This window comes from Microtus oregoni, unplaced genomic scaffold (genome assembly GCF_018167655.1).
Source record: "Microtus oregoni isolate MIOR12 unplaced genomic scaffold, Mior012 000003F_ref0000135, whole genome shotgun sequence".
NCBI lineage: Eukaryota > Metazoa > Chordata > Mammalia > Rodentia > Cricetidae > Microtus > Microtus oregoni.
In genome coordinates, this window is record NW_024543062.1 from 30,389,420 (window position 1) to 30,460,611 (window position 71,192).

The 71,192-nt window shown below is 49.3% G+C and overlaps 1 protein-coding gene across 6 annotated transcripts; it reads right to left on the reverse strand.

Annotated features, from left to right (window-relative positions):
- Window positions 1-14,472: 14,472 nt before the first annotated feature.
- Msi1 (musashi RNA binding protein 1) lies at window positions 14,473-41,447 on the reverse strand. Of its 6 annotated transcripts, none has more exons than XM_041646601.1 (15): window positions 41,150-41,447; window positions 40,939-40,979; window positions 40,276-40,354; window positions 40,090-40,174; window positions 37,195-37,236; window positions 35,610-35,702; window positions 32,398-32,446; window positions 30,347-30,429; window positions 29,522-29,639; window positions 24,694-24,774; window positions 22,891-22,947; window positions 20,334-20,402; window positions 19,500-19,687; window positions 19,028-19,091; window positions 14,473-16,189 (listed from the first exon to the last, which is right to left on the reverse strand). In XM_041646601.1, the coding sequence occupies exons 1-14, from the start codon at window positions 41,206-41,208 to the stop codon at window positions 19,050-19,052; spliced, it is 1,086 nt and encodes a 361-aa protein (XP_041502535.1). In that variant the 5' UTR covers window positions 41,209-41,447; the 3' UTR covers window positions 14,473-16,189; window positions 19,028-19,049. The 6 variants fall into 6 exon arrangements, with proteins under 6 accessions (XP_041502535.1, XP_041502541.1, XP_041502526.1 ...); XM_041646607.1 differs by having other exon boundaries at window positions 19,500-19,654; window positions 40,276-40,357; XM_041646592.1 differs by having other exon boundaries at window positions 40,276-40,357; window positions 41,150-41,446.
- Window positions 41,448-71,192: the final 29,745 nt, after the last annotated feature.

Sequence of the window (71,192 nt, forward strand, 5' to 3'; positions counted from 1 at the left end):
AATTTTTTTTTTTTTTGATTTTTCGAGACAGGGTTTCTCCGTAGTTTTTGGTTCCTGTCCTGGAACTAGCTCTTGTAGACCAGGCTGGCCTCGAACTCACAGTGATCCGTCTGCCTCTGCCTCCCGAGTGCTGGGATTAAAGGCGTGTGCTACCACCACCTGGCTACATGTTGAATATTATTATTCAAATCCACAACCTGGAGCCATGACTCAGGGGTTTAAAGCACTGACTGCTCTTCCAGAGGACCCAGGTTCAGTTCCCAGCACCCACACGGCAGCTCACAACTGTCTGTAATTCCAGTTCCAGGGAATCCAGTGTTCTTTTTCTGGACTCCAGAAAGGGAACCAGGTATGCACATAGTGCATAGGCATACATACACACAAAGCGCAGATATAAATAAATTTTTAAAAATTAAACATCCAAAACCCAGAGCAGAGAGTAGTGGTGCACACCCTTAAGCCCAGCACTTAGGAAGCAGAACTCAGGTGGATCTCTGAGTTCCAAGCCAGCCTAGACTGCAGAACCAGTTCCAGGACAGCCAGTGCTACACAGAGAAACCCTGTCTCGAAAACAAAACAGAAACAAAATACAAAATACAAAACTTTGAGCTCCAACCAATCTTGTGCCACAGTTAGGAAATTCCACTCCTCGTCCAGGTTGCTGTCAAAACTCAGGTGCGCAGAAAGTATAGCATCAAATTACTTATTACTCCCAGGTTACATGTATGAGTATTTTTAGAACACATGAATTTTATTTTTTTTTTTTGGTTTATTTCTGTCTGTTCTGAAACTCATTTTGTAGACCAGGCTAGCCTTGAACTCACAAAGATCCACCTGCCTCTGTCTCCCAAGTGTTGGGATTAAAGGTGTGTGCCACCACTGCTCAGCCATGAATTTTACTTTTAGATTTGGGTTCCATACCTAAAACACATTCTCTCTCTCTCTCTCTCTCTCTCTCTCTCTCTCTCTCTCTCTCTCTCTCTTACACACACACACACACACACACACACACGCACACATACCTAAACCTGAACCTAAAAAAAAATCTGGTCTTGTGGGTCTTGTGGGTCAGGAAAGCACAGTTAATCGATTATAAATATTGAACAATTTTCTTGGGGAGATAAGAGCAAATATGTTTACTTTATATAACGTACTAACAGCAGACTATAGGAATGAATCCACCTGCGGTTAACTCGGTGCACCAATTAGCTCACAGAGCTCAGGTACAGGAACTTGGGTGACTTCCAAAACAGCTGAATCACCAAAAACTCCCACCTCAGCACCGATGGCCATCTCCAAAAGCTTCATAGATGGAGTCCCTTTCCCCTCCCGGGATCTCCTAAGGCCACACGCAGCCGACAGGTTTATACGTTCCAGTGTCCCTTGTCCCAAACTTTTCAGACGAAAATATTTATGTGTTGGGCCCCTGGAACTGGAGTTACAGATATCTGCCGGGAGCCAAACCCAGGTCCTCTGCAGGAGCAGCAAGTGCTCTCAACTGCTGAACCATCTCTCCAGCCTCAGACCCTGTTTTGTATTTATTTGTCACCTCATTTGGTTATTCCTATTGAGCAGAGATCTCTACATACCTCCTTCGCTTGACAGTTTCTCTTGTATCGACATCTTACATTAGTATGGCGCACATTCTACAATTAGTGAAACATTACTATGTTAACAAGCTGGCATGCAAGTTTATTGATGTTTCCTTTTTTAAATTTATTCTATTATCATTTTTTATGCATATGAGTATTTTGTCTATGTGTATGTCTGTGCACGGTGTGTGCCCAGAGAGCCCTTAAGAGAGCATTGTTGCCCTGAAACTGGAGTTACTGATAGCTGTGAGCAGCCATGTGAGTGCTGGGAATTGAACCTGATCCTCTGTAAAAGCGGCCAGTTCTCTTCACTGAGTCATCTCTCTAGTCTCTCCCTCCCCAAGCCACTTTTTTTTTTTTTAAGAAAGGGATTCAAGCAGTATCCTAATGCCTCAAACTCAGAACTTAGCCAAGGACAGCCTTGATTTATTTATTTATTTATTTATTTATTTATTTATTTATTTGGAGACAGGATCTCATAATGTAGTTCTGACCGCCTGGAACTCACTGTGTAGATCAGCCTGGTCTCAAACTCACAGAGATTCACCTGCCTCTGCCTCCCAAGGGCTGGGATTAAAAGCATGCACTACCATGCCCAGCTAACCTTGGACTCTTGACCTCCTGCCTCCACCTCTGAGATGCTGAAATTGTAGGCATGAGACGCCATGTCCAGATTATGGGGTGCTAGGGATGGAACTCAGGACTTTGTGCATGCCGGTCAACCACTTGAATGAGCTACTTCTCCAGACTCTGTTTTTGATTTTTTTTTTTTTTTTTTGAGACAGGGTCACTGTGTAGTCCGGGCTGGCTTCAAAGTCCCAATCCTCTGTCCACCTCCAGTTTGCTGGGATTGCAGGCATGAACTACCACATCTGCCTGTGTGTACTTTGTGTCTGGCGTGGGCACATGCGTGTGATTATTGCAAGTGTATGCGTGTGCGTGCATGGGTATGTTCCCGCATGTGGATACCAGAGTTTCTTCCTGTCGTGTACCTTATTGTTTGGGGCCATGAGCTCATCAGTTCGGCTAGACTGGCTGGCTGGAAATCTTCGGGGATCTGTTTGTCTCTGTGTCCCATGCCCAACTTTTCCTTGGATGCACAGAAGCTTCGTTTCAGTGGTTCCACTTTAAGCTACTAGCCACTAAGGCCATAACCTGGGGGGAATTCTGTTTGCCCCAACGGTGGCTCTGTTGCTACTGCTAAAGGTAGTTCTAATTAAATCTCTACAGTCCTAATAAAACTTGAGATTCAAAGGCTAGCGTGAAAAACCTGTGAGCTCGGAGAGTTAGAGTAACAACTGATTTTTCTTTGCAGGCACCCTGGAAACCACTCCCTTCCACAATGTCCCCAACTAAAAAAGCCACAATAAGCTCCTCCCTGCTTCTTCCAGTCAACCAGTTGCTAACCCCACCTCACTGAGCCTGGTTGATGTTATTTAATTATGCAATGCAGCACATTTTTGCATAGTTAACAAATGGAGCAAGAACGAAAGTAACATGTCTTCTCCAAGTTAAATATTCCATAACACTGGTTTGGGGTTTTTTTGGGGGGGAGAGAGGGAGATAGGGTCTTCTACGTAGCCAAGGCTGGCCTTAAATTCCTAACCCTCCTGCCACAGCCTACTAAGTAATTATAGATATGTGCCCCTTATGTAGACCAGGCGGACCCCTAACCTGCAGCGGTCCTGAAAGATGGGACTACAGATATGTACCACCATGCCTCCACAGCTAGTTCCGCATGTGTGCCCCATCCTGGACAGTCCTGTGTCATTGCTGTCGCCCAGGGGGCAGTTCCCAGCCTTCTCTTGCTGTGGCCTCGCTAGTTCTAAGGGGCACTGATGAGTTGTTACGCCTGAATTCCGGACTCCGACGCCAAAACAAAGTCTTTATTCCCAGGTTAACTTGGGTGCCTCCATCCGGCTGAAGTGGTAGCAACGACAGCAGCACCAGCAACAGGAACAGCGCAGAAGAGACCCAGAGCGGTAAAACAGGAGGGCTTGTACAGGGGCAGCAGAGAAGAGACCCAGAGCGGTAAAACACGAGGGTTTATACAGGGGCAGCAGAGAAGAGACCCAAAGCGGTAAAACACGAGGGTTTATATAGGGGCAGCAGAGAAGAGACCCAGAGCGGTAAAACACGAGGGCTTATACAGGGGCAGCGCAGAAGAGACCCAGAGCGGTAAAACACGAGGGTTTATACAGGGGCAGCACAGAAGAGACCCAAAGAGTAAAACAAGAGGGTTCATACAGGGGCAGCACAGAAGAGACCCAGAGCGGTAAAACACGAGGGTTTATACAGGGGCAGCGCAGAAGAGACCCAGAGCGGTGAAAAACAGGGGTTTATATAGGGGCAGAGGCTCAGGGAATTCCAAGTCTCAGGGCTTGTAATTGACTGTCCCCTAGTAGCATGACAGGGAAGTCCAGACTTCCAGGCTTGGGACTGGCTGCCCTCCTATGATATAAGGGCTTTCCAGGCCTGAAAGGAATTCCCAATTGCCAGTAACTACCTGAGGCTCTGATTGGTTCGATTTCCCTGCTCAGGGATTAGCTGGTTACAAGTTGGGGCAGAGATGCCTCCGTTTCTGTGTTTCTTTCTCTGGTTCTTTCTACCTTTCGTAATCCTCATTTTGGGGCAAAGGCAAACACCTTTGGTATGTCCTGAATCTAGGGACTTAGCGTGTTCTTATGGTCCTAGTTTCATGGTTTCATCCTTCAGCTGTAGGTTTGGGGACAAAGTGTCTCTTCCCCTAGCTCTGGTCCCGTTTTCAGGGTGTGTTTCTTTCCCTGGCTCTGAACCCTGGACCCAGGCTGCTCAGGGGTTGTGCTAGGGCTATGGACTCAGCGAATCTGTGGTTGTGAGAGGAGGCGCCATTTCCGCTGTTTTCATTGGATATTGGATTTGGATCACTTTGGCGGTAGTGGGGGGTGGGCATCTTGGCCATTTTATAGGTGAGGAAGCAGGCCTCTGAGAGGTAAAGCCAGAAATGGTCACATTCTAGTATAAGCCTACACCTGCAGTTTCCCCTGCACTACCCTCCTGCACCTGGATCGAGGGCCTCTGTGTGAATCATTACAGAATCAATGGTTCCTCACCAAAGTGAGCGATAATCTCAATTCTAACCTCTGCCCACTTGTGATCCCAACTCTCGAGGATGCACCAGGGCTGGCAGAACAGCTCAGTGCTAGAGTGCTTAGTGTTTGCCTAGCTCGTGTGAGGCCCTCAGATGAGCCTCTACCAGTGTACACACACATGCACCCACACACACACACACACACACACACACACACACACACTCAGAAGACAAAGATGAACACAAGAAAATCAAGTGAGCGTAGTATTATGTGACTGTAATCCTAACACTCAGGAGGTGGAGGCAGGAGAACTGAGGGGGAGTCCTGGGATAACCTGGGCTACAGAACCACTCTTGCTCCTCTGTGCTCTGACAGGGTCCAGTCAGCAGGCGTGGTCTGTGACTACCGTGTGTGTAGCACAGAAGTAGAATATGTCTACCCTCTCAGACAATCTTGATTGGCTGTAGATGGTGGCAGAGCCTGAATCAGTGCTGTCGCAGAGGCACAGATAAAGGGCTGGCTCACCACCCCACACCAGCTCCAGTGCAGTGACTGGCAAAGTGCCAAGTCCCTCCCCTGTGGAAGCTTTGAGGTCATACGGAGATATAGACATTGCTCCTGGGGTTGGGTCTGAGGGATGCTGATGGTGACGTGTGGTCCCAGCAGGAGTAGCTGGACCCAACAATCCTCCGTGTTACCTGGATAAACTACTTGCTAAGTCGGTCCCAAGACCTGACGCAGCCTGTGATGTAGACCCAGTTGAAAATTCAATCTTTAACTAATTAATTAATAGCCGGGTGGTGGTGGCGCACGTCTTTAATCCCAGCACTCGGGAGGCAGAGGCAGGCGGATCTCTGTGAGTTCGAGGCCAGCCTGGTCTACAAGAGCTAGTTCCAGGACAGGAACCAAAAAGCTATGGAGAAACCCTGTCACGAAAATCCAAAAAAAATAAAAATAAAAAATAATTAATTAATTAGTGTGTGTGTGTGTGTGTGTGTGCGCGCGCGTGTGTGTGCGTGTGTGTGTGTGTGTCAGAGGACAACTCTGTGATGTCAGTTCTATCCTTCCACCTTTAAGTGGGTTCCAGGAATTGAACTCAGGTCATCAGACTGCAAACAACTTTACCTTCACTGGCTGAGTCATCTTAGCTAGCCTACAAACTCCATTTAAAAACTGGGAGTGCAATCAGGCGGTGGTGGTACACTCCTTTTTTCCCCAGCAATTGGGAGGCAAAGGCAAGTAAATACCTTGAGTTCAAGGCCAGCCTGGTCTACAGAGTGAGTTCCAGGACAGCCAGGGCAACACAAATAAATCCTGTCTCAAAAAAAAAAAAAAAAAAGCCCCCCTCCAAAACCAAAACCAGATGGGAACATAATCCAATGGCAGATCACTTCCCTAGTGTGTAAGGACCTGGCTTCCATCCCCAGACCACACACACAACAACCCCTCCGTTTTCCAGAGGGTGCTTTGGAGCCTGAGAGGGTAAGTGACACCCCGTCAGTGGCATAGGGCAGTGAGTGCTGCAGATTCCTCCAGGACAGTCTAGACAAATTCTCCTGTGCTGGGGCTCAGGCAGAGAACCTGGAGGGCGAAGTGGAGAGATGGCCTAGCACTTGTGCCACACAGAAAGGCCATGCTAAGTGGCAACTGGTCTGGAGTCACTGAAAATCTTCCCCAGGCCCTTTCGTGCTTTGTGCCTTGATTTCTGCTGGCCAAAACCCATGCACAGGTGTATGAAGCACCCCCTCTTCCAGCCTGGGAAACAAACCAAAATCTCTAGTGGAAAGAACAGCCCTTGATAGCTTCTTGACCCCTTCAGGTAGGTGCTGGCATAGCCACACTCTAGCAAGGTCAAGGCCACATCTGCTGGGCCCTCAAAGGACAAGGCTCCTGCATCCTGAAAAGGCTGAAAGGAGCTACATGTTGCCATTGCTGAGCCCTCCCCTAGGCCTGGCACAGAAGCGATGAATTTTGCCCAAGAAGCCCAGCCGCGGGTCTCCTGAAGCCATCTTCCTTATTTGACAGGTGATGAAGTGGACTCCGAGAGGTTAGATAATTTGTTCCAAATCGCACTGCCTGAAAGAAGAGATGGAGAGAGGTGTGGCGGTGTTGCAAGCCTGAAATCCAGCACTTGGAAAACTGGAGCAGGACCCTTATGAGTTCCAGGCTGACCAGGGATACGGAGTGAGACCATGTCCCAAAACAAGGTGGTGGGCAGAGACTGGAGAGATGGCCCAGAAGTTAAAAGCACTGTCTGATTTTTCCAGAGGACTAGGTTCGATTCCCAATGCCCACATGGCCTCTTCTGGCCTCAGCAGGCAGCAGGCATGCACATGGCACACATACGTCCACACCTATGCATAAAAAATAAAAACAAGAAAAGAATGAGTAAAAGGGAAGAGAAGGCTGGGAAGATGACCCCACGGACAAAGTGCTTCCATGCAAGCATGAGGACCAGAGTTCAAACCCCAGAACTCACTCAAGGCTCTTAGCATGACAGCTCTCTTGTAATCCCAGTTCACAGAGTTGGAGAAAAAGGACTCACGCGTGTGTGTGCGGGCACACACACACACACAGCAACCTGGTTGTATCATTGAGCTCTGGGCTCAATTGAGAGACCCTGAATAAATGAATAAAGTGGAGGGAGATGGGGGCAAACTGCATGCCAACCTCAGGCTTTCACGAGCAACTGCACACATGTTTGTGCCCACTCACATGAGAACATGTATATCCACACAGAGAGAGTAAACACACAGTCATACAAAAAAAGAAAATAATAGCCATACACTCACATGCACACATGTGTATGCCCGTGTGTGTGTGTGTGTGTGTGTGTGTGTGTGTGTGTGTGTGTCTAAGAATGGTGGTGGCACATGCCTGTGGTCCCAGCTACATGGGAAGCTGAGGCAAGACCAAGCAAGTTCAGAACTACAGCCCAGCAACAGAGCAACCTGCATCTCCAAAACAAAACAGAACTTCTATAAGCTATCTGTCTTTAATTTTTGATGTATATTAGTGAACTTTTAGTGAAAATATATACATAGAAGTAGAGAAGACAGCAAAATAAACTCAGGTAACAAAACTCAGCTCCAGTTTTTGCCAACATTTCCCAATCTTCTTTCTTCCCCTTTTTCATCTTCATTTTTCTCTATATTGAATTTTTATTTTATTTTTTATTTTTAGCCAGGGTCTTGATATGACAAGTCCTTATGTATATGTGTTGTTTTTATTGGTTAATGAACAAAGCTGTTTCAGCCAAGCCAAGTGGGAAATCCAAACAGAGATATAGAAAAAGAGTAAGCAGAGTCAAGGAGATGCCATGTAGCTGCCAAAGGAGACAGACACAGCCGGAACCTTCACTGGTGAGCCACAGCCTTGTGGCAATACACAGATTAATAGAAACGGGTTAATTTAAGATATAAGAGCTAGTTAATAAGAAGCCTGAGCTAATAGGCCAAACAGCGTTGCAATTAATATAGTTTCTGTGTGATTATTTGGGTCTGAACAGTCGGGAAACAAAAAAGCAGTCTCTGCCTACAAAATGGCATGCTAATGTAGGGCAGCTAAAGACACAATAAAACTGAGAAGGCTTGGGAAAGAATTCTAGACACAACAGAGTTAAACACAGCTCTTTTTTTTTTCAGATAGACTGTTGGAGGCAAGCAGAGGTGTGGTTCTTTTAAGAGAAATCTTCCTGACTCAGTGTTAGCAGCAAAAAATTGCACAGATTCTTTAAAAAAACAGCCTCCTGGTTTGTGCTGGCAGAATGAAATCTGGCTTTTTTGGGAGATCCTGCATTAAATGGAGTTGTGAGCAGCACGCTACTAGTTGCTTAATGGCACAGAGACTTGCTGCGTCCCTGGAGCTGGGGCAGTGAGCATGGCTCACAGAGCTGGCAGTGGACATGCCTCTGCCATGTTGGACTTGGCAGAGCCAAAAGGCAAAGCAGCCTTAGTCCTAGCCACACTGCTTGGCATTTTAAGAAGCTCTCCTGGTCAGAAAATTATTACAGATACACAATAGACAGATTCTGATGAAAAAGACCTCTGAATTGGTCACAGTGTGTTTTAAAAATGTACATAGGCTTGGGAGAGAGTAGAAAAAGAGGATAGACAGTCATAGATTAAAGGAGTAAAGATAATAAAATAAATACTAAAAAGTAATAGAGTAAAAAATAAGCCACATAAAGATAGAAAATACACATAGAGTCTGGATTATGCATATTATTGTGTTTTCTTTGAATTTGGTTTTTTTTTAGAATAGTGGTGTTTTATTTTTTTAATTAATTTATTTTTTATTGAAAATTTCCACCTCCTCCCCCTTTCCTCCCCTCCCCCCACTCCCCAGCAGGGAGATATTTGATTCTGGGGGCTGCTAAGTTAGACCAACAGGAAGGTATCTTGATTTCAAAATTTGGGTCTAAGGATTTGTTGGTTTGGAGAAGAGGTTCTGCTTTGGTTTCCACAACCACAAGGTGAGAACCACAAGATTAGAACCTGTGGGTTCCTTCAAGATTTGATAGAACAAGACCACCCTGAAAGGTCTTTATGAACCCTAAAAATACTTTGCCCAACAAATAGCAGGAAACAGTTTGGAGAAAACAATGCCCAAATTCCCAAAATGATTGTTTATAAATGTTTGTTTTCATTTAAAGGGAGATATGATATAAAGATGAATAATTTGAATTGGTATGGATCCTGGTCTATTGATACAAATTTAAGGTAGATTTTTGTTGCACTGTGTATATATATTTCTTCTATTTAAGGTATTGTGTTTATGCAGCTCATTTAAAAATGTAATGTATAATTAAGAAATATAGGTTAATATATAGTTATCTGTAATAAACAAACTTTTAGTTGTATTAGTTAGTATTAATTATATACTAGATATACAGAGATATATTTCAGTTAGATAATCTACAAACTTTCAAAGACCTAAAGAATATGGCATTTAAAAAATTTTAAGAACTTATACTTCTCAACAGTGAGACATGTCTGCTTCTGGCAGAACCAATCTACTTCAAGAGGATGATGGGCATAAAAGAGGCCCCTTATGGAGTTTGTTGGCCATTTGGGCAAAAACCTGCTCTTGCCTGGACTGCTTGATGTTATGCTGTGTGAACTGGACATGCAGGACCCATAGAAAAAAATGACTGTTGAACTTGCTTAAAGATGAGACAGTTCTTCAGGGTTTCTGCTTCATGAAAGAGTCTGCCAGACATTATGAAGGATACAAAAGAAAGTGAATGACAAACTGCCAATAGAGGCAAAACAGTTTTTCATATTTTCTGCTTCATGAGAAAGTATATTGGATACTATGGGCCTGTAGGCTGAAGATGGATGCCCTAACATTACAGTAGAACGTTGGGTGACTGTCCTGGCAGTAAGATGTTTCTGTCAATTCTAAAGTTTTGGAAGTTGTTTACAATGCACTTCCTAATTACTTTGGTAATATTATATCCTTCTAAGGTCTTTGAAGAGTTGGAGACATATCCGTATTTATGATAAAAGATAAATTAGATATAAAACTTTAGACTCACAAAGATAGGATAGATGCTAGAGTATTTTCCTTAATTTTTTAAAGCTTTATTTATTTATTATGTATACAATATTCTGTCTGTCTGTATGCTTTCAGGCCAGAAAAGGGCACCAGATCTCATTACAGATGGCTGTGAGCCACCATGTGGTTGCTGGGAATTGAACTCAGGACCTCTGGAAGAGCAGTCAGTGCTCTTAACCTCTGAGCCATCTCCCCAGCCCAGTATTTTCCTTAATTTACCAAGTGTAAATGGACTAAACATTGTAACTATAATTCTTTCTTTACAACTGTTTTGTATATGTAATTTTATTATGTTAAAGTTAAAACTTTCTTTTTTTAATTAGACAGAAAAGGGAAAATGATGTGGGAAGTCCTTATGTGTTGGTTAATGAATAAAGCTGTTTCAGCCAATGGCTTAGCAGAGTTAAGCCAGGTGGGAAATCCAAACAGAAATATAGAAAGACAGTAGGTGAAGCTGAGCAGTGGTGGCTCACGCCTTTAATCCCAGCACTCGGGAGGCAGAGGCAGGCAGATCTCTGTGAATTCAAAGCCAGCTTGATCTACAAGAGCTAGTTCAACAGGCTTCAAAGCTATAGAGAACCCCTGTCTTAAAAAAAAAAAAAGAAAGAAAGAAAGAAAGAAAGAAGAAAGAAAAAGTAGGCAGAGTCAAGGAGATGCCGTGTAACTGCCAAAGGAGCCAGACACAGCCAGAACCTTTACCAGTAAGGCACAGCCTCATGGCAATCCACAGATGAATAGAAATGGGTTAATTTAAGAGCTAGTTAATAAGAAGCCTGAGCTAATAGGTCAAACAGTGTTACCATTAATATAGTTTCTGTGTGATTATTCATGTCTAAGTGGCTGGGAAACAAAAGAGCAGTCTCTGCCTACAGGGTCTCATGTATCTCAGAGTGGCCTTAAACTTGACATGTAGCCAAGGGTGACCTATAACTTCTGATCTTCCTGGTTCCACCTCTCAAGTCCTAGATTAATAGCCATTCACCACTACACCCAGTTATGGGATGCACGCTGGAAAGAACACTCTTCCAATTGAGCGACATCTCCAGCCATTTCATTTTATTTTACTTAATCTATTATTGGGGGTGTAGGGGAAAGGGAGAAAAACAGAGACAGAGAGAGACACACACAGAGAGAGACGGAGAAATAGAAACACAGAAAGAAGCTGGGAAAGAAAACAAAGATAGAAAGAAAGAAATAGGCACAGAGACAGAGAAACAGAAGAGAGAGACACACACACACACATACATAGAGACAAAGAACAGGACACACACAGAGAGAGACAAAGAGAGAGAAGAGGAAGGGGAGGGAGCATGCACGCATGCATGCCACAGCACACATGTGGAGGTCCGAAAAAACCTTCTGAGGTTGGTTCCACCTTGATTTTGAGGCAGGATCGCTCACTGTTTCTGCTGCTCTTGTGATTCCCTTATCTCCAACACTCATCTCAAGGCAGGAGTGCTGAGATTACAGATCCTTGCCACCTCATCTGCCTGCGTCAAATGTGCCAAGCTTGCAGGGCACACACTGTTACCCTCTGAGCCTTCTTGCCAGCCCCATCTCTTTCACACACACATTTATTAGAAGCTTAGAGCTTTTCGTTGTATGCATGTGTGTACCTGCTTGTCTGTGTATGCATCGGGGGCATGCAGGAGCCCATGGAGGTCTGCAGAGGTGTCAGATGCCCTAGAGAACTGGAGCAAAAGGAGGTTGTGAGTTGCCCAGTGTGAGTGCGGGAACTAAACCCGAGTCCTCTGTAAGAGCAGCCAATACTCTTAACCACCAGGCCATCTCCAGCCCTTTATTGATTCTTGGTCAGTGTCCTATTGCTGTGAAGACACCATAACTACAGCAACTCTGATAAAGGAAAGCACTTAAGTGGAGCTGCTTACAGTTAAGAGCTTTAGTCCGTTATCGTCAGAGGGAGCATGGCGGCACGTGGGCAGTCTGTTATCGTCACAGAGGGAGCATGGCGGCGCGTGGGCAGTCCGTTATCGTCACAGAGGGAGCATGGCGGCGCGTGGGCAGTCCGTTATCGTCACAGAGGGAGCATGGCGGCGCGTGGGCAGTCCGTTATCGTCACAGAGGGAGCATGGCGGCGCGTGGGCAGACTGGAGCTAGAGAAGGAGCTGAGAGTTCTGCATCTGGATCCACAGGCAGCAGGAAGAGAGAGACACTGGACCTAGCTTGGGCTTTTGATTCCTCAAACCCCACCCCTAATGACACACTTCCTCCAACAAGGCCACACCTCCTAACCCTTTTAAATAGTGCCACTCCCTTATAGGAGAATGCTTATAAAGTAATCCCACACTAAGCATTCAAATATATGAGCCATTCTTATTCAAACAAGCCTAATTTTATTATTTTAATTTTGAAAAATTTTGTTGTTGTTGAGACAGGGTCTCACTATGTAGCTCTGGCTGTCCTGGAATTCACTATGTAGGCTAGGCAGGCCTTAAACTCACAGAGATCCACTTGTCTCTGCCCCCTGAGTGTTGGCACACCTGGCTAAGGTTTATTTTATGTGTATGGGTCATTGCACCATGTGTATGCTGTGCCCATGGAGGCCAGAAGAGGATTTTACAGGCAACATTTTCAGCCCCCATATGACTGCTGGGAACTGAACCCAAGTTCTCTCCAGGAGTAACAATGCTTTTAACCCCTGAGTCATCTCTCCAGTCTCCCCACAAGGAAGGACCTTTTTATTTTAAACAACCATCTTCATTGTTTTTAGGTTGACGGTTCAATGAGATTGAGAGGATTCATGCCGGGCGGTGGTGGCGCACTCCTTTAATCCCAGCACTCAAGGAGGCAGAGGCAGGCGGATCTCTGAGTTTGAAGCCAGTCTGGTCTACAGAATGAGTTCCAGGATAGTCAGAGATACACAGAGAAACCCTGTCTTAAAAAAAAAAGTGTTCACATTGTTAAATTTTTCACCCTGCACTTCTGAACTGTAAACCCACTGAGCCACACTTTCTCCCCTCCCAGCTAGTTGTAAGGTAACTACTATTGCATCCTGGAGGGCTATTGTTGTTGCTGTTGTTGTTGTTGACCTAAGAAGAGAGCCCCAAGCCCCACATGCTAGCTGTGTTTTCTGCCACCAACCCCATTACTGTCGTTTATTTCAACATATTTGATCAAGATTCTTCAAGTGGAACATCCCGTTCTCAGGAATAGGACAGCACAATAGTAGTAAGGAAGTTAAGTGTGTGTGTGTGTGTGTGTGTGTGTGTGTGTGTGTGTGCTGCCATGGAGAACTTTCGAATGTCTAAGGACAACTCTGAAACCAGTCCTCTCCTTCCACCTTACATGGGGCCTAGGGACCTAACTCAGGTCTCCACGCTTGTGCAAGAAGTACCCTTCACCCACTGGCCACCTGAGTCATTTAATGTTTTAAAGCTTTTGTGTGGGCAAATGAGGGGATTTATGGAGCAGAAGCACTTGACATATAAACCTGATGACATGAGTTCAGCCATCATAAACCATGGTGGAAGTACAAAACAAGAACAAACCTAAACTTTCGAAGATCTTTAAATGAGCCTTGAACTCACAGAGCTCTGCCTATCTGCCTCTCAACACCCCCAGGAGGCTTTATATTTGGGGCTTCTCTTTCTTTGGGGTGGGAGGTGATCCAGAACCTCCCTGTGTAGCTCAGGACTTCACTGGGCAGAGCAGCCCCACCTTGAATTTGCAGGGATCCTCTGCTTCAGCCTCCTGAGTACTAGAACTGCTAGGTTGGAATGGAAGATTCTTTTGCTTCCGCCTCCCGATTGCTGGGATTACAGGAACACTCCACACTTACGAGTCATAACGCTTTTTCTCTTACTAGTTCACTGTTTGTGTGTGTGTGCACCCACGTACGCACAGGAATAAGAGAGCATGGGTGTCGAGGCCAATCTCTTCTCCCACCATGTGGGACTCAGGGATCAGTTAGGTTAACAGGCTTGAAGGGCAAACACCGTGACCCTCCAGGCCACCCACCAGCTCCTGAGGCGTCATAGTGAAAACACTGGCACTATTTAAAGTTTAAACAGGTACACTTTTTCCCCTGCCACTCTATCTTCTTTCTTACAGTACTGGGGACTGGATTTGGGGCCTTGTGCATGCTGGGCAAGCATTCTTCCCAGCAACACTCCGGCTTCCACTATCCTATTCCACGTCAGTTTGACCTAGAGAAGGGGTACAGTCCTAATGCACCTTGCACCTCCCTGGGGCACCACAAATTGGACACACACGGGAGACTCAAGCTCAGCACCGTTTTCAAATAATTTATTAGGAATTTAAAACAAAATAAGACCTGGAAAAAGAAGTTACAGATGTGGAGAGACACCGAGGGTGGAACTTGCTGGCTTCAAAAACATCATGTAACATCTTAAAAAAAAAAATTCAAACAAATCAGAAAATGAAATTCCAGGTCCCTGAACCCACTGTCAGGTTCAGTGGGGTGAGCAGGTCCAGGGATGGGGGAAAAAGGAAGCTAAGTCTCCTGGGGCTCAGCTCAGATGTGTAGAAAATTGAAAAGAAAAACCAATAAAATGCAGCTTCTCTTTTATTAGGAAATATTTTTTAAAAAAATTAAAAAAAAAAAAACACTGAAAACAGCCGCGCATCTTGGTGACAAAGATTATTGCTTTGAGTTCTCAGGGCTAATAGGTTGAGTGAGCGCCTCACATGGACAGTTAACTCTCCAAAGGGGGCTTTGAGGGTTCGGGGCTCAGACATGGGTGGGGAAGGACATAGAGGGGATGACGCAGGTAGGCCTCAGCCCCACCACACCAGCCAGGTCTCACTTCACATCCTCTGAAAGGGGCTCCAGGGTAAAGGGCTACCAAGGGCGCTGGTTGTGGGACTATCCTGATGGGAAACTTCAGTGAGAATGTGGGGGTTCCCTGAGAAGCCCTTTGCTGTCCCTGGCATCTTCTTACTGAAGTGCCCCTCATGTCCACCCACGGTGGGGAGCTCAGAGCAGAAACCATGAAGATCCCGCCTAAGCAGTGGCCAGAGACCTTTGGAGGGCCAATTCCTTCCCAGCAGCGGCTCTAGGCAAGCCCTCCTCTTCCCTGGCCCCTCGCCCCCACACCGGGTTTTTGGGGAGAGTAGGCCCAAGGCCCTGAACCCAGGAGGCCTGAGAGCGTGGGCCTGCTATGGCCAGAGCTGAGGTCTGCAAGCTTACAGTAAATCTGAGGAGGGGACAGAGACAAGGGACAAGGGGAGGCCTTTGCCCTGTGGGGTCAGGCAATGCCCACACCCCAAGGGGTCTTAGAGAGGGGTGGGGCTAGGGTTTCACCTCACAGTATTTACATATGATACAGGACACAGGACGGGATGGTCCCAGGGGCTCGGCCTGGCCTACCCGCCGCCCTGCCCTCTACCCTCCTCTCCGGGGCTGGAGGGAGGTGGCCAGGAGCCCACACCCATAGACACTTTGTTCTCAGTTGGTGGGGGCGGGGGCACCTGGCCCCTTGCTCCCTGCGGCCTGGGGCTTCACATTCACAAACCTAGAAATAGTTTAAAAACAGTTTCTTTTAAAACAAAACAAAAAAGTAAAGAGCAAAAAAGGGAAAAGCCAGAATAAAAAACAAGGGTCGGTGCTGCGGCCTGTAGCAGGCGCCCTCTGCCCTCACGCTAGCTATGCACAAATACAAAGCCTTCTGGGGTGTCCTAAAGGGGGCAGCAGAGAAGGATGGGACAGACCCAAGAGGGGAAATGGGGGGGGGGGGCAACTGGCTAATCCAAAATAAATAAAAGCGAACAGGAAGAAAGGCAGGTTGGGGAGGCGCGAGGTCAGAAAAGGGAAGGTTAGTAGGGGAGCCAGACTTGCGGGGACAGCAGGGCAGGGGCTGGGCCCAGGGGCTGGGGGACAGGCAGTAGCGGTCCGAGTTGCAGCCGAGGGGCTGGGCTGCTGCGGCTGAGGTGTCCCCATCCCCTTGCTGGCTCACTCTGGTCCTCAGTCAGCTGCAGGCTGGGGCGCTGAAAGATAAGGGCATGATACAGGACATTGCGCCCCCACAGACTCTCTCGGGGCCCACAGGATAGGCGCGCCCCCTTCCTAGTCCCTGCCCAGACTTGTCCAGACTTGGCACTTCCTGTTACATGGCAGGTTAGCACTGGGCACTGTCCCCAGATCTTGAGTGGCTAGGTTTTGTCATGCTCCCTGGGAGGCTTACCTGAACTCCACTGAAAACAGCACCCTGTATACTATTTGGAAGTATCTCATTTGTTTTATTCTTACATTTTTAAAGATTTATTTTATTATTGTGTTTTTAACTATGTTTACTGCAGGGCATGGTGGTACATGCCCTTCAGGCAGAGGCAGGCAAATCACTGATTTGATGTCAGCAAGTGCTAGGCCAGCCATGACTCCACAGTACGACCGTCTCAAAAATTCAAACAGTAATCACTTGTGTGTGCGTATGTGTGTGTGTGTGCACGTGTGCGCGCGCGCACAGGTGCAGGAGCCTGTGGAGTAATCACTTGTGTGTGCGTGTGCACGGGTGCAGGAGCCTGTGGAGTAATCACTTGTGTGTGTGTGTGTGTGTGTGTATGTGTGTGTGTGTGCGCGCAGATACAGGAGCCTGTGGAGTAATCACATGTGTGTGTGTGTGTGTGCGCGCGCGCGGGCGTGTGTGCGCGCGCGCGGGCGTGTGCGCACGGGTGCAGGAGCCTGTGGAGTAATCACTTGTGTGTATGTGCGCGTGCACACGGGTGTAGGAGCCTGTGGAGTAATCACGTGTGTGTGTGTGTGCGTGTGCGCACAGTGCAGGAGCCTGTGGAGTAATCACTTGTGTCTGTGTGTGCACGGGTGCAGGAGCCTGTGGAGTAATCACGTGTGTGTGTGTGTGCGCGCGCGCACGGGTGCAGGAGCCTGTGGAGTAATCACTTGTGTGTGTGTGTGTGTGTGTGTGCGTGTGCACGGGTGCAGGAGCCTGTGGAGTAATCACTTGTGTGTGTGTGTGTGCGTGTGCACGGGTGCAGGAGCCTGTGGAGTAATCACTTGTGTGTGTGTGCGCGTGCGCACGGGTGCAGGAGCCTGTGGAGTAATCACGTGTGTGTGCGTGCGCACGAGTGCAGGAGCCTGTGGAGAGAAGAGAGCACTGACTCTGATCTGGAACTGCAGACGTGAACGCAGGCCCTCTGTGCTCATAACCAGAGCCATCTCGACCGCACCAGTTGTTTTTACACTTTTTAAAGATTTGTTTTTTTGTAGGCTGGCCTCAAGCTTGTGATGCTCTTCCTCCATCAGTTTCTCTGTCTCTGTCTGTCTCTCTGTCTGTCTGTCTCTCCCTCTCTCTCTCTCTACACCCTCTCTCCGTTTTTGGAGACAGGGTTTATCTGTGTAGCACTGGCTGTCCTGGAGCTCACTCTGTAGACCATGTTGACCTCGAACTCACAGAGATCCACTTACCACAGCCTCCAGAGAGCTGGGATTAAAGGTGTGCACCACCACCACCTGGCAACTCTGGCCCCCACCAGCTTCTTGGGTGTTCTGACTACACATAGGAACCATATGTGCGAATCCCATACTCTATTTTAATAGCTGTGTAATTTTCTGTTGTATGCATATATTCTGTCTACTTACATTCTTGGGGGGGGGCGGTTACTGTTTGGTTGGTTGGTTTAGTTTGGTTTTTGAGGTAGGGTCTCCCTGTGTTGGGCTGGCAGGGTTGGATCCTGCTGTATAGATCAGGCTGGCCTTGAACTCATAGAGATCTGCCTGCCTCTGCCTCCTGAGTGCTGGGACATGATACACCATGCCAGCTAGTTTGCAGTTTTTAAATAAATGCCTAGAAGCAGTTATTACTAAGTCAAAGAATATGAATGTTTAAAGCCTGGATGGGGTGCTGGGAAATGGCTCAGTGGGTAAGAGCTCTCGCTGCAGAGGGCCTGGACTTAGCTCTCAGAACCCACATGGCAGCTCACAGTCACCTCTAACTGCAGGTGCAGAGGCCCTGGTTCAATCCCCAACACTTGAAAAACCTTGACATATAAGACTGTCCCTTGGGAACCTGGAGCCAATTTAGACAGAGAGCAATGTTGGGAGTCATCAATTGTTAAAAAAAAAATCTTTGTCAGTCAATGAAATATGATTAATTTATATTTCATTTTCATATTTGTTATATTAATTAATATTTGGTTTCTTGAGATAGGGTCTTGTTATGCATATGAGGCTGGTTTGAACTTATAATCTACCAACCTCTGTCTCCCCAGTGCTGGGCTAATATTTATGTATTTGTGTAGCTGTGTGTGTTGTACGGTGTATTTGTTAGTGTGTGCATGCATAACATACATGAGGACATTAAGTGTACCCACGTGTATGTGCACGTAGCGGCCAGAGGTTGATGGCAACTGTCTCCATCTGGTTAGAATGGCTGGCTAACAAACCTCAGGGACCTGCCTGTCAGTGCTGGAGGTCCCGGGCAGGGCCACTGTCTTCTTCCTTTTATGTGGGATCTAAACTCAGGTCTTCACGATTGCTCAGAAGAACTTTAGCAACTCGACTACCTCTCCAGCTCTTTCTGAGACAGTCTCACTCTGGAGCCCTTGCTGGTCTAGAATTCAAAGCCATCCTCCTGTCTCAGCTTCCCAAGCGCAGGGATTACAGACATATGCCACCATGCCTGACTTAGTTTACATCAGACTGTAGCGGGCTAAGTGGCTTCTCTTCTGTCTGTTGGCCACTGCTGGCATCCAGGTCTGTCTCCCCCAGTAGTAGGCTGTGCACACTGCTAAGTGGAAATGGGGCTAGCATTCACAACAGCATTGCAAAGGATCAGCTTCCCAGCGCCCCCATCCTCTCCATCTCCTCACCTCCTGCCACCTCTCCCCTGCTTCAGTGGTACCCATTGGTGAAGGCTGTGGCAATCAAGGGACCCTGAAAAGACAAGAATTAGACTCCTAGGATCCTGAGGCAAGTTCAGATAAACTGAAGGCTCCTGACATTCCTGAGGGAACCCTAAGGCAAGATAGATCCTTCTAGCTGGCATGTGTGCAAGGCAGGGCCTGGAACCTTCGTAGAGCCAGTTCCTTGGTTACAACTAGGGCACTCCTGAGTGGACTCTAAGCACACAGAAAGGAGATGGCATCTCATTTACACAACATCCTGGAGCCACTGACAGTGCCACAGGACACCCTCTTGTCCTTCTTCCCGAAAGAAGAAATTCTGTCACCATCCCTCAATCTCACTTCGCACCAGAAGATGGACAAAACCTCTCCCTCCCCCGATTTCAGAGATCTCCCAGGATGGGGGGTGAGGTGGAGGCCATCAGGCCTGGCCACTCACCCCGAGACTGTGGCCGAAACCAGTGCTGGGGGCGGGGCTGGCGGCGCTGATGTAACTGCTGACCCCCGAGTCCTGGTTGGCCGCCCCGTAGAGCTCAGCCATGGGGCCGGGGCTTGTGGTCCCCAGGAAGCCCCCTGTGCGACTGGGAGTAGAACCTGGAGGGGGAGCCATCGTCCAGGGGTGAGAGCCTGGCAACCCAGAAAGAAGACAGTGATAGCCCGGATGCCCACAGCCACCCCACCACACCCACTCCAACTCCTCCCATGCCTGCCCAGGGCCTGTAGATGCCCCTCCCTGGAGACCACTAAATCCCTCCTCCCCAGCCTCCACCCTGTACTGTCTGACCACTGGACAGCCTCCTCTCCCCATGAGCCCCTTCAAGTCTTCCTCCATCTTGCAGCCCCGTGCACTGTCTAGGGCTGGCCTACGTCCCTCTGTTGCTTGAAGCTCCATTTTCCCCACTTCCTGTTCCTGTAACTGACCCATGCAAACTGGCTGTTCCCTCAGCTAGAGCAATCCTTACCCCTTCTTGTACCGTCTCCCACAAGCCTTTCCTTGGCCTTCCCTAAAGCACCAGCTGGCAACGCCTCTAGGGCCCGATGCCCTGAGAGCCGTAGCAGCCATTCCCAGGGCATGCTCCTCTGCACCCCGACACCCCGCAGTGAGCACGCTCTGGGGGACACTGCCAGAGTCACCCTCGGCTGGCTCATGTCCTCAGCTCAGTCAATACTTGGGTGACTGAATAAATGAGCCCTTTGTCAATGGCTGGAGCGGGAGCCTCTTCCTTCTGGACTCCTCCAGCCCCTCCAGTGCACCCTTCCCAGAAGGCCTCACCTGTCCCTCGGACTACCGCTGCCGCTGCTGCCGCTGCTGCCATGGGACCATAAGCAGTGAGAGGAATAGCTGGAAGACAAGGTGTGGGCGCTGAGCACAAGGAAGAGGGCACGAGAGGGGACCCCACCATCTGGCAGAGCTTCTCCCACCTGGCCCCAGCTTGGAGAAGGGGGTCATTGTGTCCCCCCCGGGGTCAAAGCACAGACAGCCATTGTGAACAGCCATTCTGTGTGCCCTGACCTGATACGTCCCAGGGTGCAGCCCAGCCTCGGTTTCCACAATGGACTCAAGTAGCCTGATCTGCTGTGGCGGACACAGTAGCACTGTGTCCACAGGACCCTCGGTGGGACAGTGACCGTCTAGCTCAGAGTGACTGGGACATTACAGTCCTTTTCCCAGCCAGTCACCAACTGGCCCAGGGCACAGAAGCCAGACTCATTACTTCAAGGGAGGACTGGCTGAGGACGGTGAGCTACAGAGCGCCCCACAGGGTCAGGCCGATAGGATCCCAGCTCTGTGATTGTGTTCTGCATCCTCCCACTCCCCTCAGGGCCTCCTTGACTACCAGGCTAAAAATGACCAGGGCCCCCTCCAAGTCCCCCAGCCCCCTCTTCTGTCTTCCTCTCTCCTCCCTTCTCATCTACGACTGTTTCCCTCTGCAGCTCTGTATACAACAGACACTTAATAAATGTCTGCACTAAAAAGGTCAAAGAGACCTCTGCCCTTTTTCCCATCTTCTTTTTGGTTTTTTGAGACATGGCCTTGTTATCCCAGACTCACTTCTGATTCTCCTGCTTCCATCTCCCAAGTACGGGGGTTACAGGTGTGTGCCATCATTACTGGTCTATACGGTACTGGGAACTGATGCTGGGTCTTTGTGCACACAAGGCAAGCAGTCTACCAGATAAACAGTCCCCAGTCCATCCCCTGAAAATCTTCAACAAAGTCATTGTGTAGGGGATTCAAACCCAACGACTGTGGCTCCTGAGTTGTGGATTCACCTTTCTGCAAAGGAGCATCTGCTGGCTTCTTCTCACTGGGACTTCACCCCTGCCCTTCCCCCTATACTTCCACCAGCATGAAACCCTACGCATTCCTCACAGCTGCGTCTTTATCTTCCCGTGGAACTTCGCTTACTTCATTAATCCATTCCGTCTCTATGAACATACCAGCTCCTGGAAAGGCAGGGGCCTTATCTACTCACTTGTGTGTGTCCCCCAGTGCCTGGTCCAGGGTCAGCACAATAAATATGTACCGAACACATAAGAGAAATACCCACATCTCTTTGTTCCAAGCCAAGAGAAAAGTTCAGACATCACATTCCCAGGAGTTACAGAGGCCAGAACCCATGCCCTCCCCTGCCAAGATATCTTCAGCGTTGGCATTCCCTGACTCAGGCTTACAGAGTAGACACTGGGCACTGAGGTCTTGGTCCTAACCCTTCACAAAGCAAACTCTAAGTAGCTAACCTCACCGAGAGCTTATCACAGTGTAAAGAATTATTCTTGGCATAGTAAATATTAGTTATCCTTGCTGGCCCGCACAATCAATAAGAGCAGAACCTGGGTAGTCTTGCTCCTTCTTGTCCCCCCCCCCAGGCCTGGTGGCGCATGCTGCACACAGTAGGTCCTCACACAGAGGTCTTCTTACGTGAGGGGACAGGAAGCCCTCGTGCTGGGGCTCTCTGTTCATGGCAGTCAGTGTCCTCCCCTCCTCCCCTTCCTTTGCCCCGAGTCTTTCTTCTCCCACTCCATTCTGACAGACCCTTGAGCACCCCTTGGAAGGAAGATCTGAAGCAGTGACCCACATATAGTCAGGCTGGCGGTAGAGTCTGCAGGTAAGATGGGAGAGAAGCGGGCCGGACAGAGAAACCCTCATGGTGCACCTCAGGTGCGCACTATCCCACTCAGCCTTGCCCCAGCCTCACAGCTCAGTTTCACCCTCGTGGCCAAAGACGCTGACCTCATTCCCCCAGAGGTAACCCATGGACATCCCTGGAGTCAGATGGACTCATCAGACACGTGTCGCTTGACCCTCAGATCTTGATGAACTGAGAAGCGTTACCATGACAGAATAAGGATTGAAAAAATCGTACAAGAGTAAAGCTGGGGGTTCTGGCTTCTCAGGAGAGATGAGATGTGAGTATTGGATCTGGAGCCCCTCAAGGGTGGGCTGGCACTGAGTACAGGCATGCCCAGTTCCCTGTACAAAGTCCCCAAAGCCCCTGTGCTCCAAGTTTGTGACCCTAGCCTGTTCACCACTGGGTACCAGAGCCTCTATGGTGCCTGGCGCATGGGAGGCGCTAGATAAATATTTGCCAAATGGATCATTGAGTGACTTTACCTCCATCTGCTTCGCTTGGCCTCACGCCCCACCCTTGAGGGCCATGTAGCTGAACCAACTGGCCAGTGCCCAAGTACAGTGTGCCATGCCCTCACAGCCATGGGGCTGGCGGGCAGGAGAAAAGGGTCCCCTTCAGCTTTACCCGGGAAGGTCCCTCTCCCTTTCTCTTTTTCCCCACGTGGCCTATGAGATGTACAAAATCCGAGCCACTGACCTGTAAGCTCGGGGAGGACTGGGGCGCTCGGGAGAGGGGTCCGCTCTACACGGAATTCTAAAATGAAACGTAAAACAGCTTAGGAAGAAGTAAGGGAGCCCCTCTGGCGCTGCCAAGGGGGAAGGAATGCACCCGGAGGGACCATGGGCGAGGGGACAGACCATGCATGGGACTCAAGAACTGGAAATGGAAATGAGGGTGCAGTCTCAGTAGGTGAGGCGGAGGCAAAGCGGTGACATAGAAGAGAGGAAGAAGGAAAGAGAACAAAGCCAGAGGTGCCGCTCAAACCTGGGCACAAGGCAACGCCAGCACTAGGATTCTTGATCTTTGGTGCTGACAGTTGGACCCAGGACTTTCCCCAGGCCTGACGAGCACTCTACTGCTCAGCTGCACTCCAAGCCCTGTTTTTGTTTTAAGATTCATTTACGTTAGCCCAGCGGCGGTGGTGGCGCACACCTTTAATCACAGCACTCGGAAGGCAGAGGCAGGCGAGGCAGGCGAGGCAGGCGGACCTCTGTGAGTTCAAGGCCAGCCTGGTTCCAGAACAGCCAGGACTACACAGAGAAACCCTGCCTCAAAAAAAAAACAAAAGGGATTTCCTTTGTGTGTGAGTGTTTTGCCTACAGTATGCGGAGATGCCACGTGCACAGGGGGTGCCCTTGGAGCTCAGAGCAGGGTCTCAGGGCCCTGCCACTGCAAGTCACCACGTGGGGCTAGGAATTGAACCTCTGCCCTCTAGAACAGCGGTGCTCTTCAGTGGGTAAGCTCTTAGTGACACCACATCCCAGCTGGGCCTTTGCAGCAGCTCTCAGCCCTCTCTGAGCAGTAGGCTTCTTCATCTATAAAATGGGATTCCTGAGAGGGTCGGATATGTGTACTAAGGGCTCCGAGTTAAGCAGCCGAAGGGCAGAGGATCTAAGTGCTTAGGGACCCCTCTAGTAAGTAAGACCCAGATGAACTGGGCCACAGCTCAGTGGGAGAGCACCTATCTGACACTCTTAAGGCCACGGGTTCACTTCCCAGTCTGGCAGGGGGCTTGGGCTGTGGTTCAGTTGGCTGGGTGCCTGACCTGTGGTCACAGCACTCAAGAATGGACATGGTTACACGGTGAACTTGAGGCAGCCTAGGCTGCAGGAGGCTCTGTTTCAAAGATAAATGAACAACATTGAGGGATATGGCTCTCCTAGAGGACTGGCCTAGCATGTGTGAGGTCCCAAGCCCATTCCCAGCACTCATAATAAAATAAATAAGGGCCTGGGAATGATTCGAGGCTTAAAGGAAAACAATATTAAATAATAACAGGGCGACCCAGAATTATGTTGAAATTTCAGTTTAAATAACAGGTCTAGTGTTCTCTTTACGCTCAACTACAAATGAGGACGGCCATTACTTCAGCTTTAAGGTTCAGCTTGTAGGCTCTCAGGCTGTGGACAGCGCCTTTAAGTCACTGGTGAAGGCCTGACTCACACCGGCCCTGTGGGAAGCCCCCACTACACCCAGTGCTGTCTTTGTTAGAAGTGGCAATCCTGAGTCGGGTCAGGATTGGAGAAAGGCAGAAGACAGAGAGAATGAATGGCTGGGCAAGGACCGTACCATGCAGTGCACACGAGGTGCCCCAACTCTCAACTCCTGGAGGGGTTAAGAAGGAGGGCAGAGGACTTCCTCCCTCAGACACGCCCTTCCTTCCAAGCCTCCAGCAGGTAATACCCCAGCCATGCACCCCAGACACCACCACCCTGAGGGTTAACACTGCCTGGGAACTGGGGACATGCCAGTGGTAGGGGGTCACCCAGCAGGACTTACCCGGGAACTGGTAGGTGTAACCAGGGGCAAGGCCTGTGTAACTCCGGCTGGCGTAGGTCGTGGCTTGGAAACCTGGGTAACCTGAGGGGACAAGGGGGCAGCATGAGATGCCTTGCCCACAGCTGGGGCACAGCTGCTCATAATCTTCCTTCACCTTGTCACAGAGAGTCCTGTTTCCCAAAAGCCTTCTGTGCACCGAGTCTCGTGCTCAGCACGGTGTACATTTATTATCTCATTAAACCTTGCAAGTAACAGGAGAGATTGCAAGGAGCCTCCATGTACAGGCATGGAAACTGAGGCACAGAGAGGCGACACTGACCAAGAACATGCAACCCTGTTCCCCGACTCCTTCCCACTTCAGCTCCCACCTTCCCACCCTCGGCTTCTTCCCGCCTCTCCAGCCACACTGACTTTTAGAGTTTGCAGAGCTCAGCTCAGGGCCTTTGAAGCCACTGTCATCCCTGCCTGTGCCATTTCCCATGAACCCTCCGAGCTAGTGTCAGCTGGGCCACCCCACTCGCAGCTTTCTGCCCAGAGGCTACAGTTTCTACTGGTCATCTCGTGATATCGTAAAGGCCAATAGCCTACAACCCCAGAGAAAACACCTCTCTCAGTAGTAATGGAGCACCGGAATTCAAACTCAGACCTGATTAGCTCTCAGGTCCTTGACCGCCAACCCCACTTCTTTTATGGCTTTGGCTTTTAAGTTTCCTGTGTGCGGTGTGAGCGGTGTATGGGGGTGTACGCATGCATGTTCTCGGGGCCTGATGCTGACTGTCCTTTTCCATTACTCTCTGCCTTATTTTATCTTGACACAGGGGCTCTCACCGAGCCTAGAGTTGCCTAGACCGGGTCACCGGCGAATCCCCAGCACAGAGGTTACAGACGTGGCGGTGACTGACTTTCATGGGGGTCCTAGGAATGTGAACTCAAGTCACCACAACTGCACAGCAGACCCTAGATCCACTGAGCAGTGTACGGTCAAACTACTGATTTCAGGGGTTTTTTTTGTTGTTGTTGTTGGTTTGTTTTTTACATTTTAGTGTTGGAAATGAGGGAAAAGCAGCTTAAGAACACTTAAGACAAAAACAACAAACAGATAGCAAAGGCGTTTCTCACAGTGCAGGATAAGGGTGAGGACGAAAGATGAAACGGTGAAACGCCTCATTCCAGCCCCAATCCTGTCTGGGAGGGCCAAGGGCTGCTAGAACAATCCTGGGGATGGGGATACAGCCCACGTAGCAGAATGCTTGCCGAGCAAAAACAATACAACCTGACAAAGTGCACACCTGCCAGTCACCTCGGGAGTTCAAGGTCATCCTTGGCTACTCTGCGAGTTCTAGACTCTCCTGGGCAACGTGGGTCCATCTCAAGAAATTTAAAATAAAATAAAGCCTGGAGGTGGTGGCGCACACCTTTAATACCAGAGGCAGAGGCAGGCGGGTCTCTGTGAATTCGAGGCCAGCCTGGTCTGCAGAATGAGCCAGGGCTATAGAGAGAACCCCTGTCTCAAATAAACAAAAATAAATAATATAATATAATATAATATAATATAGCCAGGTACGGTGGCACATTCCTTTAATTCCAGCCCTTGAGGCAGAGGAGGTGGATTTCTGTGAATCCAGCCTGGTCCAGGACAGCCAGGGCTACAAAGTGAGATCATGTCTAAAACAAACAATCTGGCAACAGCAAAAAAATTTGGTCATCTAATAGTAGTAGAAAATAGTACATTAGATGGAAATATTTCACCAGTATAAAATTCTAACGCTGACAATCACACTATGAGGTGAGGTGGGAAGGGCAGGTCAGCGGGTAAGAGCACTCGGCCCTACCCCTCACAATCCGGGTCCACTGTGGAGAGAACTGACTCCCGAAAGTTGTCCTCCGACCCCACGTGTGCCCTGTTGCCTATGTGCACCTGCTCTCATATACGCACAATCATGATACATTAAACAAAAAGGTGGGGTCACAGGATGGCTCAGAGGGTAAAGCACATGCTAAGCAGGCCTGATGATCTGCGTTTAAGTTTCCAGAACCCCCTGAAGGAGGAAAGCGAGAAGTAAATGAAAATATCCTCTGATCTCCACAGGCGTGTCATGTTGCACGCACACTCACGCGCTCGAACACACACACATACTATAATAATAACATTTTTAAGAATTAAAGCGCGGGGCTGGAGAGATGGCTCAGTAGTTAAGAGCATTGCCTGCTCTTCCAAAGGTCCTGAGTTCAATTCCCAGCAACCACATGGTGGCTCACAACCATCTGTAATGGGGTCTGGTGCCCTCTTCTGGCCTGCAGGCATACATGTAGACAAAATATTGTATACATAATAAAATAAAAATAATAAAAATAGCCGGGCGGTGGTGGTGCACGCCTTTAATCCCAGCACTTGGGAGGTAGAGGCAGGCGGATCTCTGTGAGTTCGAGGCCAGCCTGGTCTACAAGAGCTAGTTCCAGGACAGGAACCAAAAGCTACGGAGAAACCCTGTCTCGAAAAATCAAAATAATAATAATAATAATAATAATAATAAGTAAATTAAATTAAAAAAAATTTAAAGCGCTCTAAAGCCCTCAGAAACAGACACAGGCGGATTTCTGCGAGGTTAAAGCCAGCCTGATCCACACAGTAAGTAGACACAGCCTAGTCTACAGAGCAAGTTTCAGAACAGCCAGAGTTGCACTTCTTTTCATGGTTTATTACTGTTATTATTATTAGTAGTAGTAGTAGTATTTATTTTTGTTTGCTTATTTTTGAATTCTGAGACAGAGTCTCACTATGTAACTCTGGCTGTCCTGGAATTCACTATGTAGACCAGGCTGGCCTGAGGCTCAGATCTATCTACCTCTGCCTCCCAAGTGCTGGGATTAAAAGCATGCACCACCACGCCCAGACCCTTAAAGATTTATTGTTATATTATGGGTATACACTGTGAATGTGTGAAGAGCCCGCAGGTCTCCACAGAGGCTACAAGAAGGGTCAGGTCTCCTGGAGCCAGACCCAGGAGCTGCTGGAGATGGGTGCTGGGAGCCAAACTTAAGTCCTCTGTAGGAGCAGTGTGCTCTTAACCAGAGTCATCTTTCCAGTCCTTGTTGATGCTTCTGCGTCGGGGTCTCACCATGTAGACCAGGCTGGCCACTGACCCAGAGATCCACCTGCTTCTGCCTCTTTAGGAAATACTACTTACACACACACACACACACACACACACACACACACACACACAGAACCTCAGTAGCCCAGGGTTATAGGCATTCACCACCCCTGGCTGCATGTTCTTCTTTTTAATATTTTAATTTTATCCATATTACTTGATGTGTTTGTCTGTATGTCTGCTACATGTGCGCCACCTACTTGCCAGGATGAAAAATGGCAGTATCCCCTGGAACTGGAAGTACAGGGAGTTGTGAGTGCTCAAAATGAAACCCAGGAATCTCTAACAAGAGCAGGAAATGCTGTTGACTGCTGAGCTAGCTCTCCAGCCCTATTTACCATGAGTGTGTGTGTGTGTGTGTATATATGAGTGTATGTGCCCATATGTGTGTGCCTGCCCCCCACATGTGCTTCCTAAGGGCTGAACACATATAACACTTAAGATCTGGGTGCCTTTCTTTCTTGAGATTCACTTTTTTTTTAATTTAAAGAAAAATGCAAATTTTATTTTTCTTTTATGTGAATGAGTATTTGGCTTGAATGTGTGTCCATGTACTACGTATGTACAGTGCTGTGGAGGCCAGAAGAGGGAGTCGGATCCTCTGGAACTGGAATTACAAACAGTTGTGAGCTGCCATATGGGTGGTGGGAATTGAACCTGGGTCCTCTGGAAGAGCAGCAGTGCTCTTAACCACTGAGCCATCTCCCTAGTCCCTTGGGTACTTTTGTTTTCTTTGTTTTTTTGAGACAGGGTTTCTCTGTGTAGCCCTGGCTATCCTAGAACTTGCTTTGTAGAGCAGACTAGCCTCAAACTCAGAGATCCGCCCACCTCTACCTCCCAAGTACTGGGATTAAAGGTGTGCACCACCACCGCTAGGCTTCCTGGATGCTCTTCAAAGTGCAACTGAGCCTGTCTGATTTTCAAGGCTCATGGCCACTTCCATCACCTAGTCCAGGGAGCCTCCCTGACGACCATGGCACTTTAGGAGCCTTCTTGAGCCTCCCGAGGCCTCCAGTCACTCTATGGAGACACTCCTCTCTCTCACTTGAACCACAGCCCTACGAGGGCAGACCCTGCCCCTCGAAACCCACTTTAACAACAGCTGAGTAAGAAGAGGCAGCCTCCTCATGCCTCTGGAATGCCGCTCCCTGTGTCTGGCACACTCTTCCCTTTCTCTTCTCGACCTCCCACAACCGGTACCCACCCACCTTGCAGACTCAGCGTCACTCTCACACAGCTTCTGCTTCTCCAGAGTGTTGGTCCAATTCCCTATGACCACACTCTCCTGGTATCCCATACTTCATCCTAAATTTGTCTGTCTTCCTACTTATTTGCTTTCCCTGACAGACCACAAATTTTAGGGAAGTCACTGCTGGAATTCCTGGCAGAGGGAATGGGACACATAAGCAATCAATACGGGATGAATACAGATATCCCAATGAGTCGGAGTCTGGGTGAATGGGCAGAGGACCAAATAATACGGAGAGGTTGGACTACACTGGAGCTACCACAAGAGGGCAGTGCTCCACACCAAACTGCCAGGGATGAGAAGCAGTTTTGCCTTAACTCAGGAGGGCAGACCACAGAGGAGAAGCCACACCCACACAGCCCCCCAAGAGCCCCAGGAATGATTCTAGGCAAGAAGAAACCACAAGTGCAGGCCCAGCACGTACCCAGCATGCCGATGCCCAGCATGAAGGCGTCCATTCCGTAGGGCATGACTCGAGACCTGCCCCGGGCTGAGCCTGTAGGGGACATCACCTCCTTTGGCTGAGCTTTCTTGCATTCCACCTGCAATGAAGCCCAATGGTCAGCGATTCCTGTTGGCTGGAGAGCCTCTTTATCACTGTTCCAGCTGTCATGATCCTGGAGTGTTTACGGTGTCTAAAGGACTTTACATGCACTAGTTCGTTCACTGAATGCTCACATCAAACATACGGGGAACGTGTGCTATGATTCCTATTTGACTTGCTTTTAGTTTTGTTTTGGTTTTTGGTTTGTTTGAGACAAGATTTCTCTGTAGCTTTGGGGCCTGTCCTGGAACTAGCTCTTGTAGACCAACCTGGCCTTGAACTCACAGAGATCCGCCTGCCTCTGCCTCCCAAGTGCTGAGATTAAAAGTGTTCACCACCACCCGGCTATTTACTTTTAGTTTTAATTAAATGCATTTATTTATTTGTTTTCTTATTTATTTATCTTGAGGGAGAGTCTTATTGTGTAGCTCTGGCTAGCTTGCAACTTGCTATGTAGACCAGGCTGGCCTTGAACTTGTGAAAGTTCTCTCGCCCTTCTCCAGGAGTTGCAATTACAGACGCTGTCATCACATTGACTTCCTGTTTGCATCCTCAAGGGTACAGGAGAACAGGTTCTGCTGACTCCCGGGAGAGCCCCAACCCTGCCCAGGCTCTGCTGACTCCCGGGAGAGCTTCACCCCTGTCCACTTTCAAGGCCCCAGAGCTGGAGTCCCCATCTCCGACCCCCATCCAGTCCCAGCTCACCATTTTGTTGTTGATTTCATGGAAGTGGATCTCGCAAACTTTCTCTACGATGTCCTCGCTCTCGAACGTGACAAACCCGAACCCTAGAGGCGAGGGCAGGGTCAGAACCAGGGCTCATGGTCAACACCCAGCCCCATGCCACACATATACCACAGCTCATCTCCTGCGGGCAAGTGTCTGAGAGCTAATGAAAGGCTCTGCCCACAGCCTAAGAGCACCTCAACTACTGGCTGAGTCAAGGCTTCAAGGCCCAAATTACAGATGAACAAGCCAAGGCTCAGAGAGGTGAACTCACTTGTCCAAGGTCACACAGCCAAGTTAGAAAGGATAGCACTGGGCCTGAAGGAACGGCTCAGTAGCTAAGTTTCCCCTACACTCCCATCGGGATGCTCACAACTGCCTGTAACTCCAGCAGGCCCTGAGGACACACACACATGGCATACACTTACACAGACACACAACACACACACACACACATACATAAATAAAATGAGTATTTTTTTTTAAATGGTAGAACCACCATGAAAATACAATCATCCTGCCAGGTGGTGTTGGCACACACCTTCAATCCTAGTACTTGGGATGCAGAGGTAGCAGATCTCACTGAGTTTGAGGCCAGCCTGGTCTACAAAGGGAGTTCCAGTACAGTCAGGGCTACACAGAGAAACCCTGTCTCGAACAGACAGACAGACAGACAGACAGACAGAAAGGGGGAGGGAGGAAATACAGTCATCCTTTGGAATCAGAGGGCTAAGGATTCCAGCTGCCCACCCTAAGCCCAAATCTATGCCATGCTCAAGTCCTTTATACAGAACGGCACATTTGCTTAGAATCCATGTTTGCCCTTCAGTGAACTTCCAATCCTACCGAGGGTTCTTCTACTGCCCAGCACAACGCAAGTTCTCCATGAATTCCGTTACTCTATGGTACAAAGAATAGTGGCAAGAAAAACATCCGTACTCAGTACAGACATAACAGAGGTTGGTGTGTGTGTGTGTGTGTGTGTGTGTGTGTGTGTGTGTGTGTGTGCGTGTGTGTAAGTGTATGCCGTGTGTGTGTGTAAGTGTATGCCGTGTGTGTAAGTGTATGCCGTGTGTGTGTGTGTAAGTGTATGCCGTGTGTGTGTATGTGTGTATGCCGTGTGTGTGTGTGTGTGTGTGTGTGTGTGTGCGCGCGCAGTGCTGAGGACAGGACCAGGCTTTTGCATCTGTTAGCACCGGGCTATATTCTCAGCACTTTAGGTATCATTTGGGGGGGGGGTGTCTTTTTAAACTGAGGTTGCTTGAACCCCAAAATGCAAAACTCCATAGAAATACAGGGATGACCTTATACCCAACACCGTTTTATCCTCCCTCAGCCGCACAAGCCCAAACCTTTCTACAGTGAACATGCAGGCATCCGTGCAAACCCCCTCTCAGACATTCGGGCACTGACACACCAGGTACACCATACCCACTACACACTCAGAGCCTACACTACTCTGCCCAAAGAGGCTAAAAGCCCTGAAGCCACTGGGGAAACTGCCCCGCCACCTCTTCAGGGACTCCACCAAGGGCTGGGCTGAGCTTTCTCAAGAGGCAAGACTCTTGGGAGATCACCAGGCAGGACACAGCAGAGAGGCCTAGATGTGACCAGGTTCAGGACCAAGGGGACTCAGGGATCCAGGCTTGGCTTAGGGTAGAGGGCAGTGGTGGAGCAGACTGCCTGAGGCTGAAGAGTCAACCTGACCCAGGGGCAGTATGGCCTTGGCTCTAGTTAGCAGGGACAAGGTAAGCCCAGGCAAGGAGCAGACACTGGCCAAAGCGGGGTACAGGGTACTGTCGGGGTGTCCTCAGCTCCTGGTGTGTGTCTGCAGTTGGCAAAGTTTCCGGTGCAGGAAAGAGGAGGACAAAAGCCTTCTGTGAGACCAGGCCCTGGAGAGGACTTGGATCCGCAGGGATAGGATGTCAGGAGGCAACATGAAAGGGCAGCTGTGACCTGCAGCCCCCTGGCTGACCACAGCCCCACCCCACCCCCAGCCCAGCCTGGGAAGGGGGAGGGGCCACACTCACCTCTGTGCCTGTTGGTGGTTTTGTCAAACATCAGCATGGCATCGTCCACCTGAAACACAGCCTGCTGTGTTAGACCCACAGACACCAGGGGCTCCCCAAACCTACACCCCTCTTGTCTCCTCCAGGCTTTATCTCCAGGGGACAGCATCCTAGACATCACAGCACAACAGAGTCAACTGTCAGATTCTCAACAGATCAGTCTTGTATTTATTAGACTCCAATTGTATGCCTGACACTCGGCTTCGATCATCCCGACTTGGCCTGCGCTGGCCCATCCCCACTGGAGAGCTAAAGGAAATGGGCTGGGAGAGGCCAAGATGCCTATCCAAGGTCACACAGCAAGTCCTGCACCAAACCAGGGAGGAAAAGGCACAAAGTAGATACCAGAGAAAGAAATAAGGGGGAGCAAGATTATGAGGTGGGAAAACCAAAGCCTCTTCCCTTTTTGGAAAGGCCAGCAGCCAGACTCCTTCTGCTACCTCTGTTCTCTAATTGAGGTTTCCTTTAGCTAGAGGCTGCAATTAAAGCAAGCAGAGTTCACTGCCTGAGCTGCAGCCTTGCACTGGCTGGGGGAGGGGAAGAGGTGAGTGGGGAGGAGAGTCACCATCAGCTACCCTCTCCGGAACCCCAACAATAGCTGCTCACCTCTCCTCCCTCTGCCAGCACTGCAGGCCTCCTTCTTGGCCTATCTCTGACTCCTAACGGCAGAGCAAAGTCCTGAGACTAGGAGATACAGCCTACCCTCAGGCCGCTCCAGGCCCTTCATCTGTCTTAAAAGAAGCCTCTCACGCCTCATTAAAGCAGGAAGTGCAGCCCTAGAAGTAGGGTGGGCCTCCTTAGAGAACCCGGAAGCTCTTCTTAGGGGTCAATCTAGACCAAGCCTCTGGTTTTTCCCAGAGGGAAGCAAATCCCCACTGAACAAGTAGACAGTGGGGATTCTGGAGCAGCTTGGCAGCGGCAGCGAAAGGACAGCTTCCTGCGGCCGTCTCCACTCCCGTCGGTGACCACATTTGTAGGTCTAACCCCAGATTGGCAGTCAAGCTGACCTTGAGGCTCGGCACATCTCTCCCCCAGCTCAAGCACTGGAAAATGAAAACACGTGAGGGTCTGATGGAAGCAGAAACTTTCAGTAGAGCAGGCATGAGTTGGCATCCAGGATATTGCCTGCTGGCTGGGCACCCCTGGCTTCCTATGGCTTTGATCCCTCAGTCTGTAAAATGGGTATTAGTAGATACTATTTCTTAGAGGCGTTAGACGTACAAGTACAAAGAATACTCAACTTCCAGTAGCTGGGGTTTGGGGTGCACTTGGTAAGTAGCAGCTGTTATTATCTTTATTATGGAGGGATTTGCCCACAGTCCCAACACAGGACTTCAAGGTCCCACCGGGACAGCTGCATCAGTTATAATCGACATCACTATTTTACCAAGCATCTTGACTTGTGCTCAATTAATTATTTTTTTGAATAGATGAATGAATGAACAGAAAAAAACGCCACACCCTTCCTCCTTAATCCTGCAGCTTTGAGTTTCTTGCCTGACCCACAAACCGATTCAGGTCAAATCCAGTCCTTCCGGTCCTCTTCCACCCAACCTTCCAAACTCAGTATCCTTGGTCTCAAATGCCCTTCAAACTGGGTTTAGCTGGACAGACCCCCATTGAGGCGGTGGGATTGAGGAGGCCGGGGTAGGCACCCTGAGGAAAGTGGCTGGGGGTCCAGGGTACCCCACCGGTGGTGTCCCCCTCCTGGGGCTGGCTGAGGGGAGGGAGGCTACCAGCCCAGTGTCCTTAATAGGCTTTGGTCTCCATGGGAACCTGGGGGCAGGGGGGCTCCGGAGGGGGAAGGGGAGGCGACCGAGGCCTGCTGACCAGTGGGAGCCGCCAAGTTCGGCGGCGGCTAAGCCTGAGTGGCAGCCATGGCGGCTGACCATTGTTCCCCCCTCGGTGGCGGCCCCTCGATTCAGGCGGGGGGGTGGCCCCCCAGCCGCAGGGCCCTTGGCATTCCCGGCTGTCCCCCTCGCTCCCTGGCAGCCTATTCTCCAGCTCCCCCTGGCCTCCCCGGGCCGGTTTCACATGCCAACGCCGATTTAGGCCCGAACAAAAGACGCGGCCGCTGACGGCTTCTCCTGGGGCCCAGTTGCCATGGCAACGCCGGCCCCGGGGGCAGGCGGCCTCCAATCACAGCTGCTGGATCAGATTAGTGCGGGCTCTAATGCTCGGTGCTCAGACACAAAGACACCCCGCCGGAGTCGAGCCGGGCCTGCAGCTTCCCAGGAGCGCCCTTCCCTCTGGGGCCCAGGCTCTGCCTGCCCTGCATCTTGGACCCAGGTCCCTAAGGAGGCGCCTGAGCCAAGGCCTCTGGCCCCAACACATCAGCATCCTCTGGCCTGCAGACCCCCCACCCAGCCACAGCTCACTGTCTATCTCCCCAGCCTGGTTCAGCAGGCCATGATGAGAGCAAGGAACCCAGCCTGGGTCCTATCTCACCTGAAACACGCAGGCGGCCTTCCTTCACCCCTGCGCTTCAGACAGACCACTCTGACATTTCCCCATGGAACCTTGAAGTTTCTAGGGATATACCTTTATTGTCTTAGAGGTACCACACCTCCTTTTCTCGGCCTACCTCTTCCAAAGCCCAGAAATGAAATCTCAAGCACCCAAGAGCGGAGAGCTAGTATCTACCTGAGCCAGAGCAGCCTTTAGGATGTTTTCTTCAGTTCCAATACCTAAGGGATCAGCAGTCATCCCCAGCTCCCCACCTGGGTAAGCAGGGTACCCAATGCAATAAGGATTCTTATTTATTGCCGTCTTATCGTCCTTCCCAGGAAGGGGTGGGGGACGGAAGGTGCAGCTGCCTGTGGCCTGGACAGGTGCAACCTCCCAGAGGCCAAGGTGGGTGGGTGGACTGGATTGAACTGGCTACAGGAGCACCTCCTCCCTTGGGAGAGTGAAGAGAAGCAGGTCAAAATACAGAGGAAGGGTGAGGAAAGAGACTACCATGCGGCTCCTTTTCCCGGAGAGGTCCAGAGTCTGCAGCCCACAGACGGGTAGGGAACCCAAACTATGAATTGGTCTGGCCTCACCTGCGGGAGGGCCAGGCTCTCCTTTACCTGTTGCAGGACCTGGGATGACCTGACTGCCACCCCCTAACTGGCCTGATCTACTCTCTGGTGCCTTCCCAGCTCCCACAAAGCACCCCCGTGAAGACCTACCTTTCCAAACTGCTCAAAATACTGCTTGACGTCCTCTACGGTGGTGCTCACCGACAGCCCCCCCACAAAGATCTTCTTCGTTCGAGTGACCATCTGTTCGGGGAAGGAAAGAGAAAGTGGGCACCTGAGTCCTGTGGCCTACTGCCACCAGCAGGGACTGGGGGGGGTCCCCCTGCCAGGATACCAGCTGACAAGCTCACTGTGGCCCCAGCTTCTCCAAGGCCCCCTTCCAAGCTCCCCCTTGGAGTCCTGCCTCTAGGCCTGTCATAAGCAGCTGTATCCCCACACCCTGGCTGGCTTGAGTGTGCCTCCCTCCCTGGGGTCTGCGTATGGAAACGCTTTCCCTAAAGACCTATACAAGGGAGAGGGGTTTGCCAAGAGTCCAGACCACTGCCTAGCACCAGTCATCCTGGGAGACACCAAAGCCAACACAGGGTGTCACCAAACTTAACATCGACATTTTCCTTATCAACCTTCCTCTCAACCTAACCTCCGGCAGCCCCGTGGCCCCAGTCCTGTTTTAGGAAGAACACATGGTCCTAATTACCCCAGGAGCGCATGGCTAATCCGAGGCCCCATCCTAACACTAAGGCACCTTCTGTCACCAAACTGCTTAATGGAATTAACCCAGTTCTGACCGTGTGCTCCCTGGTGTGGCTTCCTTCGAATACCTGCTCCATAATTGCTTTCAGACCCTCTGCTGGACCCTTTCCAGAGATGCCCCTTTCTGTCTTCTCAAACTTGTTTCTTTCCCTCTGCCCCAGCAGGAGCTGGCAACCTTGATGGAATTCAAGGTCCAGAATCTCAGAGCATCTTAGTTGCCACCAAGGGGGAAATGAGACGTCCGAGAGAAGGACCATCCAGTACTCGGACAATCTCAGCAAACTCAGCATGTCCAGATTCCCTGTACTGCACTTGGCCTTTCTTCCCATCCCCATAAGTCAACGGCTTAAAAACTAAGATTTGGTCAATGGCCATGACGTCAGAATCAAATCTAAGGTCCTTGCCCCACATCACAGGTTTTGAGTGCTTTTGCTCAACTACTCAGAATTCCTTTTGCCCACCCCTCACTCTAGAAGAAAACCCTTGAGAGGCCCCGATGCTCAAGTTAAAACCAACAGGTGACAGACCTGGAGGGTCCTCCTCCCTTCCCTTCCAAAAGCACAACACACCTTAAACCAGGGACAGGAGGGTGACTCGAAGCCAGAGGCACACTCTCTCATCCAAAGCTAGAAGCCCACCCTGTGTTCACCCCTCCAAGACTCAGAGTCTAGATCTATGAGGCTAGAATCACACCCAGGGTCCAAATTGCATTGGCTTCAAATACAGGACAATAACATGACTTCCTCTTTCCCAACACGCATCAGCCTATCTGCTGCCCACCCCAGTACACAGGTGTAAAGATTCCCGTGTCTTCATTCTATACAACACAGGCATCTTATCTCCTCACCCCAGCACCTTCCAGAAACACTCCAAACAGAGGTTCCAGGCTCATGTGCCACAGAAGTGAATGCTGGGAAAGCCCAGGATAAAGAGCTTTCCCAACACCGACCCCTCCCACATACACACATATCTGCACACCTACCTTAGGCTGTGCTCGCCGAGGAAAGGCCACCTTGGGATCAATCTGTAAGAGACATGTAAGGGGACATATAAGGGGGCATGGAAGGGGTCTTGAGTATCGCATACAGTCTTAGATAGCCACACAGTTTCTAATTTCCAGGACGCAGAAGAATAACCACAATAGCTTTGGGCAGGAAAACATGCTGAGTTCAAATCCCATGGGTGGCACTGTCTACCTATGGCCCTGCATTTAACTTCGCAGAGCGCCAAGGTCGAGCTTACCTGCTAAATGGACAAACTAATACCTATCACAAAGGGTCACCTGCAGATTACTTCAGAGAACGCACATCGAGCACGTGACACGGTGTCTAGCTCACAGAAAAAAAATAATAATTCAAGCCAAGCAAGTCCCACTTCACCAAGCACCAGACACACTGAAGCCTCCCCGAACCAACTCCACAGCGAAGGCAGCATCATGACCTACTACTGCCTTAGTGATGCATGTAATTCTGACTCTGCAAACAGAGGTTGTCAGCCTGAAGAAGACAAGACAGGAGAGTCCAAACCATCCAGGAATGGACTAAGTTCCTTTTCCTCACTACCTCCACCTCTGACAAGTCCTCCACGAGACTGGACACCAACAGCTCCTGATAGTGCAGAGGCCCCAGGTGAGGCGGGCCGCAGTCTTTAGTGGTGCAAAAGGGCACGGACTCAGACTTAGTTAGACACCTTGGGCTGCAGGCCAAACCTGTGATCTGGGAAGCGTCACCTGCCTCAGTTCCCTCATCTGCGAAGTGGGGACATTCACACCCACGCCTGCTGAGGGCAGCTGCAGGGGGTGGGGGCCAAATGAGATAAAGGGTAAAAGCGGCCCTCTGTGAACCTCCCTTCAGTGCACAAACAAAGGTGCCATTACCAGAAGGCCACCTTTGCCCTTGGCTGTGAACGGGACAGGGAATGAACTCAGGATGCACCTGGGCACTACTCCTGGGTGCTCAAGCCATGCTGACAGACCGTAAGAAACAGAACCCGACATCTGTGACCAAGACAGGACCTATGAGGCTTGGTCATGCCAATTTCTTGTCACTCACATGGACAGACATCATTTAGAAGTTACCAGCCAATCACAGGCAAGATCTATCTTTTCCCAAAGTTACTTCCATTCAAAACTCGGCCTCATTCTAGACAACTGGCCCCAGCTTCCTGCATGGCATGAACCAGTAAGCAGAATTCTGCCGGCTCCCCTACTGGAATCTACCCAGAGACAGGTCTCAAAACCTACATGAGGGCACTGGCCCCTCCTCTAGCAAAGGTTCTGGGATCTCTAGGGAAAATCAAAACCACACACTGCCCATCTGAAGTTCTGCTTTCATACCTCTGCGGACATTCTCATCTTTTTATTTCTCCCAGACACAGCCTCCCCAGCCAACTACCTCAATGCACAAACCGTGACTGAAAGACAGTACCCAAGCCATACCCCCCAGACCACATGCATGCACCAAATCCCCAACACACACATACAAACACCACCTCCACTCTGACTCACGGTTGGCAACATAAATAAAACCCAACAAGTAAACAAAAGGTGAAAGCACCCAAAATAGACTGCTTTCCGCCCCCTTCCCCAGCCCAGAGATGCTAAACACAGACAAAGCCCTTGTGGTTGCCAGTCTCCATCTCCTAAGGATACCCATCTCACAATCCACCCCGCTTCCCTTATCCATCTTGCACTCCTCCAGCCCCCAGCCCCAACCCCAGCACTCAGCTTCCTGACAGCAGCAGAAGCCACCAGTGCATTCTGAGGACAGGGGATGGTAGGAGAACAGGCAGCTTGATGGCAGATAATCACCAAAAACAATAGGCCACTGTCTCTCCTTTCTCAGCCTGGGTCACTAGGGCTGAGCCAAGAAGATCCTTTCAGAGAAGGCAAAGTCGAGGCCTGGCCTCATTTGCTCATTACTGCGAGCAGGAGTGGGAGCCACTGGGAAGAGATAAGACTAGCTGGGGACAGACGGTAATTTAACAAATTCTTGGGCACAAACAGCTATTGTTGCAGGTAAACAGGAGCCAGTAACTGGCCCAAGCAGGGAGGCCCAGGGCTGGGGAAGAATGGGGGAGTGTGGAGAGAGGTCACACTGTCCCGGTCCCCTGGCAGACAGTCACCCCCCCATCACCAAGTAAGCCTTCCTCTGATTTTCTCCTTTTCCTAGTGGAACCCCTGAGCTAGCCTCCACCAGCGCCCCCTGCAGGGTCCAAGACACTGGGGAGCAGTGAGAAAGAAGCAAAATGTTCCAGGAGTTTGAATGCCAAACAAGCAGCTTCTCCTAAGACCTAGTCTTCAGAAGGGCTTTTCTTTTTTCCATGCAAGCTAACTCCGTGCTCATAAATCCCCTGTAAAGGCAAAGAAGGGGCATGTCTTCTACACAAAGCCAGAAGCTCATTGACCAAAGTCCGGGAAGGAGGGAAGGAGAAAGGGAGGGGGCTCTGTGATGCTTTACCATTGGTCTGGGATGGAAAAGGGGTCAAACAGTAGTTAGATTTCAGAGAAGCCACAGTGGGTCACTGCAGCCCTGACTCACTTAGTCTGGGGTAGGAGAGGGACCTAGCTCGACCCCAAACCCTGAGGTATCAAGATTAGCACTCACAGGCAAAGGTAGTAGTTGCTACTTCCCTGGCCAATTCCTGACTGGGTGTGTGTGGCATCTTATCCCAGGCCTGGCCTGGGATTTTTTTTTTTTCTTTCCTTCCTCTGCCCCCAACTCTGACAAAGTTTCAGAGTATGACAGCTCTCGTTCTCAGAAAGCTCCCTTTCTCCTCCAGAGCCCTATCCAACTGTTCCCTGGAGAGAGTCCTGATTCGCTCTCCTCGGGCAACCTCCCACTCCCAAAAGACCCCCGAAACCCCGAGGGCCACTCACTGTTTTGGAGTCCAGCTCGTGCCGCGACTGCGCCAGCACTTTATCCACCCCCGTCTGGTCCATGAAAGTGACGAAGCCGAAACCCCTGCGCCGCGTAGTGAGGGAGAGGCAGATGGTTACAAGGGCAGCGAGTGGCCGCGGTGGAAGGGGCGAGCCCAGCGGCAAGGGGAGGTTTCAGAGACTCACCTGGATCTTTTGGTCAGGGGGTCCCGCATCACCAGACACTCCTTCACCTCCCCGAACTGGCCGAAGTATTCGCGCAGCCCTTCTGTAACCACACACCCGCCTTCGGACCAGCCCAGGCCCGGAGCCCTTCCCCCTCCTCCCCCGTCCTTTGCCCCCGGTGACCCCAGCGTGGCCCTGCCGCCCCCGCGCCAAGCTGCCCGCGCGCTCTCTCCACTGCCGCCCCCCCACACCCCTGCACTCGCCGAGGGTTCCCGTGGAGCCTTCCTGGCGCCCACCGGGGCCTCGGGGAGGCAAGGGCCGGGCCGGGCTGGAGTGGGGGACCGCTCTGGTTGGGTTCCCGCCGCTCCGGGAGCCGCCTTACAAAAGTTTGAGCCGCAGGTGCGAGCGGAGTTGGAGCTGCCGCTGGCGGGTCCCGGAGGCCCAGCCCGCCCCCACGATGCCCCCTGAACCCCCCCTTCAACTGCTCCCCAACCCGAGCCGGGCCGTGCGCGCTCGCCAAGCGTGCTGCGCTCTCGGGGTCCCCGGGGCGGGGCGCGGAAGAGGGCACGAGGGCGCCCGGGGTCAGCAGGGCGCAGGGCCGGGCAGGGGCGTCCGGGGCTGGGGCGCCGCAAGGGGTGCAGGGTGGCGGTGCGGGGCCGGCGGGTGCTCCCCGGGCTGGCTCACCCTGCGTGGTCTGCCAACTGAGTCCTCCGATGAACATCTTGCTGCGGGAGGAGCAGAGACACAAAGGGCCCGCGTGAGCGCCGGGCGCCAGGGAGCAGGGGGCGCGGGCTCGGGCCCCGGGGAGGCCCCGGCCCGACCCGGATCGGCCATGTTGGCGGGGCCGGGGCGGACGTGGGCTGGGCAGGCCGGGCCGGGCCGGGCCGGACCGTACCAGGGGTCATGCGGCGAGTCCGGGGAGGCGAGGCCGGGCTGGGGCGCGTCAGTCTCCATCGGGAGCCGCGGGCGGCGCGGGCAGCGGAGCGGCGGCGGCGGCGGCGCTCGGCGCGGGGCAGATGAGGAGCGCGGCGAAGGGGGCCGGACGGACAGGCCATGCTGCCCCCTCCCCCGACCCCGCTCGGGCGGGCGGGCGGGGACGGCCAAGGGGAGGGCCCGCCGGGGGCCGACCTGCCGGCTCCTCCCCCCGCCGCCCTGCGCGCATAAAGCCCGGCGCGCGCCCAGGCGCCCGCGGAGGCGGTGGCGCCGGGACCCCCCCCCTCCCGCGGGGCTCCTGGGCGTTCTGGGGGCGAGCGAGGTTCCCCTGATTCCCGGTGCGGGCCCGGGCCTGGGGCGCGGCTGCACCCCCTCACCCACAGCGGCGCGGGGGCCCGGCCGCGGGAACGCCCTCCCGGGATGAAGCGCTTCCCGGTGCGTTCAAGGTAGCTCGACTCGGGATCGGGAACCCTCCCCAGTTCTGTCTCCCAGGTCCCCGCTATTCAGAATTTAGAAGACGCCCCTAATCTTCCTGGGTCGGGTCGGAGATAGCCCAGTGCCCCCCAGTCCCCACACCTTCCAACGGGTAAGAATCTCCTCCCAGGCCAAGCGAGAAGCCGCCCTTGGAGCCCCCAGTTTCTCCTGAACCTAATTTAGACTACCCTGACTATGCTCTCCAGTCCACTCCTAGTTTCCCACGTCCAATTTGGGGAGCCCTCGCCTCACTTCCCGAGTGGGGAACCTCTACCAGCACACCAGTACAAGCTTTCTTGGTTTCCTCGGCCCTTGCTGCCTCGAGTGACTCCCCTAAATCCCTTCTCTCCACACCTGGGACCCCTGTAGTCTACTGAGGGAAAGCCCTGCCTGGGTTCTCAGTTTGTTGCCTCCCCGCCCTTGTGTGTGCAGCTCCTCCAGCCAGTCTCGCTCTCCAGCCCCTTTCCGACTCTGACTGGAGTGGGGGAAACCTGGTTCCAGACGCCGCTGGATCCCAATGAAGCTGGAAGAGAAGTCAGTGTCCCAGAGATTCCTGTGATCCGGGGAGATGCGGCTATGCACTTTCCCCTCGAATGACCCCCTCTTTTTGCAGAGTCCTAGCCCCCTCTAGGCTGCTGTGGAAGAGCCTGAGCTGCCTACCCACCGAGTTTGGAGTTAACTTCCCTCAGTAACTCATTTGCCTCTAGGAAGCCGAACTTTCCTGCCTCGTTCGAACTCATGGGTCTTTAGATCTCCTGCTTCCTAGTACACCCCACGTCTCTCCACTCACCCCTAAAACTTCTCTCCAGCCTGGGAAGACCAAGAAAGTCTCTTATGTCTGATGGAAGGCAGAGTCCACTCTCCTTCCTCAAGCCTAAGACATCTCTTGGCTTCCTGGTTGAAACCGATTAGAAATGGTCAGAACAGGAGGCTAAGGGGGGCCCAGCTCCATCCCTGTTCCTGCTGCGAATCTCCACAAGCTCCTCTCTACTACCTCACCTCTCCTCCCTCCCCCTCCCTTCTTTAAACCCATCCAGTGACTCAGTAGCCACCTTTATACCCATCTTGCACTTATGCACCCTTGTATTAATGTGTGTCCCAGCCTTGGCATCCCAACCTGGAGGTGCTACCCAGATCCTTTTAGCACACCCCTCCCCCATCCATCACACCGGGGAGAGACTTGAGACTCCTTTAAAGGTTTCCTTAGGAACCTCGTGGGAACGCTCAGCAGGTATATCCTGCCATTGGGTACAAGCAAACTTGCTTTTTCTTATTTGTCTCCTCCTCTCCCACAGTTCCTCAGCGTCCCCTGGATTGGGCTGTGGGATGGGGAGCATCCTGTACTGGACATTTCTTACCATCTCATCATAAGCGGGAACGTCAGGTGTGTCATGGGAGAGACACAGAAGGGGTCAGCAGGCAAACCACCCCCGTGCCCAGTGTTAGTGACCTGATTCTTTTTAGAGCCAAGCTTCTGGTTCCTTGTGTATAAAATGTTCTAGGAGACATGCAGGGAAGGGCATATGAACATTGGTTTCTGTGCTTATGCCTTTGGCAGGTGTCTCGGAGGATAGGAAATAGTATTGCTTGTTCAAAGCCAGCCAAGACTAAGTAGTAGCTTGAGATAGCATCCCTTATTGGCACCCTCGTTCAGGACCCTGGAGCAGAAAGCCTCTATTTCCTTGTGTCAATAACTAGTTTGTCGCACAGTGGCATTGAGTGGATTCGAGTCCCCTCCCACTGCAGGCTCATTGCTACCTGACCAGTTCAGTTTGTTCTGCTCACACTAGGGGCAACAAATCCTTCTCAGGGTGGCCTTCCCAGGACAACGCAGCTGGAAAATGCATGATCCTCACAGTAAATTGAGGATCTGGATGGTACTAAGGGAAAATGATCCTCAGATCACTGGGACCCAGACTCTAGAATGGGGAGATTAGAGGATGTAGCCCAGCTCTTTCTCTCTAGTACTGCATACAGGAGCTCACTCCAAGAATAAAAGAATAATTTGCTCTATAATGCTTTTCAATCCTCTTGAGAAAGGCATCTCAAACAGGTGACATTGCGCCCAGTAACCGAGATGACATAGCCTGTCTCAAATATTTACAGAATACCTACCTTCTAGACACTATCCCAGGTACAGTAGTCTGCTCCACAGCCACCATCATGATGGTGGATCTGTACCAACTAGAATCAAATGAATAAATAGGAGAAGGGATGGGGAAGGAAGGCATAGGGGAAAAGTGATCCGTAGATGATTTATTTGTTTATTTATGTAACCCAGCCTGCCCTGGAACTCATGAGCCTCCTTAGCCTCCTAAGTGCTGGGGTTACATGCATGAGACATCACACCTGGCTTAATGTCCAGTTTGTGTGTGTGTGTGTGTAGGAACACCATGGTCCACAGAAGGAAGTCAGAGGACAATTCTCAAAAGTTCTTTCTTCTGTCATGTGCATCCTAAGGACCAAACTCAGAAAGTCAGGCTTGGCAGTAGGTGCCTTTACTATCTTGCTGGCCCTTTATATTTAATTTTAAATCAGGAAAGTACTCGTAGAGAAGGTGATAAGTTGGCAGAGACTTGAAGAGTAAGTACAAGAATCTACTGTGTTACCCAGAACTCTTCTGATGTTATTTTGTTTTTGAGACAGACTTTCTCTGTGTAGCCCTGCCTGTCCTGGAGCTCACTCTGTAGACCAGGCAAAGATCCGCCTGCCCCTTCTTCTGGGGTGCTGTGATTAAAGTTGTGCACCACCACCTCTCGGCTTTTTTATTTTTAAGGCAGGATCTCATGTAGTCCAGCCTGGCCTATGTAGCAAGAATGACCATGCATTTCTGATCCTTCTCTGCCTACTCTCCAAGTGGTGGGATTATATCCAGGGCTTCATACATGCCAAGCAAGTACTCTCTTGTCATGCCTAGTGCTACCGTTGTTTGAGACAGTCTTACTCTGTAGCCCAGGTTGGCCTGGAATTCACTAAGAGGTTACGCTAGGCTAACCTCAAACTCAAGACAGTCCTCCTGCCTCATCTTTCAACTGCTGGTGTAACAGGCATGTACCACCAAGCCTGGCAGCAGAACTCTGACTCCAGCATTTTTTCTAAATAAGCCCCTCTCAGACGATGCTGACGGCAAGGTTCGCTTAGGCAGGTTTTGGGGAAGCACTACTTTAAAATAAACTAAGGAGCTTCTGAGAGCGACTGCCAAGCTGAGGGTGAAATTGTTTGCTTTAGTTCTATAGAACTTAGTTTAAGATGTTTCAATTTATTACTGTGTGTATTGAGAATGTGTAGGCACACTGTGCCATGCCTGTGGAAGTCAAAGGGCGATTCGGGGGGTGGGTTCTCTCCACTGTAGGTTCTTCAAATCCCAGATCACCAGGCTTGTGTGGCAGACACTTCGACCATCTGAACCACCTTGCTAGCCCAGGTTTAGTTTTTGTTAACATGACGGCACTGTGTCTTACAGGATAAAGGCTCTTGTTGCCACGGCTGGTGACCACAGTAGGGGAGAGCTGACTCCCAAAAGCTGCCCTCTGGCTTCCATGCCTGCGTGCTCACACAGATGCTCGTGCACACGCAATCAATGTGATTTTGGAGACACTGCACTGTGCTTTCACTCTCTGACGATGCAGTGCCCAAGCAGAGTCCCACATAAGCCAGCGCACCCTGATTCTTCATGCAGAAGGAAATCTTACTTTAGCCTGCTTAGGAAGTCTTCGTTTATAATCTCCTCCGTTCCTCTTTCCCTTTCTTGTTTCTTTTTCCCTCTATTTTCTTGTGTGTGTCTATAGGGAGTGTGGGGTTACTTGGATGACGTGGGTGGAGGCCAGAGGACAATTTCAGGTTTCATCTTCAGGAACATGGTCTCTCTTTGAGACAGGGTCTCTCATGGCCCAGAACTCGCCACCTAGATGAGAGTGGCAGCCCAGGGTCTAGCAGCCCCCCCGCCGCACACCTGGCATCTTTATGTGGTTCTCGGGTAGAAGTTAGGTCCTCGGGCTTGTGTGGCAAGCAGTGTACTGACTGGGCAAGCCTCATTCTTCTGTTCTGCTTTGTTTCCTTTCGTTGTGTTTTGAGACAGGGTCTCATGGAGCCCAGGCTGGCCTCAAACACTCTTGATCATCCTGACTCCACCTCTCAGCTGCTGACAGGTACATGCTGACATGCCCGCCCATAGAACTGGTCCATTTTACAACCTCCCTTAAAAAGCAAAACAGAGCCGGGCGTTGGTGGCACACGCCTTTAATCCCAACACTCGGGAGGCAGAGGCAGGCGGATCTCTGTGAGTTCGAGGCCAGCCTGGTCTACAAGAGCTAGTTCCAGGACAGGAACCAAAAGCTACAGAGAAACCCTGTCTAGAAAAATCCAAAAAAAAAAAAAAAAAAGCAAAACTGAGGTGCCTTGAGAGCCAGCCACACTGATCTGAAGGCAGGGAGATTTGCATGTCAGCCTGGCCACAGCACAGGACTAGCACCACCCATGGCAACAATGTCCCCACCAACTGCTTCATTTGTAGCAACAGGCAACCGTCTACAGATACAGTATCCCTGAAGCCTCCATAGTCTACTTCAGAGGCTGCTTTTGGCGGACTTTCGGTTTCTGCTGCTCTCCGATTCCCCTTCATCTTTTCACTGTTTCCATAGCACCTTCTCCCCTAAAATGCCACAGAGCTCTCCGGGACACACACCGCATGAGCCTTTGCAGATTGCCATCTTTGGAATAGTCGTCTGCACTCCCTCCATATGCTTTTATGCCTTGCTACCCACTCATTCATTCATTCATTCATAATTTACTCATTTAGTTCGTTTTAGACAAGGTCTCATCATGTAGCTCTGGCTGACATGGAATTCTCTGTAGACGAGGCTGGCCTTGAATTCCTAGAGATCTCTGTGCCTCTACCACCTGAGTGCTGAGATTAAAGGTACGTGACACTATACCCAGCCCACTCCTTTTCAGTGCTGAATAATACTCCGTTCTCTTCATGTGCCCATTTATTCATTTGCTGAAGAACATTGTTACCGCTTTTTTCAAGTTTAGGCAGTTTATAAACAGAGCTGTTGAGACAGCCATATGTGATCATTTTTCTTGGTTCTAATTTTTCCCTCCTTTTTTGTTTTCTCCAAATTTATGGACTCTACCAGGAGTTAATAAGTTGAGGTAAGAGCAGCTGAGTGCCAGACAAGCCATAGATTGGTCCTGGGATCTCTGCTGCTCTGCATGGCTCTCAAACTTTACCACGAAGCCTTCCCAGCTCTGTGCCTTCTGAGAGCTGTTTCAGCGCTGAGATCCTGCATTTGGAAGCATCCAAAAATTCTGAAGTGGGAGGAAAGATAAGGGAAACTCTCTGTGCCTTTCCCACTCCAGTTCCGATTCAGTTGCTATCAAAACTAGGGCCCAGTGGATAGCTCTCAGTGGTTCTCACATACAGAAATAGCCCTCTGGGTTCAACCTCCAGAACTGGAAAAAGAAAAGAAAAGAAAGTGTGTGTCGTGTTAGCCTACTGAGAGACATACAGTCAACAGGAAGAACTGACAGTTTAGAAGTTAGCCCCTGTGGGCTAGAGCAAGGTCTCAGACATTAAGAGCACATATCATTCTTCCAGGGAACCTGAGTTCAAGTCCCAGCTCCCACAACTGGCAGCTCAAAACCACCTATGATTCCAACTCTAGGGGATCTGATTTCTCTGATCTCAAAGGCCACCTCCATTCACATGTACATACCCCACAAACATACACATGATTAAGAATAAAATATTAAAGAAATAAACCCTGGGCTGGGTTTTTTATCCTTCCATGTATGCCTGCAGGCCAGAAGAGGGCACCAGACCCCATTACTGATGGTTGTGAGCCACCATGTGGTTGCTGGGAATTGAACTCAGGACCTTTGGAAGAGCAGGCAATGCTCTTAACCTCTGAGCCATCTCTCCAGCCCCCGAGAGTCTCATTCTATGAACAGTGCTGGGACACCTAGATATCCATATGCAGAAAAATTAAATTGTACCCCACCCTACTGGGTGTGTTTTCTTGCTTCTTTAACCCCGGTGCTGGGACTGGAGATGGGGCATCCTGAGGGATCTGCTCTAAGTTCAGTGAGAGACCCTGCCCTGAAAAATGAGGTAAAGAGAGAGCTGGGTGTGGTATCAGACGCCTTTAATCTCAGCACTCTGGATGCAGAAACCGGTGGGTCTCTGTGAGTTCCAGGCCAGCCTGATCTGCAGAGTGAGATCCAGGACAGCCAGCACTATACAGGGGAACTCTGTCTTGAGAAAAATAGAACAAAAACAAACAAATAAACCTGGGCAACAAGGTGAGTCAACGGGTAAAGGTGCTTGCTATCAAAACATGTGGCCCAATGGTGGAAACAGGACTGACTCCTGCAAGTCATCCTCTAATGGATATACCTGTTCATAAGTTGTCCACAAGCACATACGTGCTCGCGCATGCACCCCCCTCACACACGAAATTAGCAAAAATTAGGCCAGGGTTTGGTTTTTCTCTGTTTTATTTGGAGATAGGGCCCACTATATAGCTTTGGCTAGCCTGAAACTCACTCTGTAGACCAGGCTAGCCTTGAACTCAGAGATCTGCCTGCCTCTGCCTCCTGGGATTGAAGGCATGGAGCCACTGCTGCCCAACTTGTTTTTGATTTTTTTTTTTTTTGCTTTTTTTGTGTTTTTTTTTTTTTTTTTGAGACCAGGACCCACTCTGTAGCTCTAACTGGCCTGGAGCTCACAGGTATTTTCCTGCCTCTACCTCCTGGGTGCTGTTTTGTTTGATTGCTTGTTTTAATAATTGTTTTATTTTATGAGCATTTATTGGTATTTTGCCTGCATATATGTCTGTGTGAGGGCATTAGATCCCCTGAAACTGGAGTTACAGACAGTTGTGAGCTACCTTGTGGATGCTGGGACTTGAACCTGAGTCCTTTGAAAGAGCAGCCAGTGCTCTTAACTGCTGAGCCATCTCTCTAACTCTGTTTTGTTTGTTTCTTATCATTTTTGAGATGTGGTCTCATGTAGCTCAGGCTGGCCTCTTGTTTAAAATTTATTTCATGTGCAGATGTGCGGGGGTCAAAGGACAACTTTGAAAAGTCGCTCCTCACGTTCTGCCTTGTGGGTCTAGCAATCGATTACTGTGCATCTCTGGCCTTGGCGAGAGGCATCTTTAGTCACTGAACTGTGCTACTGCTCAGGCTGGCCTCTTGAATTCATTACGTACCTGAGGATGACCTTGAAATGATCCTATTCCTCACGCCAGAGCGCTGGGATCCTGGGGTTGTACCGCCACACCTGGCTTCAGAGTCTTTTCTGGAATAATGAAATTGTTATGAAATTGATTATAGTGATGTTCCAAAATTCTATGAGTCTATTTTAAGAATTGAAGTAGGTAAATTGGATGGTAGGTGAATTATATTGCAGTAAAGATGTTGCCAAAAAAAAAAAGTGTAATTTTACCTAGTCTGACCCTTTCCCTAATCCAATGCCTATCAACAAAATGAATGTTCTGCCCCCCTGCCATGACATGCTTTTTCCTTCATTATTATTATGGAAACATTATTAAGTACTTTTCATCTGCCAGACATGGTGCTAAGCACTTCCCAGGATTTTCCAATTTTGTCCTCCTGGCAATTTTATTCTATTTTTATTTCACTGACCAAGAAAACAAGTGGCGCAAAGTTAAGCGATCTGCCCCAAGTCGTGTGATAACTGATAAAATAACACCTCCATGCAATGACGTGTTGAGCAGTCGGAACGTGCCAGGCCCTGTGCTGAGCACTGGCACCAGCATGCTCATTCAGTGTTTACAACTACTCGGGGGCTGGACTCTGTTTTACAGACCGGGGCACAGGGGCACTGAAGAGCAAATGGATTCCTCTTAGCTCTGACTGGCCAGCTGTGATGCTGCACATCTGTTGTATCAGTACTCCGGAGGCAGACAGGGGAGGATCATTAATTTGAGGCCTGCCTGGGCTGCTTAGTGAGACCTTATCTCAAAATAGCAACAACAAATAAACAAATATCAGATTGTGAGCAAGTGGGTGAGCTGAGGACACCAGCGATGTTTATGATGTCATTATTCCCATCCTAGACAACTATACCAAGTTATCCACCTCTTTAAAGTGTACATGATACACCTGTTAATCATAGATGGATTATCTGTCGTGCTAGAATGAGAACTACTAAGAACAGTCACCGTGCTAAGCTTCTTGGAATTTTCTATTTTCTCTCTCTTCTTTGGACCCATGTATTATACTTAAGAATACTTAAGAGTTAACCCAGAGGCCAGGCACGGTGCTGCTTGCCTGTAATCCCAGCACTCTGGAGACAGAGGCAGGAGAACCTTGAGTTCAAGGTGTGGCTCTGTTGGTAGAGCTTTGTCTTGGGTTTAAACAGCAGAACCACACAAAGTCTGCCATTTCAGCCCTCGGGAGGCGGAGACCAGTGAGGGTGAGGCGGCATTTCCCACGCTTGCACACCGAAGCATAGATTTACACATGCTCACTTGTTGCTTCACAACAGCAACACATTGAGAAGTGAGCTAAGGGATTTTGTGGTGTGAACATCAGCCTAAATGTTAGGGTCCAGCATTTGATGTGTTTTCTTGATGTGATCAAGACAGTCAAGCACCAAGAATGTGAGGCCCCGACAGCTTACCAAAGCCAATGATTCACAGTAAAGCTTAAAAAAATAGTTAATATTAATACATGTGTATAGCACGTTTTAATCAAACCCACCTCCCATCTCTTCTCCTTCAGTCACTCTCTTAGAAATACCATTTCATTGAGGATGCCCACTCCCTCTGGTTCTTACACTCTCTGCCCCTTCTTCTGCAATGATCCCTGAGCCTTGGGGGACAATAGGTGATACAGATGTCCATGTAGAGCTGAGCACCCCACATTCTCTTTCATCTGCACATTGACTAGCTGTAGGTCTCTGTACCATCCGCTGCCGAAAGAGGCCTCTCTGGTCCACACACCCCGGGTCTGCAGCTTCCACTGGGATCTATTTTTATTTTTCAGGAGGAAAAAAAAATTATCTTGAATGTTTTACACACCCCAGGCTAGATTTAAATTGAGGATAACCTTAAACTTTTGTTTTTGTTTGGTTTTTGAAACGGGTTCTATCTATGTAGCCCTGGCTGTCCTGGAACTCACTATCAGGCAGGAAGATCTCTGTGAGTTCGAGGCCAGCCTGGTCTACAAGAGCTAGTTCCAGGACAGGCTCCAAAGCTACAGAGAAACCCTGTCTCAAAAAACCAAAAAAAAAAAAAAAAAAAAAAAAAAAAAAAAAAAAAAAGTATATCAGCTATTAAACAAAAATTTCAATATCAGGCCTGGATATGTTCTATGAATTGTCAATCAGGGAAACAACAAAAGCCTCCAAAAAATACAGCCACTGCCATTACTCTCGACCATCCTCCAGAACTAGATGGTAAGACACCCCCCGCCTTTGCTAAAGATACGTGAGGTCACCCAACATAGAGAAATCAAGCTGGGGGTGACCTAGACACCTCCTCCCTGTCAGCCAGTCCTCATGGTGCCAGAGGTGACACTCAGACAACTGGCAACGAAAAGTCACCGACGGTCTCACCCTGTGGTAGACCCTGCATGCTGTGATACTGACCTGCCAGGCAGGATGTGCACACTAGCACAATAGTGGTGCAACCGACACGGGAGAAACCAGTCATTTTCTGAGTGGCTTTGAGGCCTGTTCCACAGGAGGGAATTTATGCCTCATACTGTAATCCTGATCAAACCATAAAACATAGAGAGAAACTATTACTGTTGTACTAAATTCATGCTGTCAAATTACCTTCTAGGGGCTGGAGAGATGGCTTAGCTGTTAAGAGCACTGACTGTTCTTCCAGAGGACCCAGGTTCAATTCCCAGCACCCACATGGCAGCTCACAACTGTCTGAAGAGCCAGTTCCAAGGGATCTGACTCCTTCATACCAATGCACATAAAATAAAGTTAAATAAACTATAAGAAATATTTTTTAAAAAATTACCTTCTAGATGTGTATGTTTACACCCATAGATTAGTGCTATTCTTAGAGAAGTTTCCTTTCCATCAATCAGCAGTTAAGACAGAGATTCATAACTGGTCGAAGTGATTGCTGAGTGAGTGATTCTTCCTAAATGTGGTTTCCTGCATTAGATTAAGCAGACAGACGAGATTCTAGCATGGATAGCAATGGCTTGTGAGATCCCACCCTGAGCTAAGGAGCTACAGGCAGTTGACAGCTGCTGGTACGGGGGAGGGGGGAGCTGTAGCCACTGATAAGCTGCCCATGATCCATTATATAACTCCATACCAATGCGAAGTAAATAAATAAATTTGATTAATTAGCAATGGGGCTGCCAAGTGTTGATGGGTGGTAAGACCCTGAGTTCAATCTCCAGCACCAAAAATAAGTCAATAAATGAACAAAGCGAAGACAGAGAGGGAGGGGTACAGTCCATCATAGTAAATAGCAAACCTGTCGAGATCTCACATATGAAGCATGTGTGCTACATGTAATCATGTGTGCCGTGCCCCTTTAATTGATCGTCAGTGCAGTGGGCCCGTTCACAGCAGCCTGGCCATAAACAGGCGAGTAGCCAGCCCACTGTGCTACAGTGTTACGGAGTCTGTGATATCACCAGGCAGTAGGAATTGTTCAGCTCCACTGTCACCCTGTGGAACCATCACTATGCACAACATCACTGTGACTGTTGGGCATGGTGGCACACCGTGGCATCTCAGAGCTTGGAAGGGTCAAAGACCAGCGAGGCTACCTATCGAGTTGAAAGCCTACCTGGGTTTCATGAGACCCTGTCTCAAAACCAGAAACAAAGTCAGGTAGTGATGGTGTACACCTTTAATCCCAGCACTCCAGAGGCAGAGGCAGGCAGGTCTCTCAGTTCAAGGCCAGCCTGGTCTACAGAGCAAGTCTCAGGATAGCTGGGGATACACAGAGAAAAACCTGTCTCAAAAAATAAATAAATAGGGGGCTGGAGAGATGGCTCAGAGGTTAAGAGCATTGCCTGCTCTTCCAAAGGTCCTGAGTTCAATTCCCAGCAACCATATTGTGGTTCACAACCATTTGTAATGGGGTCTAGTACCCTCTTCTGGCCTGCAGGCACACATGGAAGGAATGCTGTATACATAATAAATAAATAAATAAATATTTAAATATTTAAAAAATAAATAAATAAAATAAAGCATAAAGCAATGTTATGTAGAGTTTGACTGTTCTTGTTTGAGATAGAGTCTCTCTGTGTAGCTCAGGCTGGCCTTAATATCTCTATCCTCCTGCCTCAGCCTCCTACGTGCTCGGAATGAAGGGGTTGTCACCTACACTGCTACAACTGTACTTCTTTTTAACCAGGTCATTAAAAAATCTCTACAACTAGTAGATACAGTCCGTCTATCTATCTATCTATCTATCTATCTATCTATCTATCTCTCATCTTCCTGTTTATCTTATTTTACTGGTCCTGGGTATGAAACCCAGGGACTTACGCATGCCAGGCATTCTTTGTCCCACTGAGATATACCTACAGCCCTAGGTGTTGTATTCGCGTAGAAGTTTGTTTGAGATGGGACTGTCTCACCATATTGCTCAGGGAGCTTTGAAGTCATGGGCTCAGCAAGCCACCTGCCTTAACTTCATCAGTAGCCGAGACTAGCACACTATACCACCACTCCCAGATTCATAACTTTAGTTTTAATTAATTCATAGTCATCGAACATCTCTTTAACGGTTATGTGTGTGTGCCCACACACATGTGCCACAGTGTACATGTGGAGGTCAGGACAATTCTCAGGGGTCATTTATGTCCTTCTTCCATGTTGGGCTTGTGGGTCAAGCTCTGGTTGGCAGACTTCCTGGCACCTTTGCCCCCTGAGCTGTCTCACTGGTCTAGAAACAAGCATCCCTGTGGGATCTAGGGTAGCCTTGCAGTACAGATGGCTTGCGTTCTTATGCCCATCCTACAGGTGAGGAAACTGAGGCTCCCAGAATGACAAGCCAGATGACGTCAAACAGCCAGCCGCCTCAGGAGCCCACACATGCCTCACTCAAGCACCATGAACCTGCCCCTTTGCTTTCTGCCCCTGCCCTGACGTGAGGGAATTAAATAAGCGATTCTGCTTGGCCGGCTGAGAACACCCAGTGTGTCCAGATCTGCTGACTCCCCCACTTCCTCACCTTCTCTCTGTCGCTTCTGATGACAGCCAGAGCGTGTGTGATGTGTCGGTGAAAGGAGGGGGAGGGGCTGCTTTCAGGGTTTTCTGCTTTCAACAGCTGAAGTTGCCTTCTGCCTGTAATTAACTATTTGATTTAGTCTGGTCAATTAATAATCCCACAATTCATGGAGCTGAAAATGAAGATGCTAAAAGCACGCTTCCTTTATTTAAAAATAAAATTAAGTATTTATTTTGGGAAACTGAGCAGAAACCACAGGTCTGTTGCTGGTGCCTGTGGGGGAGGGGGTGCCAGGCTGTTGGCAGGGGCTTCCATTACACTTCAGACGGGGCATAAAGATGAAGGGTTGGCTAGAGGGCAGGGTTCCTGCTCTGTGCGCTCTCCCTAGAGATCAGGTTTTCAGCAGTCCCAGAGAAAATAGCTTCTAGAGTCAGTGAATAGAGTGGAAAAAGCATTTGACAGGGAGGCAGGAGCCTGGGGCCCTGTCTCTGACCTTGAAGCAGGTTCTTCCCCTCCCAGAGCCCTAGTTTATCCATGTGCAAAATGGAAAGTGGCCAAATTATACTGGAGATGGGAAATTGAGTTCAGTTTTTCTACTGACTGGCAGGAGCTGTGACTGGGTGAAGATGGAAATCTGTGATTGATTATCAATGTCTGCCATGGATACAGGTAATTGGGGAATAGGGTAGGAAGGGTGTAATACAGTAAGCCCTTAGTATCTAAAGGTTTTCGCATTTGTGAATTTAGCCTACCGTGGACAAAGAAAAGTGTGTATGCACTTGTGTTTGTGTGTGTTGTTGTTATTGCTGTCACTCAGAATTAGACCCAGCGCTTCATGCATGCTGAGCAAGCATTGTTCTGAGCCACACACATCCTCAGCACCCTCCCACCCCACGTTTGAGAAAGGGTCTCATTCTGTAGCCCAGGCTGGCCTTGAACTTGCTCTGCACCCCAGATTGTCTTGGAGCTCTCTAAGTACTCTGCGTACCATGTATGTGCCTGTGCCCCTGGAGGCCAGAAGACTATGTTGGATCCCCTGGAACTGGAGTTACAGGTGGTTGCCTACCAGCATACAGATGTTGGGAACTGAACTCTGGTCCCCTACAAGAGCAGCCAGTGCTCTTAACCACTCAATCATCTCTCCGAAACCTGGCCTAAGTTTTTTGAACCACTGCCTCCATTGAGTCTTGGAAAGGAGAGAGAGAGAGAGAGAGAGAGAGAGAGAGAGAAGAGAGGAGAGGAGAAGAGAAGAGAAGAGAGAGGGAAGGAAGGAAGGAAGGAAGGAGAGAGCAAAGAAAATAAACAAATGAGGAAGAGTGGAATCAGGCTCTATCACTCCTGCTCCTGGCCTTACACAGGGCTGCTGGTAGGGAGATCCATCTAGAGTTACACAGAACTTCAGATTGTGTTACTTGAATCCCACAGACGTGTGTCACATGGGAAAGTTGTTCATCCTCAGGCACCTGTTTCAAAGTGGTTGCGCACATGTTGCCATGGGGAGGCTATGGCACCCCCTTCTCACTTTACAGACAAACACTCGGAGATCCAATAAAGAAGTATCAGTCCAGGGCCACACGGGCAGCTTGGTGGCCCTGTCTTTGCATCTTGACTTCCTACCAGCCTTGGCGGGCGCAAGCCTTTAATCCCAGCACTTTCGGGAGGCAGAGCAGGTGGATCTCTCTGAGTTTGAGGCCTGCCTGGTTTACAAAGTGAGTTCCAGCACAGCCAGGGCTACACCGAGAAACTCTGTCTCAGAAAAAGAATCTTGATTTTTCATTCAATGGATCAAGTTCATCTTTTCACCAAGTCAGCTACTTCATCAGTATCCCACCTGAATAAGACCTTCTGCCAGCTCTTCATGAGTTTGGGCTCCAACTCAAGAACACAGTATATAAATTCTAACCAAGAATGGGATCTTCAGGGAACCTTGGATGATCAAAGGAAGGAGAAGACAGTGGAATAGAGAGGAGGGAAATCTAGCATTCGAGAGAATCAGAGGCAAACATGGAGGACAGAGCATTCATCGTGGCTTGGCTGAACTGGTGTTTCTCCCCTCCGCCCAGCTATTGGCTCCAGTATCTGCCATGGAGCTCGGTCTACATTAAAGCGCAACCAGGGTCACTGACTTATACAGCTAGAACTCATTCTAGCAAAAATGGAGAGAGAAAGTCAAGCTGTGATCATGGCACTTGGGAGGGAAAGGCAAAGGCTCAAGAGTCAAGGTCTTCCTCTGCAACAGAGTGAGTTGGAGGCTGGGCAACAACAGACTTTATCTCCAAAAAAATGCATGAATTTAATCATTCAGCAAGTATTTGATGAATGTCTGCTATACAGTGCTAAGTGCTCTTCCTTGGGACTTGGCTCAACTAGGCCAACAATCACCAAGCCCTTCTTTCCCTCCCTCTCTTCCTGATATGAACAAGGATCGCATCAATAGCCATAGCCATTCACAAAGCATCTCAGGGGCTTGCTAAGCAATACATACCAGCTGATTCATCTAGTCACTCCTCAAAAAAATGAGGTTTTGGTGGGTGGAGTTTGTGAGACTCAGACCCCAGTACGCCAAGCATGTCTTCCACTAGGGACCAACAACCTCAGCTCCCATCAGCATCACACAGTAGAAAAATGCCAAGCCCAGAGAACATGCATAGAATCCCAAGGCCACACAGCAAAGAAATAGGGAGCTGGGATTTGAACACAGCTCTAAGTTGTAACACTTGAATCCACTTACTTCTGACTTAGCTTTCTGTCTGTGAAATCCAGGAGCTGCCTTCCTTCAGCAATATTAGCCTAGTGTGGCTGGGAGGAGAGTGCAGTCTATAAAAGGGCGAACTGCTGGGAACTAGAGAGATGGCTCAACAGTTAAGATCTTTGCCTGCTCTTCCAGAGGACCCAGGTTCGATTCCCAGCATCCGCATGGCGGCTTACAACTGACTCCAGTTCCAGGGGATCTGACCCTCTCACACAGACATACATGCAGGCAAAACACCAGTGTACATAAGATTTTTTAAAAAATTATTAAAAATATAGATTAATAAAAAGAAAAAGCCAGGCTGTGGTGGCACATGCCTTTAATCCCAGCACTCAGGGAGGCAGAAGCAGGTGGATCTCTATGAGTCTGAGGCCAGCCTGGGACAGGGGGACACCTGGAGCTCGCTGGCCAGAAAACCTTGCTGAATGGGGAGCTCAGGTTTTGTGAAGAGTCTGTGTCAGAAGTTCAGATGGAGAAGAGAAGAGGAAGAAGCTTGAAATTGCCCCTTGCCTGTCCCTATGGCCTTTGCTACAATCGTGTGTTTCCTGCCTGTGTGACTGCATGCATGTGTCTCTTGACTAACGCCCAAGAATCGCTCCCTCCCTCCTCCCCTTTCTTCCCTAATCCTCTTTCCTTTTTTTCTTTGAGACAAAATCTCATGTAACCCAGGCTGGCTTAAAACTCAATATGTAGCTGAGGATGAACTTGAATTTAGAATCCTCCTGCCTTCACCTCCCCACCGCATCACCAACCCAGCTTAGGAACCACTGGGGGTGGAACCCAGGATGCGCATTAGGCAAGCACTCTGCCAATTGAGCTCCAGTCCAGCCTCATCAAACCCTTCCCAAAAGCGATGATTGTTTTCTCTCGTTCCCCATGGTGTGGACCAGCAGGCTCTCCATCTTGATGCACAATGTGGAAACACATTGCCCTCCTTAAGCCTTTGGACAAAATAATAAGTAATGAGCACGGTGGTTTATTGAGCTCTTTCGGCAGCCTAAGCACTTTCTCATGCTATTTCATTGGCTCATTGATGCTCTATGATGCTGTTTTAATTACTACTGTATCCATACAAGAGACGAGGTTCAGACACATGCCACCCCTTGGCTAAAGTGACATGGCATTTAAGAAGAGCAGGGTTTCTCCTTGGGGCCTCTTCCACACCAGGTACACTGTTGATGTGGGAGTGATTTCTTATTAATAAAGAAACTGCCTAGACCCATTTGATAGGCCAACCCTTAGGTAGGCAGAGTAAACAGAACGGAATGCTGGGAGAAAAGAAGCTGAATCAGGGAGTCGCCATGATTCTCCCACTCCAGACAGACGCAGGTTAAGATCATTCCTGGTAAGCCAGCTCGTGGGCTACACAGATTAATAGAAATGGGTTAGATCAATATGTAAAAGCTAGCCAATAAGAAACTAAAACTAATGGGTCAGGCAGTGTTTAAAAGAATACAGTTTAAAAGAACACAGCCCGCTGCTCCGTAATACAACAGAATGGCGCCCGACGTGATGGACTAAATCCACTTAAAAACCTGAGAAGGCTTAAAAATAAGGGAGAGAGACTTTAACACAGATTTTTGCTATTTGTTGGTGGCGTGCTGTAGAGAGATTTCCTGATTCGGCAACAGCAACAGAAAAAAAAGCTGCGTCATTTTAAAGTGTGGCTTCTTGGGACTGTGCCGCCAGTGCAAACTCTGGCTTTAAAGCATTTCAATGGATTTTATGGGACTGGATGTTTGTGTTCCCGCTTGGGATCGGAAGGAGAGTGCTCTCAGCGCTCCCCGCCTGCACCTGGGCAGATGGCAGAATCAGGCTTAGGCAGGCGGAAGAGCATGGTGGAAGAGACGTGTTTTCAGACTGCGCACTGCTCTGCGTGTCAGATTTGGTTGTAACTTGGATAAAAAGAGTTTCTGTGCTGCATGCTCAGTCTCAAAATTAAACTGCTGAGTGCGGCTCCAATGAGGACTTGCTGTGTGCCTGAAACTGCACAGCTCAGGGGCACCAAATGGTTCTGAGGCAGGAGCGGCTTGGCTCAGCTCTGCCATGCTGAATTGTGCTGGTCTCAGGCAGAAACTACCGTAATTACCATAAAAACAGCGCAGTTAAGGTTTCAACTGGGCAGGACACAGGCAGTACCGTATTACCTGTACATGGCGCAACTTAAGTTTTTAAGAACTGTTTAACATTTTAAGAAATGTTCCTGGATAGTAAAAAATTGTTACAGATTCACAATAAAACAGATTCAGACATAAAAGACCACACTGTTGGATGAATGCACATAGACTTGAGAGAGAGAAGAAAAAGAATATAGAGATAAAGTTAATGGTTTAAAAAAAAAGGTAAAGTCTTTAAAGAGACAGAGTACAGATAGTTAAGAGATTAAAAGAAATAAAGAAAAATAAGCCACGTAAAAATGGAAAATTCACAGAGAGTCTGGATTATGTACATTGTGTTTTCTTTAAAATTTTTGACTGTGAAGGAGCTAAGTACAGAGAGACATTTCATTACATGGGCTGCTAAGCTAAACCAGAATGGATATAAGGGTATTACGATTTCAAAATTTGGGTTTAAGAATATGATGCTTTGGAGAGGGTCTTCTTTTGTTTTCACAGAGGACCAGACCCTGTGGATTTCTTCTATTACAATTTGGTATGATAGACCACGCCCTCCTGAAAGGTTGTTGTGAACATCTTCAGAAAATTACTCCGCTCAACTGCCAACTGAGATGAAACTAGCACACAGGTTATACCATGAAAGACCTAATTAACGACGCCCCCATTCAGCAGGAAGCAGTTTGGAGAGAAAAAACTGCGCCCATGTTCCCAAAATATTGTTTATAAATGTGGCTCATTTAAAGGGGGATATGATATAGGTATGAATAATTTGCATTGGTATGGATTTTAAGGTCAATTTTATTATATGTATATGTATTTCTGATCTTAAATAAGGTTGATTGTGTAGTTCATTTTTAAAATGTAATGTATAATTAGGAAATATAGGTTAATGGTTAATCATCAATAATAGTCAAGCTTGTAGTCATGTTAGTTAGATTTTCTAGATATATAGAGATATATTTCAGATAGGCATTCTTCATATCTCTCAAAGGCTACAGAATATGGCATTTAAAATATTTTAATAACTTAGGACTTTTCATGACAATGAGACACGTCTGCTCCTGGCAGCACCAATCTACTTCGAGAGGAAGATGGGCATCGAAGAGGATCCTTATGAAGTTGGATAGCCATTTGGGCAAGAAACTGCTCTTGCCTGGACTGTTGCATAAAATGGACACAGAGAACCCGCAGAGAGAGGACTGCTGAACTTGCCTAAAGGTGAGATGGTCTTTCGGGGTTCATGACTCATGAAAGAGTCTGCGAGACATTCTGCAGGACACAGCAGATAGTGACTGAACTGTCTTTAAAATTTCCTGCTTCATGGAAATGTCTGCTGGATACTATGGGCCTGAAGGCTGAAGATGGATGCCCCAACCGTACAAAAAAACTTTGGGTGACTGTCCAGGCAGCGAGATGTCTCTGTCATTTCTAGAGTTTTCTTATTTCTTGTTTACTTAGGTAGTATTATATCCTTCTGGAGTCTTTGATGGAGTTGAAGAATGAATAGATAGTTATAGTTTTCCTTAGTTATGATAAAAGATAAAATAGATATAAATATTGTAACTGTAATTCTTGCTTGATAACTATTTTGCTATATGTAATTTTACTATGTTAAAGTTAAAGCCTTTCTTTTTTGTTTAAACAGAAAAAGGGGAAATGATGTGGGAGTGATTTCTTATTAATAAAGAAACTGCCTAGACCCATTTGATAGGCCAACCCTTAGGTAGGCAGAGTAAACAGAACGGAATGCTGGGAGAAAAGAAGCTGAATCAGGGAGTCGCCATGATTCTCCCACTCCAGACAGACGCAGGTTAAGATCATTCCTGGTAAGCCAGCTCGTGGGCTACACAGATTAATAGAAATGGGTTAGATCAATATGTAAAAGCTAGCCAATAAGAAACTAAAACTAATGGGTCAGGCAGTGTTTAAAAGAATACAGTTTCCGTGTAATTATTTCGGGTAAAACTAGCCGGGTGGCGGGACACAGCCTGCCGCTCCATACTACAACACACTGTGACAATCATTTGGTGCCACCTCACAGAGGGTGTGGCTGGTTGCTTCTGGGATTGTCCATGTTGCCCTCTCCTGTTCTCTCCAGTTCCTCCACTGAGGGGGTTCTGCCTTGGACTCTGTAGTACCATCAGAGACTGGTGAGCCTTGAAAACGGCTCCTTAATTTAGTATTACAGCACTAAGAAAGAGCAGGCAGCAGGGTTCAACACCTGTGCTTCCAACTGTGACCCAGAAGAGACGCTGGACCTGAAAAGTGGCGACTTCCCGCTTCTGCTTCACTGCAACTGACACAACTGTCCCCGTGGTGGTGCTGATCTTGCTGGGTCAGCAGCAGCAGCAGGCTCCAGAGAAGCAGGAGTCCCCGGGAGCCACTGGAACGATCCAGTAAGAAAGTCTGGGTCACCGATGTGTATTCTTTGTATTTATTGGGCTTTTTAAAAAAGTTTGTACAGTCATACTTTTTGCAGGTTTCACACTTGATGACAAAACCACCCAGATGTTTTTTGACTGGGAGTGGTAGGGCATATCTGCAATTACAGCCTTCGGGAGCTGGAAGCAAGGTCAGGCTTTCAAGGTCGTCCTCAGCTGCTTATGAAGAAACAAGACTTAGGATAGGCGACTCCTTGGGAGCTCGAGGCCCAGATGGCCTGGCGCACACAGTGACAAAACAACAAGGGAGGCAGAGACATCTGAATTAGACATCCACGCACCAGCAGTGGCGCGTGTGCACCCACGCTCATACACACTTACACACACTTACACAAGGACTGAATCTGAATTAGACCTCCACGCACAAGCAGTGGTGTGTGTGCATCCACGCTCATACACACTTACACAAGGACTGAATCTGAATTAGACCTCCACGCACAAGCAGTGGTGTGTATGCATCCACATTTACACACACAAATGTGAACACATACATGCACATTGCATTCATACAAACACACACACACACACACACACAAGAAACAACCTTGAAATGTAGCTCAATAGCAGGGCACTTATGCAAGAACTGGGGTCTGATCCCCAGTTTCTTCTTCCACTCAATCATTGTTTTATTTACTTGTTTTATTTTTTTTTTTACGTTCATTGGTGTTTTGCATGCATGTATGTCTGTGTGAGAGTGTCAGATCTTGGAGTTACAGACAATTGTGAGCTGCCGTGTGGGTGCTGGGAATTGAACCCACATGGAATTGATCCTCTGGAATAGCAGTCGGTGCTCCTAACCTCTGAGCCATCTCTTCAGACCCTGTTTCATTTTTTTTCTTTTTTTTTTTTTTAAATTCACTTAGCTACTGTGGTACTGAGATTGAACTCACAGCATCACAAGAAGTTTTGCCAATTTGAGTGTTGTGCCCCAGCCCCAAGGGGAAAAAAGGTAGGGGTGGAGGATGATGAGCTGATGCTACACATAACCAGAGCTGGCGAGATGGCTCAGCTGTTGAAGTGCTCACCTCCCAAGCCTAAGGACCTGATTTAAAACTGGGCATAGAGACCCGCGTCTGTGATTACAGCATTGGTAAGCCAGAGAGAGGAGGATTCCCGGGGCTTTCTGGCCAGCACATCTGGCTGAGTCAGCAAGTTCCCCCATCAGCGAGAGACCCTTCTCAATGAGGTGGAGGGGCTGAGGAGACAGTTCGTGGATAAACACTTGCTATGCAAGTGTTTAGACTGGAGGTGAGGTCCTCAGAGCCCACATAAAACCTGGCAGGCCCGAACAAGCTGCTGGCGAGACGAGCCAGAATTAGTGAGTTCTTGGTTCTTCCGGAGTCCCTGCCTCAGTAAGTAATGTGAAGAACAATCAAGGAGGACATCTGAAGTTAACTTAGCCCCCCCACACACACGCACACACACTCCCAAACACAGATGTATGCTCACACATTTGTGGAAATACATACACATATTATACACATAAAAAAAGCCTAAATAAAAATCAAGAATGACTGAAGAAGATACTCAACATAGACTCCCTAACCTACACACACAAGTTGATGCACACCTGCACACACATGTATACATACATACATTAAAAAAAACTCATGCTAAGCAAAAATAGATCTTCTTAGCTAGACAGAAAATGCCACATATTTCCATTTACTTAAACTATCGGAACGGGCCCAAATCTAGAGAAGCAGAGGCAGGTCAGGGGCTGCCTCCCTAGGGTGGAGAAAGGCAGAGGGGTGGCTAAGTGAGCCGCAGGCAGGCTTGTTGGTGAGGTGAGCAGGAGGAAGCGGTAGGAACAATGATGCTCAACTGGACGGCCCTACAATGCACACTTTGAAGTGAGTAGCTGGGGACCGGGCATGCAGCTCCATGGTAGGATGTTTGCCTGGCGCGTGAAAGATGCTGGTTCAACGCCCAGTACCAGAAAAAGAAAAAAGTCCTGTTTGCCAGGTATATTTGCAACCAACCCCAGGAACAGAGGCTGAGGTAGCAGGAAGAAAAAAATTAATTACAATAAATAAAAGGTGGACTTGTGAGTGCAGATGCCCACAGATGCCAGAGGCATTGGATCCTCCAGAGCTGCAGTTACAGGCACTTGTCAGGGGCCCGATGTGGGTTCTGGAACAGAACTCCAGTCCTCTGCAAGAGAAGTAGACACTCCTAACCCATGAGCCATCTCTCCAGTTTCCTTACACAGACTGGATCAGACACTCACCACATCTCCTGGCAACGTATCAATTACCATTTGAGATCAATATATTCTCCCCCTTCCCTTATCCTTTTGGAGACAGGGTCTCACTATGTAGCCACTGCTGGCCTGGAACTTGCTGTGTGGACCAGGGTGGCCTTGAACTCACAGAGACCCACCTGCTTCTGCCTCCTGAGTGCTGGGGATTAAAGATGTGTGCCATCACACCAGGCCACTATCAATACATTCTTTTTAATGACTCCAGTATGCGACTCTCCCTAGTCTCCCTGGCTCTCACTCTTCTTCCACCGGGGACTTGGCTGACCCACTATTTCCCTCAAATATTAAGCTCCAACTTGTCTGCCTCAGCCTTGCCTGTGACTGTGAGCTACTTCCTGTGCACTGTGAGGGGGGCTCTCGCTCCCAGCAGGTGACTGACCCCACAGACAATGGCCTGTTTTGTCAAGGTCATCCTGTCTTTCTGCTAAGTGTCCAGGCTCCTTCTCTGGTCAGCTGTACTGACTGCAAGCAACTATCAAACCTCTGTGAGCCTCAGTTTCCTCGGATGCTTTGAGGACATTAACACACAGGCGTGCGCGCACGCGTGCTCACACACCGTACACACGCATGCGTACACACACACATATGCACAGCGAGAGAGAGGCACAGAGTATACAGGGCACACAGCTCAGGGCCAGCTGGTGTCATTTGATCTCTTTGGGGTGAGGGGGGAGGTGGGCAGAGCCCTGGGTCTGTGGCCACCTGCTTTGGGTTGGGCATTAAAGCCTGGTGCTGAAGGTGAGGCCGAGCTGGGCGGCCCTGGGAACCCGGGAAAGAGGCAAGGCTGGAAATGTTTAGAATGAGAACAAACGGGCTCCTGAATGGGAGCTTTTATCCTGCCGCAGAGGGCTTTGTTCCCCAAACACGTGACACACAAAAGCCTCTACTTGAATTCGGGAACCCAAATTGGTTCTCAGGTGGGGGAGGAGAGGGGTGTCTGGATTTCGGGATTCCTTAAAGGGACAATGACTGTAGCTAACTGGTCTCAGGGTTCAGTCTTCATTGTCAGGGGAGAGAGGAAGGAGGGAAAAGGGCCGGGTATGAACTGGACCTGTGGGGGTGGGGCAGCCGTTCTGAAGAGGATGAAGGGACAGAGGAGGGAGGATGAGGAGTGGGGAAGAATGGAAGACAGGCCTGGCCCTGTGCCTGAGAAATAGAAGGCACTGAAGGAAGAAAGGGAGAAGAGAAGGAGGGGGAAACCAGGGAACACAGTGGTTAGAAAGTTTTTAGTGGTCCACTGTGCTGCCTGAGGAAGGCTCTTCCTATTTCTCAGGCCCACTGGCTGCCTGCAGTTCCTCCAAGCCCCAAACTGGATTTTGCCTGTGGGTTTCTGCAGCGGCCCTTCCCTCCACCTGACACGTTCCCACCCACCCACCCACAGGATTACGTTGATCCGGTAATCCCAGACACCACCCCCTCAGAGGGAAATGAGAAACCTGCCGCGCCTATCCATCTTGTGCCTCGCTCCCTCCCAGAGGTCAGCACAATGCTTCACCAAGTGCTGAAGACACCTGAGCCTGCCTGCCTGGCTAAGTGGGGCAAGGGTGGTGGCTGCCACAGCTCTCGTCACCTCTCCCTCTAAAAGCCATTGCTTTTAGGGTCAGGTGGACTTGAGCCTCTCTCTGGAACTTTGTAGGTGGGTGAGTGCCTTAGGCAAGCCCCTAACTTTATTTTCCTCCCTCTCCTCCTCTCTCCCTCCCTTCCTCTTTCCTTCTTTTCCTACCCCTGTTTTGTTTTTGTTTTTTGAAACACCACCTAGCCATAAAACCTAATCTGGCCTTGAACTCCTGACTCTCCTGCCTCAGCCTCCTGAATGTTGGGATTATAGGTGTGGCATGCCATGCCTGGATAGACAGGTCATTTCTGAAGTGGGTTTTGGTTTGTTTACGCGTGTGGCTGGAGACCAAAACTGGGGTCTTGAATATGCCAGGCAAGTACTCTGCCAATGAAGCTGTATGCCCAGTCCTACCTAGTGTCCAGCACAATTTGACTGATCCTATCTACAGATGATAAAATAGTCTCAGAGAGATTAGGAGTTTGCCCAAGGACACACAGGAAGGAGCAGAGTCAGGATTTGAAACCAGCTCTATAGCACTCCGAACTTTGTGTTCTGCCTTCTTCAACTCTGGCATCCTTTTTGACTTCTGAAACTTGGAAACCAGAGCCACAGCACACGGTTTGAGGGGCAGGCGGCACAAGCAACATCCGAAGGGGGCTACCCCAGTTACCCCTGTTAACATCCAGCTAGCGGGCAGAGTTCTAGACCGCCCTCTCTGTGCTTTAATTACCTTAAAATTACATGAGACCAAGTTTCCTGTCACACACCTTTAATTCCAGCACTCAGGGATGGAGAGGTGGGGACAGAGGCAGGTGGATCTCTGTGAGTTCGAGGCCAGCCTGGTCTACAGAGTGAGTTCCAGGACAGCCAGAGCTACATAGTGAGATCCTCTCAAATTTTTTTGTCCACATGCACATATACAAACTTAAAAAGATGAATTTCAGGGGCTGGAGAGAAGGCTCAGAGGTTAAGAGCACTGACTGCTCTTTCAGAGGACCTGAGTTCAATTCCCAGCACCCACCTGGCAGCTCACACCTGCCTGTAACTCCAGTTCCAGGGAATCTGATGTCTTCACACAGACATACCTGCAGCCAAAACACCAATGAGCACAAAAATAAATTATTTAAAAAACAAATTTAAAAGTAAAAAAAAAATTGAAAATATATATACTTGAGGGCTGAGAATATGGGTTATCTGCATAATATATATATATATATATATCATATATCTGAGATTAATTGGCAGCACTGCATAAGCCCAGAGGTCCTTGGGATGCATACTTGTGATCCTAGCATTTGGGAGGTAGAGGTAAGAGGATCAGACATTTAAAGTCTTTCCAGCCTCTTGGAGCTAGAGACCCTGTGTCAAAAATTAAAAAAAAAAAAAAGGAAAAAGAAAGAAAGAAAAGAAAAAAAGTTGTATTTAAGAATGTCTCCTATGCCTGCGAACCTAACTGCTTAGGAAGTTGATGCAGGAGACTCATTTGAGCCCAGGAATTGAAGGTCAACCTGAATAACAAGGAGGGTGTCTAAGCTCCTAATTCGTACCGTGAGCTTCTGTGTGAAGACTATGCCAGAGAACTGAAGGAAGTGGAAAGAGGAAACCCACTGAACTCTGTGATGGGGGCACATGTCTTCAGCCAAGGGGAGACTCTGGGGTGGGGGGCCACCCATACTGTTCCGGGCTGACGAGATGGTTGGGTCATTTTTAGCTCTGAGCTGTCGGCTGGGCCTTAGGTGCAGAGGCCCTTTAAGGCTATTCCCCCATGCGCCTTCCGGATAATTAGCCAGATAAAGAAAGCTGGCTTGAAATGGGATTGTGCAGACCCAGCTTTGGGGTTGAGAATGCAGGATCGGATCGGAATCGGTCCGCTAATCCGCTGAGATCATCACTTCTGTGCCCTGTGCCCTTCAGGTGGCAGGTAGCGATTCTGAGCACTGCCCAGCAGCTGCCCACCACGGGAGGGGGGCTGGGCTTCTACAGGCTTCCCTCCCGCTTCCCCTCCTCCAGCCTGCCCACTAACCTAACCGGCAGTCTGGGCCTCCCCAAAGAAAAAGTCCACCCACGCTCCTCCCACCCTCCTTGTCTTTGAGGTGGGTACCAGTAGGGGATAGTCAACAGCTCTTCCATATAACTTGCCCCACCCACTGTCCAACCAGGGGCCACATTTGTCCCTCTGGCACCTGGCTGCTTAGGAGACCAGACTGTGAGGTACCTTGACCATTTATCATGCCTTCTTAGAGAGTGACTTGGCCTCTCTTAGCCTCTGTCTCTCCATCTGTGAAATAGGCTTGATGGGATAAAGCAGGCATCCAATGTGCACAGCTCACCAGTTTGGGATGAAGAACTCAATACATGGGTCTTCAAGATGGCACGATGGGAAAAAAGCTCTTGCTGCCAAATGTGACAACCCGAGGTTGACTCCTCCTGATCTGGGGGTAGAAGGAGAGAACCAACCCCCCCACACACACATTTTCCTCTCACCGCCACATGCCCGACGTGGCACACACATGTTCGTGCATGCCACCCACTATCAGTAAACAAACAAATGTAGAATAAAAAATGAAAACAAGTCGGGCGGTGGTGGCGCACGTCTTTAATCCCAGCACTTGGGAGGCAGAGGCAGGCGGATCTCTGTGAGGTCGAGACTAGCCTGGTCTACAAGAGCTAGTTCCAGGACAGGTTCCAAAACCACAGAGAAACCCTGTCTTGAAAAACAAAACAAAAAAATGAAAACAATAATAAAAACTTGATAGTGACCCCCATGTAGAGCAACACCGAGGGCTAGCACGCGTGCTGTTTTAATTGTTGTTGGTTGAAGACCAGATTCGTTTGTTTATTTGTTTGTTTTTAAAGACAGGGTTTCTTTGTGTAATGGCTGTTCTGGAACTTGCTTTGTAGACCAGGTTGCCTTGAACTCACAGAGATCCGCCTGCCTCTGCCTCCTCAGTCCTGGGATTAAAGGCGTGCACCACCATGCCTGGCTAAGACTACATCTTATGTAGCCTGGAATTCAGCATTGTCTTGTGTAGGCTAGGATAAACTTTGACTCCTAGGCCTCCTGAATGCCTGGATTACAGAACCACCACACCCTGCTGTGCTTTGTTTTTTTTTTTCCCAAGCATTATCCCACATTGTCTTCCAACCAGCCTCTTCACCTAAGGACAAGCCTTAGAGAGAATCTCTGTTGCCCAGGGCTCTCTAAGTCAGCCTGTTCTGTCTTCTCCCTATATCTGGGCTGAGACCCTGTGTATGCTGGGCAATTGCTTTAATGTTGTATCTCTAATCTTGTTTGTTCTAGTAACTTCTTCAGGAAGACTTGAGACTGTAGCTGCTACAGAAGAAGGCAGTCTTCACAGAGTTTGCATAAATGTATCGCAGTTGAAGACAGAGTTCATGTGCAGGAGGAGATGTAAAAGGAGCATTTGAAATCTTGGAGCCCCAGCTTTGCTTGGGTGAAACCTGTTGAAGGCCTTACAGTGACTGACTGATACAAATGTGGCCACAGCGAAACTGGAAAGAGCTGAGGCATTGAGGTGCACACATTAACCCAGCAGGCACGGAGGCAGGCAGATCTCTGAATTTAAAGCCAGCCTTGTCTACAGAGTGAGACCCTGTCTCAAAAAGAAAAAGACCCTGGTCCGGGCGATGGTGGCGCACGCCTTTAATCCCAGCACTCGGGAGGCAGAGGTGGGCGGATCTCTGTGAGTTCGAGACCAGCCTGGTCTAGAGAGCTAGTTCCAGGACAGGCTCCAAAGCCACAGAGAAACCCTGTCTCGAAAAACCACAAAAAAAAAAAAAAAAAAGAAAAAGAAAAAGACCCTGGAAAGATCTGGGGCTAGGCATTCCTTGCCTGGAGAATGGGAGGATATATTGTGAGGTATGTGATGGAATACTCCTCGCCCAGTGGCAGAGGGCGACAAAAGAAGGAGCCAACCGACAGCTGGATAAACCTCACAGGCACAGCACTGGGAAGAAACAGACTCAGAGTGACCTACATCACCAGGGAAGGGAAACTTCTGGTGCAATGGGAACCTTCTAATATGTCCTGATGTGGATGAGTCTCACAATAGTGTCCCCAAAGGGAACAACTTACCAGGAGGTACTTGATATTTATCCGAGTTTGGAGCTAGAAAGAGGGCTCTGTGGTTGAGAGTGCCTGCTACTTTATCAGAGGACCCAAGTTCAGCTCCCAGCATCCACACCAGGCTACTCACAAACGCCTGTAACTTCAGCTCCAGGGTATGTGATGCATTCTTCTGGCCTCCATGAACACTTGTACTAGGTGCACACACACACAGACACACACAGACACACATAGACACATAAACGTACATAAATGACTAATGAGATAAATCTTTTTAAAAATGAATTCACACTGATGTATATGTATTATTATATATAAAGTTAATTTTTTAAAGTATTTCAAGCTAGCCAAATGTGGCAGGCAGTACTCACTTTTGGTTCCCTCACTCAGAAGGCAGAGGCAGGTGAATCTTTGTGAGTTAAAGGCCAGCCTGTGCTACATAGTGAAACCCGGTCTCAATAACAACAATAAAATGATGATGATGATAACGACAGTTATTATATTATTTAAGCAGTTGTGTGATTCCAGCACTCCAGAGGCTGAGGCAGGATGATGGAGAATTCTAGGCCAGCCTGACTACATAGTGAGATCCTATCTTAAGCAGCAACAATTTTTTTTTTTTTCATTTAAAGGAAAATAGTGCTGGCTGTGGCACGCTAATCCCAGATTTGGGGAAATGGAAGCATGAGGACCAGGAATTCAAGGGCATCCTCTCCTACATGGTGAACTTGAGGCCAGCCTGGGCAATATCCGACCATGTCAGTGCATCGGGGGTTGGGGACAAAGGGAAAGAGGTAGGCTATAGGGAGAGGAAAGGAAGATGGAAAAAGTAAATAAATAGTATTTCGTGTCTGGGGGTGTGGTTCATCGGTCAGACACTAATATACTAGAGAGTCCAACCTCCAGCACAATTAAAAAAAAAACTTGAATTCAATTTAGTCTAGCTAGGTAATATGTCCAAGGCCTAAAATCCTAGCTCTCGGGAGGTTGAGGCTGGATGTTAAATTTGAAGCCAGTCCAGGCTACACTAGTACTAGGCTAAACCTGGCGGGTGGGGTGGGGGCGGCGGGGGGAGGGAAGGGAGGGCAGGAGGGTGGAGTTCACAGAGTGTGCGCAGAAATGGCCAAAACAAAAAGCAAGCTCACAAACAAAATCCCACAGGATGACGTGTAATGCCGACGTGTCCGGTTTCCTAGGATGCCAAATAAGATCCAAGATACTTAGTGAAGTTTGAATGTCAGATAAACAACGCGTGGTATAAGCATGCTCTATACAATATTTGGCACACACTTAATTTTTCTCCCTTTTGTTATCTGTCGTAAGCAGGAATTTAATCGGGCGTCCTCGATTTTCGCTTACTAAAACTGCCGGTCGTCACCCTCCCGGGACCCGCCCGGCTTGCAGGCTCGCAATCTTGCAAGCCGGTGCCCACCGCAGGGGGAGTGCCCCGCGCCGCGGCGCACTCACGCCGCCCGCAGCCTGGCAACGCAGCCACAAAGGGAGCCCGGGAGGCGGAATCTTTCCACATGCCTGATCAATGGGGGCGCGGAGACGGCGGCGCAAACAGGCCGAGACAGCCGCACAAAGAGGAGGCCCCTCTGCCGCTCCCGCCCTGCATTGATCCCTCTCCTTTGTGGCTCGGACAACGGGAGAGGCGCCTCGTGGGGACTCGGCCTATTCTCATTAGGGGCGAACCCCCTCGAGGACCCTTGGCCCCCAGCCCTCAGCAACATCCCTTCTATAGGCTCCAGGCCGCAGATCGGAGGGTGGGGGATTCCAAGTCTATCTGGGGACAGGGTGGGGTCGGAACGTGTCAATAGTGCAGCCACCCAGATTCCGCCTCCCGAGGACCCCCCAGTCTGCCCTAGCGGGTCTGTTTTGTCCCTCTGGTTACCGGTAGGCCTCCTCGAATAGACTCTACTTTTTTTTTAATTTATTGAGTAAATATTTATTGAGCGTTTGCTCCAAGCTGTTCCCATTCCCTCCTACCCCCAAGACCACTTGAACCGGTCAATCCCTTCTAGTATCACCTCTCTGGGAAAGCATCTTTGGACCGTCTCCCACCTCTGGTTGGGCCCGGAGCATCCGCCTCCCTCCCTGCCCTTTCTCTAGCGCCTAGGCTCTTCAG

Bases quoted from the DNA above. Each gene is read 5' to 3' on its own strand.
- Msi1 (XM_041646592.1), bottom strand. From the start codon at position 41,208: ATGGAGACTGACGCGCCCCAGCCCGGCCTCGCCTCCCCGGACTCGCCG. The intron at 37,237-40,089 runs GTGAGTGGCCCT...TGTCTCTTACAG, and splicing joins ACGAGCTGGACTCCAAAACA to ATTGATCCCAAGGTGGCCTT. The intron at 24,775-29,521 runs GTACGTGCTGGG...TTGTCCCCTCAG, and splicing joins GCTGGGCATCGGCATGCTGG to GTTACCCAGGTTTCCAAGCC.